The sequence below is a fragment of the Lactuca serriola genome, chromosome 4 (assembly GCF_051521515.1).
Source record: "Lactuca serriola cultivar US96UC23 chromosome 4, Lser_US96UC23_V15, whole genome shotgun sequence".
NCBI classification, from domain to species: Eukaryota; Viridiplantae; Streptophyta; class Magnoliopsida; order Asterales; family Asteraceae; genus Lactuca; species Lactuca serriola.
In genome coordinates, this window is record NC_136411.1 from 299242264 (window position 1) to 299314352 (window position 72089).

The window sequence follows — 72089 nt, forward strand, 5'->3', positions numbered from 1 at the left end:
CGACAGTGGTGACTCCACTGTTAGAGCAGATTTGGGAAGCTCAGCAGGAGGCTATGAAGGAGGAACATCGGAAGAGTGAGCGAATAGTGGGTCAAGTCACCTCCTTTGATTTGTAGTGTTGTTGAATATGATGGCATGTGCAGAATTAGGAAAGATCTAGTGATTCATCATACAAATCAATAACATAAGGAGTAAATAATTCTTTGTAAGCTCTTATTAGATCTAGAAAGATTATACAAATGGGTTTGTATACAAATTCTCTCTCTAGTCTAACACTCCAAAATGGACTCTTACATAATGGGAGTCACTCACTTCCTATTTATAGGAAAAGACTCAACCCATTTACACATACAAAGAGGAAATCCTAAAACATTACATCCAAACATGACTTTGCACCCTAACATTCTCCCCCTCAAAGTTAGGATCGAATGTCCGGCTTTAATCTCCAACGAGCTAGCGCGATCAAGACCAAACTCCCCCTCGAAGTAACACCGGTCCTCAAATCCGCAAATAAATATTCGACAAACCCGAGAAGCTTCGAATACCCATCATTCTCCCCCTTTTTATAATCAAAAAATGATTATAAAACCCACTAAGGATGAGAAGCGCCCGAGGAATAGTCTTCACGATACTCCCCCTTGATGTGCACCAAAAATGAATCACCAAAAATCTTGCACGGAAAAACAATCACGAAAAAGCCACAAAAATTTCCAATTTATGAAAAATTTTGACTTTTTGGGTGAAAGTTGCAAGATTTTTCAAAATCCGGGTAGATATTGTCACTTTCTGAGACTTGCAGGGACCCGTTGCGCCAAAAACACTCAAATATGAGAAACTCTAGCCCATTTGCGAAATCGGGCATAAAGCGTAAATTCGCACAAACTGTAGGGACCAAAACTGAAAATTCTGCATTTTTTTAGCTTATATTACCCATTTTGCGAAGTTGGGTATAAACTGTCAAAAATGCGAAACTGCAGGTACTCGTTTTGATAATTTCTGCATGTTCTTCAAACTTGCGAAGTTGGGCTACTTTTGTCATTTCGTGAAAATATAAGGGGTGCAAACTGAAACTCTTTGTTTTCTTCTTCCCCAATTCACTAATCAGTGAAAAGCTTCGCACGTTCCTACTTCGCATCTTTATCCCAAGTAACCAAATGCGAACCTTGAACATCTCCAAAAAAATATCACAAATTGCGAATCATCTTGACCTTCAAACCAGTTAACCAAATGCGAACTGCTTTTGAAACCTGTGAAACCCAGATGGGAACTCCATATCCCATCTTAATATGCGAACCAAAAAATCAAGATGCGAATCTTGTTTGACTATGAACTAATCAAAAAAAATTCGAACACACTCCAATTCTTCGACTCCAAGCTTGCGAATCAATAAACCCATCTATCGACTGCAGTTTTTCAATTTCATCGACCAATAACCAATTTTGAATCATAAACCCTTCACAAATCGAATCCAAAATTGAGACTCAGATGCGAATTTAGTTCTTCCAGTTCTTCAACAATGACAGTTAAAGCTGAATTAAACTCCAAACCTTCAAAAACGAAAGCATATTCTTTGGTTTCTAGTTTTATTAGCAATCCTGTTCTTAAACAACAACATCCCCCACAATGAAATCATCATGTCTATTCACGAAATTTATTTTCAGTAACGTTCAAATCCATTCAGCATCTATTGCGAATCTAAGTTCGTTCCAAAACTATCGATTCAAAATCGCATTCTACTTCCAAATCGACTTCTAAAACGGAATCATCTATACCAATTTGTTCTTAACTGCATTTTCGTTCGACTTGGACTCAATCAATACAAATTATGATTCGAAATTACCCAGTAAACCAAAATCAACCATTAACGTTCCCATTCACAGTGTTCGTTCATCACGAGACAACTCATCTCAATTCGAAATTAAACTCAAAATTGAACTTGATTTCGACATCCACATCCTCAAAGCAAGTTGTATTAACCAATTTCAGCCTCAATTTCATCGATTCAACTCCTAAATTTCATTTAGTTCACAGTTTGACTTTTTAGAGTCAACGATCCATAAACACAAAATCGATGAATCTGATGTTCGATTTCAGATCAAAAAGTGTTTTTCAACTGTTCAAACAATGTTCTTCATTGATTTCAAGTGTTCTTGACTTAGAATATCAAGATCAAAAACTCAATTTTTGATATCTCAAATATAGCTCAATACGATCGATATCATCATATTACAAATCATATGATATCGATTTATAACCTCAGATTATCAAAGAATATGGATTGATTATACACGTGAGAAACGAAAACTAGAACACGAGAACAATCAATCATGGAAAAATTGATCCCGTGATACACGAATACGATGCGTGTGAATAAGTCAAAAAGATGAACACAAACGTGTAGACTCACACAAACTGGATCTTTTCTTGAGATTTTGGGCTAATACGTGATTGATTAACAAATATGAAATCAAGTTTGGGCTCAAACTTAGATCATGAACAGTATGTAGATATTGGATTGGACATGAATTGATGAACAGTAAAGGACTCGGGTGGATGAACAGTAACCAATAGAGATTGGGCTTAGATCAACGAATGTTATCTGAATTTATCAAAATAGGCTTCATGAACAGTAAGTTTTGATATTGATTTTTGAATTGATCTAAAAAAAATAATTGGATCAATCAATGAGGTTGAAACGGATTTGATCCAATGAGGCAAATCGACCAAAAATGAAAAACGCAAAGTACGAATCAAAATCATGGATGTTTTGGAATCCATTTGAGAATTTGAGATACCTTTTTGACGAATCGAGTTCCGTTTTCAACGAACAAATCAAATTTGGAAGATCTTGGTTCTTTTGTCGGAATGAGAAAATCTCCAAATCGAACATTATACCACCCACCATGCGAGATGTACAACTCGTTCTTCGTGTTCTTCGTGTTCTTCATCAAACCAAGAACATCTTCAAAAGAACCACCAACACATTTGGGTTTTGACTTCAAATTCAATGCAACCTTTGGAGATTGTTGCTTTGGAACCCAAATTTGCTTCACGGATTTTGGCTTCACAACATTTGACGATTTTTGTGAGTAAACCCGCTTGTTCTTCCGATTAATCTTCTTCTTCTCTTTCTTTCTCATCTTTTTGCATTTTGAAGACTTGATTTCATGAACAAACCCACTTTCATCAACATCAACTTTGTGAATTTGAATCAAATCTTTTGGAGTTTGATATTTGTGATTTTCTTGGATCACTGGCTTCCGATAAGGAATCATTCCTTCAAAAGAATCACAAGAACACAAAATATCATCGGTTTGAACTCCAATCGAGCAAAAAACTTTTTCCTCATGAGAATCAACTTGAACTCCTTTTTCTTGAACATCAAGAACATCAAGAACATGATGATCATCAAGAACATCTTCAACAAACATAAGAGCTTGAAGATCACTTGGGTTTTCAACAAGAGAAATGTAACTCTTATTAAACAAGTCTCTTTCTTCTCCTTCCTCTCGATTCTTGCTACGAGCTATCATGAACATGGAAAGATCATATAAACATTCAATCTTCGAAAGTTGTTGAAATATCAATCTTCCATGATCATCTTTCAAACCTCCATAAGAAACCAAAGAATCCCATGAAATCAAACCTCCTTTCAACAATAATCCATAGAATTGAAATTCGTTGACTTCGTATTTCACACCTTCAATGATTACAATCCAAGAATCATACTCAAAACGCACCATGATCATAAAAACTTGAAGAATTCTAGAGAGAGAAAGTGTAAATCAAGGAGATCTCTAGAGAGAGAAAGTGAATATGAACCAAATTCTAGTGAGAGAAAGTGGTACAAACAAGTATTCTAGAGAGAGAAAGTCGAATTATGGATCAAATCAAGGAAAAATTCGACTTCAAGAACACAAAAACACTCTCTAAACACGAAGATCAATGAACAATAAGAATCGCCAAATCAAAATAGACATCAAGGATCAATTCTTGATGAAAATCAAGAACACCGGCTCTGATACCAATTGTAGTGTTGTTGAATATGATGGCATGTGCGGAATTAGGAAAGATCTAGTGATTCATCATACAAATCAAGAACATAAGGAGTAAATAATTCTTTGTAAGCTCTTATTAGATCTAGAAAGATTATACAAATGGGTTTGTATACAAATTCTCTCTCTAGTCTAACACTCTAAAATGGACTCTTACATAATGGGAGTCACTCACTTCCTATTTATAGGAAAAGACTCAACCCATTTAAACATACAAAGAGGAAAGCCTAAAACATTACATCCAAGCATGACTTTGCACCTTAACACGATTATGATAGCCGAGGGTTATTGACACTACACCGTAGGGTGTGGGTGTCGTATCACGGAGGCGTGCGCCAGATCTTGATGGAGGAGGCGCACAAATCCCGATTCTCTATTCATCTAGGGGCGACGAAGATGTATCGGGATCTTCGTCTAGGCTATTGGTGGCCCTTCATGAAGCGGGATGTGGCGTGGTACGTAGAGCGGTGTTTGACCTGCAGGAAGGTCAAGGCCGAGCATCAGAGACCGCACGGAAAGATGCAGCCGTTGGATATCCCGTTGTGGAAATGGGAGGATATTACGATGGATTTTATCACGAAGCTTCCCCGGACGGCGCGAGGAGTAGATTCGATTTGGGTCATCGTGGATCGGTTGACCAAGAGCGCCCAGTTTATTCCGATTCAGGAGAGTATCTCGGCCGAAAAGTTGGCCGATATCTATATCAGGGAGGTAGTGGCACGGCATGGGGTGCCAGTGTCAGTGATATCAGATCGAGATGTGCGGTTCACTTCCAGGTTTGGAAGAAGTTTCATGATGAGTTGGGTACTCGTCTACATTTTAGCACCGCCTTTCACCCGCAGATGGATGGTCAGAGCGAGCGGACCATCCAGACGTTGGAGGATATGTTACGGGCATGCGTGCTAGACTTTAGTGGTAGTTGGGATACCTATCTTCCCTTGGCTGAGTTCTCGTACAACAACAGCTACCACACAAGTATTGACTGTCCCCCATTCGATATGTTGTACGGACGGAGGTGCAGGACCCCGATATATTGGGGTGAAGTTGGCCAGAGGGTCATGGAGAGCACCGAGGTGGTGCTCAAGACGACCGAGAGAATCCAGCAGGTTCGAAACAGGCTTCAGACTGCGCAGAGTCGGCAGAAAAGTTACGCTGAAAAACGTCGATCAGACCTGGAGTTCCAGGTCGGGGATATGGTTCTCCTGAAAGTGTCGCCTTGGAAAGGCGTCATTCGATTCAGGAAGCGGGGCAAGTTGGGCCCGAGATTCATTGGTCCATTCAGGGTTGTAGCCCGGGTGGGCAAGGTGGCATATAGACTGGATCTTCCATCCGATCTCAGTCAGATCCACAGCACCTTCCATGTCTCTCAGCTGCGGAAGTGCCTAGTGGATGATTCAGCGGTGGTGCCGCTAGAGGATATACAGGTTGATGACAGCCTGAATTACATTGAGCGCCCAGTCGCAATCCTCGACCGGAAGTCGAAGGATCTGAGGAACAAGAGGGTGGAATTAGTGAAGGTGCAATGGCAGCACCGAAAGGGTTCGGAATGGACTTGGGAGCCGGTGGAAGAAATGATGGAGCATTACCCCGAGCTGTTTCAGGATTGAGCAGCAGACTTCGAGGATGAAGTCTAAAATAAGTGGGGGAGATTTGTAGCACCTGGTTCCTGATATGTAGAATTCATCTAAGTATTTTACATTTTTAGCCTTGGACTCGGCGAGTTGTAGGCCCAACTCGTTGAGTGGAGACGGGTTTGGGAGCACGTTTAAGTTGGCGACTCGGCGAGTCCACATTATGGACTCGGCGAGTCCCCGCTGTCTGATGAAACCCTAAAATTCAAGGGTTTGTACCCTATTTAAACCAACCTTATGCGCCCCAACCTTGCCCCCTTCACCCTCAGAGCTCCCAACATCGTTCAAACCCTTATTCCTTGTGAGATTGAAGTGCTTTGGTGTGTTTCTTGAAGATTTTGAGAAGAAAGAAGAGTAGACCAAGAAGAGAAGAAGGAGGCCAGACATCTTGGTGTTATCTCAGTGATTTCCTTGAGGTATAACTCTGTTCCATGCTTATAGTCCCTTATAGCTCCATTAAAGTCCTTCTTGAGCCATTTCGAAGCTTGATTGTGATTTAGGGTTGGTAATAAGTTGATTAACCTTTAGATCTAGGCATGATTGAGCTCCAGGAGCTCGGATCTACTGCCTTTATGGAGTCATATTGCATGAAAGCCCTAGATCTACTCTTTTAGTGCATTTTGACCCCTAAAACCTTCATTGGTGTTTACTTACACGTAAAGTTGGAAACTTTACGTGTTAATCAGGCCCTAGAAACCCAGATCTATGTATGGCATAAGCTGGATTCGAGCAAAATCGAGTATATAGTGTTTGCATGCGAAAGACTCGGCGAGTCGTTCATCGGACTCGGCGAGTCGAGTCGCGAGTCCCCGAGTTTTCCCCCTTTTCGTGTTTGCAGAGTGGAGTAGTGAGTCATGGGGTGTGACTCAGTGAGTCGGAAGCCAGACTCACCCATGAAGGAACTCGGCGAGTCAATGCCCTGACTCGGCGAGTCCAAGGCAATCTTCTTGCCTCAAGAACAGACTCAGCGAGTTGTTCACACAACTTGGCGAGTCTCAGCATAGAGTGTTCTTCGGATGAAGATGAACTCGACGAGTTGTTCATACAACTCGGCGAGTAGGATGAAGGACTATTGGACTTTGGTTTAGAAGGAAAACTCATCGACTCAATGCCTAACTCGACGAGTAGAGACGGGATTATGGTCAGACAAAGGGATAGGGACTCGGCGAGTTAGCAGGCCAACTCGGCGAGTCGGGTCAAATGGAAGTTGACTTTGACTTTGACTTTGACTCTTGGCTTGGTTAGGGGTAAATGGTCATTTTACCCTGAGGTCGATTAGCAGTATTTGACTAAGTGTTTTGTGGGGATTATAGCCGGAGGATTTCTGGGGCAGCAGCAGAAGACAGTCAGTTCCCACGCAGATCAGCAGCTACTTTGAGGTGAGTTACCTTCCAGTAGCGGTGGGTCTACGGCCACAATGCCAGCCCACCAGTAGGATTGTATGATAGATGTTTGTCTCTGTGATATTCATCTAGGGTTGCTACTACTCGTGAAATGTTATTGTGCTAGTATGATATGATGCTATGTGCTAGTGACAGTAGGGGGAGATAGTCCCCCAGTATACCGGTCGATAGGGCCAAAGGGTCGGTCATGCCCAGCCATGCTAGATAGATTATGAGATATATGTGTTATGTGGTAGTAGTAGGGGTGAAATAGTCCCTAGTATCCGGTAGAGAGGACCGAAGGGGAGACCAGCACCCAGATATGCTAGTCAGTATCCGGTTGAGAGGACCAAAGGGGAGGCAAGCTCCCAGATATACTGGTCAGTATCCGGTCGAGAGGACCGAAGGGGAGGCCAGCTCCCAGATATACTAGATAGTGTCCGGTCGAGAGGACCGAAGGGGTAGGTCGGGCACCCAGATATGCCTGACAATGTTTGTATGTTATGTGATTGTATGGCATGTGGTATGTTGGAGGAACTCACTAAGCTTCGTGCTTACAGTTTTCAGTTTTGGTTTTAGGTATCTCTTCTTCGAAGGGGAAGGAGTTGGCGCGGTAGCGGCCCATCACACACACGCCTTGTATTCCGCACTATGAGATTCTCCTGGGAATTTGTACTCTAACTTTATTATGTTTTTATGAAATGTTTTTCAAGACATGCGATAACTTTTATGAGAGGATATGATCAGTGAATGTTTTATTTCTAAGGTTCGCTAAGAATATGTTTTAAAAATGAAATTTTTGGCTCGTGGTTTTGGGACGTTACAGAGTACACGCAGTCCGCGTGAGTTCACCTGATGCATTCTGTGCTTCGATAATGGACGCAGACAGTTTGAGGGATAACACGCGGTCCGTTTTAATAAACATGCGGACAGCATCTCGAGTACATGCGGACCGCGTGAATTAGACTGAAACTCTTCTGTTTGCTGATAATGGACACGGACACTTTGAGGGATAACATGCGGTCCCTTTTAATAAACACGCGGACAGCATCTCAAGTACACGCGGACTGCGTGAATTAGACTGAAACCCTTCCGTTTTCTGATAACACGCGGTCCGTTTTAATAAACACGCGGACAGCATCTCGAGTACATGCGGACCGCGTGACTTGGCTTGACATATTCCAAAAAAAAAATTTACTCTTTGACCAATACGAACACCAGGCCCTTACATCCAACATTCTTTAACTCAAGAAGGAAGAAGAAGAGATGTTAAATGCAAAAATGAACCATCTACAACATTTAATCGGAACTAGAAAAGACGAAAAGTTTTAGTTTTCCAAAAATGCCCCTCTTTAACGTCTTTGGCGAGACGTGCTTCCCTCTTGATTTCAGTACACCGGGGCATCCAATTGGATGACATCTAAGACATTTGCATTAAAACCTTCATATAAAGGTTTTAATCGATGCCCATTGACTTTAAAGATTTGCCCTGTTTCTTCACTTTGAATTTCAACCGCTCCATGCTCAAAGACTTTTAGCACAACAAACGGACCTATCCATCTTGATCTTAACTTTCTAGGAAATAATTTCAATCGCGAATGATAAAGCAAAACCCTATGTCCCGGCTCGAAATGTTTGCGGGTAATGGACTTGTCATGGAAAAGCTTAGTTCTTTCCTTGTAAATTCTTGAGTTTTCATAGGACTCATTTCTCAATTCCTCCTACTCTTGGTGTTGAAGCTTCTTATGCCTTCCCACCTCATCGATGTTGAAGTTGCATTGTTTGACCGCCCAAAATGCACGGTGCTCCAATTCCACGGGAAGATGGCATGGTTTTCCAAAGACCAACCTAAACGGGGACATTCCTATTGGGGTCTTATACGCGGTCCGATAGGCCCACAAGGCATCATCAAGCCTTGAACTACAGTCTTTTCTTGAGGGATTCACTGTTTTCTCAAATATACTCTTCACTTCTCGATTCGAAACCTCCGCTTGACCGTTCGTTTGAGGGTGATAGGCTGTTGAAACACGGAGGGTCACGTTGTACTTCTTCAATAAAGCCTCCATCATCTTGTTACGAAAATGTGTCCCTCGATCACTAATCAAAGCCCTAGGCACACCAAATCTCACAAAAACATTAGAATTTAAAAACTCGATAACTGTTTTGGCATCGTCCGATCTTGTGGCTTTGGCCTCAACCCATTTAGAAACATAGTCAACCGCGAGCAAAATATAAACGTTGCTGATGGTGTGCCTAGGGCAGCACAGCAGAACCGCGTCCAAGCCCTAGAGCCAGGCACACCAGCTAGGCTCAGCCCAGCAGGCTCAGCGCCCGCTGGCGCCCCTGGGAGCGAAACGGACAGGCAGAAGGCTCGTGCCCGCCAAGTAACGCTCCTTGCTCCAAGACAAAAGATACGGTCAGGAGACAAAGGGCAGCATCAGAGCATTACCGTCGGAGCCAATGAGAGCGCTCTAGCGGTTGAGGACGCACGACCCTCCAATCAGCGCCTCTGACCTTGTCTCCTCCAAAAACGATCCTGTCTGGTACGGACCAGGAAGGAGCGCTAGGTATAAAACGATGTGCACACAATACCAGCGAGGTAAGCTCTCTAACCAATCCTGAGAGAACAAAAACAAACCCTAGAGTCATCCTAACTTGACCATCGGAGCGTTCTCCCGGGAAGCGGCTGACGTCCCTTGTTCTTTGTGATCTTGCAGTTATAATCAGGCAACCAAGAAGATCTCATCCCAGAGTCAGAAGCAAGGTCTCATCCGGGACAAGGTTCCATGATTTGGCGCCATCCGTTTGTGAGACGAAGAACACAAACAAAAGCACGAAAGCAAGCATCAATGGCGTCCAACGGTAGTGAGGGACGACCAATTAGTCCCATACGTCCCATGACGACGTTGGACGAAACGCCACCGCCTACAGATACCGCCATTCTTTGCGCCGCCGCTGCAACAGACGCGAACAATTCACTCAACAGCACCTCCGTCGAGCCATATTTTCAACCTTTCACCGTCATTCGTAGCACCCACATTGTTCCAGACGACTGGTGGACAGAGTTCCACAACGCTACTACCACCATTGGCGCAAACCATGATGAACCATTCACCACCCGTCTACCCGATGGTTGGAGCATGGACTGGACCGACTATTCCCCCAAACAACAGCTTACAACAGCCGATAATGATCAACCCTGTTACATCCATGCACCCTTTCTCCACTAGCTATCCCCTCCAGTTACCATTCCAGCCATACCCCTTTTATGGACCAAGTTTAGGCTACCTTACGCCCCTACAGCATGGAACGAGTTCTCAATACCAGCAAGGGATGTCGACTGCTCCAAACCAGGATGGTTTTTCCCGGAGCATAACATCTCTGTTTGTTAAAGAGCTATTGGATTACGAAATACCAAACATTGCAAAGCTCCCGACGCTTAAAACGTACAATGGGACTACCGACCCAGATAGCCACATTGATACATATGAATGGACGATGACGTCGCTAAAGCTTAACGAGAAGTTTTGGTGCACATACTTCCCGATGACGCTCGATGGCAACGCCGGCACATGGTTCAAAATGCTACAACCGGGCAGCATTTCAAACTTCGCTCAGCTCAAGTACCTCTTCCTCACCAACTTCTTGCAGCTACGTAAATACAAAGGCGATTCTCATTCAATTATAGGCTGTAAACAAAGGGAGGGGGAGACTGTTCGAGAATACTTTACAAGGTTCATAAACGCTACGCTGGATGTACCGGGGCATGATGAAGGGCTCATTGCTGGTGCTTTCACATGGGGGCTCCTGCCTGGGCCCCTCTTGCAAAAACTCATGGGAAAGAAGCCTCTAACACGAGCTGAGTTGAAAGAAAGAGTGGAGCGATACCTACGGCTGGAAGATGGTGAAGCAGCCAAGTAGGCCTACTTAAATGCTATGGCGACTAGACGTCACCACCCGACCCACACGGATTTCCGAGGGGGAGGAAGACACTATGGCCAAGCAAGAAGACCACCACCACGTTTCCGACCATTTATTAAAGACGACAGACAGAGTCGCCGCCCAAAAGTATATGCAGTGTCTGAGAAACAACAGCTAGCCAAGTCGCCTAAGCGTCGGTACTGTGAGTACCACAAAAGCAAAACGCATGATACAACTAGCTGTTCGGTACTAAAGAAGGAGATGGAGGAGAAACAACTTAAGAGAGACCTGGTGGAGGTGGCGCGAAGCCTACGCACCAAATTCGATGCTGAGAACGCCAAGGGTCCACCCTGCGAAGGAGTTCAGCCAAAGGAGATATTCATGATACGCAGTAAAAGAAGTAGGGAGGAACAGCGAGGCGAGCAAGTCATTGTTAAACCTTCAGCACGCGCACTCACGTTTTCCATACAGGATCCCCGGCCGGACGGCTGGAAAGGTGACAACCCTCTGATAATACAGGCATCTATCAAAGACGTGACTATCCATAGGGTCTATGTCAACACCGGGAGTTCAGCAGACATCATCTATAAGCATTGTTTACGGCTGCTTCCGGATCGCTGGAAAGACAATTTGCGACCTACAACGAGTAGGCTGGTGGGATTCACCGGCGACAGCCTGTGGCCGTTGGGCACCATCCACCTCCCCTTAACAATCACTAGCCACGACAAGCAGCAGAAGAAGACCGCCCTGATAGACTTTGTGGTCATTCGACACTCAACGGAGCACAACATCATCTTAGGGAGGACTGCCCTCTTGAAGCTAGGGGTCGTACCTTCAACCATGCATCGGATCATGAAATTCGACACACCAAAAGGCGAAGCCATGATTTTGGCCACCCCGCCCAGAGAATTGCGGTGCTATACAGTTATGAAACCAGCAGAAATAACCAAAGGGCCCAAGAGGCCCAGGGGCAATCCTGCAAAGGGGAAGGAGGTAATCAATGAAGGATACCCCGACCAGCCGGTCAATGTTGGAAGCGACCTCCCAAGCCACACAAGAATAGCACTGGTCGATCTACTCAAACACTACAAACATGTATTTTCTTGGACCCCCATGGATATGGTGGGGGTAGAAAGGAAGGTCATTGAACATAAGCTAATGATCAAACCGGGGGTAAAAGAGGTTAAGCAGAAGAAGCGGGTACAAGGAGGAGACCGTAACAGGGCGATCAATGCAGAAGTGTCTAAGCTGACGGAGGCTGGAATAGTAAGGGAGGCGATGTTCCTAACATGGATTGCAAACCAAGTTATGGTCCGCAAGCAGGATGGGTCGTGGCGCATGTGCATCGACTTTTCTGATCTAAACAAGGCATGCCCTAAGGATTGCTACCCACTCCCGGAAATCGATCAGAAGGTAGAGTCGCTACAGGGATTTAAGCTAAAATGCTTCTTGGATGCATACAAAGGGTATCACCAGATATTGATGAGCAAAGAAGACAAAGAGAAAACAGCCTTCTATACAGACCATGGCACGTTCTGCTACACCAAGATGCCTTTTGGGTTAAAGAATGCAGGGGCGACATACCAGCGGCTAGTCAACTCGATATTCGCCAAACAAATTGGAAGGAATATTGAGGTGTATGTAGATGATATGGTGATTAAGAGTCCAAATGAAGAAAAGATGTTGCAAGACATCGAAGAGACTTTCAAGACATTAAAGGTGGCCAAGATGAAACTAAACCCAGCCAAATGCACGTTTGGAGTGGAAGAAGGGCAATTCTTGGGCTACTATGTTACTAGACAAGGCGTCCAGCCCAGCCCGACCAAGGTCGACGAGTTCATCGAGACGCCAACCCCAAACTCTCTTAGAGATGCACAAGGTCTGAACGGGAAGCTCATAGCTCTAAGCAGGTTCATCTCAAATTTTGCGGACAAGGCTATGCCACTGTTCCGCACCTTAAAAGGATGCATCGAGAAAAACAATTTCCAATGGACGAATGAAGCAGAGAAGGCGCTCCAGAGAATCAAGGAAGCACTGCACAAATTGCCGACTCTGGCAACCCCCATCCCTGGAGAAACATTACAAGTGTATCTTTCAACATCAGGCGAAGCGATATCATTGGTATTGGCTGTGGAAAAGGGAAGGGGAGCAGAGACAGGTATACTTTGTTAGCAGAGCGCTGCAAGGACCAGAACTCAACTATCCTACGCTGGAAAGATTGGTGCTGGCACTCATCTACGTTGCGAGACAATTAAGGCGATACTTCCAGGCACATCAAATCGAGGTACTCACAAGCTACCCCGTTAAAAAGATCTTGTTTAAGCCGGAGACGTCGGGTGGGCTGGCCAAGTGGGAAATTGAACTGGGAGAGCACAATGTAAACTACCGCCCAAGAACAAGTATCAAAGGGCAGGCGCTGGCTGATTTCTTACTAGAAATTCCTGACGGGGGGAACCCGGCAAAAGAAAAGGTGTGAGTAGTTGAAGAGGCCCCTACCGACGATGGTTCATGGACCCTGTACACGGACGGAGCGTCCAGCAGGGAAGGCTCAGGGGCGGGGTTGATCCTGACTAGCCCAGAAGGAGAAGAGGTAACCTACGCCCTCTGTTTCAACTTCCATACATCGAACAATGAGGCGGAGTACGAGGCGCTGCTTGCAGGGTTGCGACTCGCCAAGCAGATGGGTGCGAAAGTTGTAACAGCACTAACCGACTCAAGGTTAGCAGCGAACCAAGTCAATGGGAGTTTCGAGGTAAGAGATCAAATAATGGGAAAGTATGTAAAGATGGTAAAGCAACTGGTAGGATCATTCGGCCAATTTACAATCAAGCAGATACCAAGAAGTGAGAACAAGAGGGCAGACGCTTTGAGCAAGCTAGCGTCCACTTGTTTTGACCACCTATCAAAGAAAGTTTTAATGGAGGTGCTCTGGGAGAGAAGCATTGATGAACAGCAGGTGAACACCTTGACCCCCGCTAGACCCACATGGATGACACTGTTCTGGGAGTACCTCCAGAGAAGAGTGTTGCCGAACGACCATGACGAGGCCAGAAAAATACGTATAAAGGCGCCCTCATACGCAATGGTGAACGGGGAATTGTACAAGAAGGGATTCACGTCTCCATGGCTAAAATGTGTAGATCAAGCCAGGGGAGAGAGATATTGCAGGAAGCACACTCAGGGCAGGTAGGCGCACACGAAGGGGCGAGGGCTTTGACAGGAAAGGTGCTACGAATGGGGGTATACTGGCCGACAATACATCAAGACGCGGTAGAAGTAACCAAGAAATGTTGGGAGTGTCAGTCTTACACCCCAGTCCAGGCGAAACCCCCGGCGCCGCTAAGCAACATATCCAACCCATGGCCATTCTACCAGTGGGGCATAGACATAGTGGGTCCATTCCTAGAAGCACCATGGAAGCTGAAGTATATGGTGGTAGTCGTGGATTACTTCACAAAGTGGATTGAAGTTGAGCCACTGGCATGCATATCTGGGAGGCACATGATAAAATTTGTGTGGAAAAACATCATGACAAGATTTGGAACACCTAAGGTTCTCATCAGCGACAATGGTTTGCAATTCGATGAGAACCCATTCAGATAATGGTGCACTGCCAAAGGGATAAGCCAACGCTTCACATCGGTGACACACCATCAAGCGAACGGTCAAACGGAGGTGTCCAACCGAACCATTGTCAATGGGATCAAAAAGAGGTTGGGCAAAGCAAAAGGGAATTGGGCAGGGGAGATACCAATGGTGCTATGGTCATACAGGACTACACCACAGAAAAGCACAAAGGAAACCCCTTTCAGCTTGACATATGGGACCGAAGCCATGCTCCCCATGGAAGTGGCAGTGAATACGCTAAGGGTGGCCAACCAAGATGAGGAAAGCAAAACACAAGACCTGAGGATAAACTTAGATATCCTAGAGGAGAAACGTGAAGAGTCGGGAGTACGCCAAGTTGCGTATAAACATGCAACAAAAAGGTATTACAACCAACGGGTAAAGGAGAAGGCCTTCAAAGTGGGCAAGTATGTCTTGAGGAAAAATGAGGCCAGTCGGGCACAACCCCAGGGAAAGCTGGGCCCAACGTGGGAAGGCCCATACAGGGTCACAGAGGCAAACAGGAACGGGGCATACGTGTTAGAGACGATGGAAGGAAGGCCATTCGAAGAACATGGAATGCTAGGAACCTAAAGAAATATTTTTCTAAGGAAGAGGAAAGATGTAACCCTAGTTGGTTGATGTTCCATTGAGTATGTTGCACCCTAGAGTACTTAGAGTACGTCTATCCATGCTAAGTGACATGAGAATTGATACTCAGTGGATTCCTGTGTTTAAAGACATGAGTTTAGTACTCGACATATATAGAATTTCATGCATAAGTGACATGAGCTTAATACTTAGTGTATTTAAAAAACCCGCGGTTAAATAATAATGCAATTGCTGATCTCTCATACTTAGTGTAATAATCTCCAATGATTGAATGATGAGTGCTAAGTGCATTCAATGTGAACACTTAGTGTGTCAATGGTAACAAAAACAAAGCAAAATGTTTGGCACATCTTGAGCAATATGCAATAAGCGAATAAGCCAAGCACAAAACAAAAAAAGTAGATAGTAGATAATGCTTAGTGCATGTCAAACATATATATAAAAAAACATTGTTCTTAGCAGCTTCAACCATTGCAAAGCAAAACACATAGACTAAACAAAACGAAGAAATATCATGGCTCCGAACCATCACCAACAGGCTTATCACCAACCACAGCCCCCTCCACAACATCATCCTCACCTACATTCCCAGCCAACCCACCAGAAACTTCCCTATCATCCACCACTTCATCAACATCATCACCTCTAACACCTGCTCGATCATCACCACTAGCACCACGATCTTTAACATTCCCTCCCACACCAATGTCATTCACAAGCACCATCTCACGACCTGCAACATCCTCAAGAGTGCCCTCGGAACCAAAAGAACACAACTCTCGCAAACCATCAATACCCATCTCTCCCAAACCCAACATACTTGCGTGATCCATGCTAGCGAAGGACAAGAGAGCATCACTTACGCAAACCACAGGCCCGACAGACAGCGAACCAGCACCCGCCTCCCCACCTTCACCACCACTTGAAGTTTTCTGGACAGATTCAACCCCAGCCATATATGCAACATGGCGGATAAGACTGATAGCATTGGTAAAGTCAAGATGCTCTATCAGCTTATCAACGATACGCACAACACCGATTTGCAGCAGCCAATCCAAGTCTCGACGAGCAGCGCACACATCTGCTTGCAGCGACGACACAAGCTTGTCACGGTCAATGGCGTCACGCTCGAGACTTTCAACCTAGATCATTAAACCTTCATTCATTTGAGTTAGAGAATCAACCTTGTCCTCCAATGCAGCCCTAGCCTCATCAAGAACATTCTTCTCAGATGCCAGCAACTCACATTTCTTTTCAGCTGAGCGAAGATCGTCGCCAAGCTCACCCAGGCGGTGCTCCAGGCTTGCCACACGCGATCCACAGGTGGCATGAGCAACCTCCATCTCGGCAAGGCTATGGATGCGCCAGGAACCTACAACAAGATAGAACATCGTCTGCGCAGCAGCATAGGCCATGTTGTGAGCAAGGGCAGGGCTTCCCATCGCATCCATATCCCCCACTGCAGCTGGAGGGAAGGCATGGCGCGAGAACTCCAAGGAATTGGCACGAACAGAAAGATGAGAATCGTTGCGAAGATCCCAAGATGGCACAAAAACCGTCGATCCAGAAGCACCATCACCGGGGCCACCATCTTTGGAGACTGTAACTGGCCCGTGGGGACCGAGGCCTTTTGCGGGAGAAAGCTTGAAAGGGACAAACGGAACACTTGGAGAAGGGATTGAAGAAAAATCTGGAAAACCGGGTTGTTCAGTCGCCCTATTGACTCCCTCAGACTGTTGCACGTCATCATCGAGAATCACAACCACGCCAGAGGAAGTGGAGCTCACTGGCGTGGAACTCATCGAGCTCAACAGACGAGAAAAGTTGCGCCTAGTATGCACCCTCTTGGGGGCAGGAGGAGCACCATTCACCGGCTCACCCATCGCCTGCATAGCTTTCCGTTTCGCCTGCATCCGCCGAACGTCAGCAATGATACCCTCTTTGTTGTCCTCACTGTCCTCCGGGGAAGGGGAAGGAGCACCGCCCATTGGCATAACAGAGGAAATTGGGCGGGCAAGCAGCGGACCTCCCTCAGACGCCGACGAGCCCGCTGGAGGGACAGGAGGAGTAGGGGTGTTGAGACGGTCTGCCCTACGAGGAGGGGGAAGACGCTCAAACAGATCCACCTCGCGAAACTCCAGTTTGCCTCGATAGCGTTTACGCAGCACCTCATCCATGGATAAGGAAGACTCAACACCTAAAGCAAAAATAGAATGAAATGTAAGTCACATGGAGGCGGTTAAGAGAAACACCAAAAAAGTAAAGTAAAGAGAGAAACAGGACGAATGCAACACTCACCATCAATGATGGAGTAGAACACCGCTATCTTGCCACGCCGCCTCCAGGAGGGGCTCATCCCTACCCCGGACAGAAGCGCTTCGGAGTAATCCTTAGCGGTTACCTGCACACTTTTCAGGTAATCGGAGACTTCTTGATTGTGAGGGAAAAGCTTAGGGACAGTATCGGTGAAAGCATTGGCACGGTAACGACCACTCCCAAACAGTTCTTGATTCACCCACAACCAGTTGTCTTGCCAATTCTTGGGGGTGCGCCCATCAGGAACTAGGGCATGTCCCCCTCGTCGGGCCGAAAAAGTACACTTATCTCCGGTAAGGCATAACCGGAAGAAGAACTTGAAGACGAAGTAGTCGGGAACATACCCATTGGCTCTACAGATCATCTCGAAGGCAACCACCTTGTTGACAGCATTAGGGGTCAACATCTGAAGACTACAACCATCCTTCTGAAGAACCTCCTCTTGGAAATCTGTCAAAGGAAATCGTATGCCAACATCTAAGGTTTTAAGGAAAACCCCAATTTTCCCAGGGGGGAGAAGAGATGCTAGAGCCAGCAGAGGGAAATTCCACACCTTCTAAAGGAGACAAGCCATAAGTGGCCTCCAACTGTTGATACTCGACGACAGAAGGGACACTTCCGGGAATATTAGCCATGAAAAGAGAGAAAAGACGAATAGGCAGGGAAAAGAGGGAAGAAATGGAGAGAATCATTCTCTATAAATCCCCTTTAAAGGAAAAGGAAGAGGCGGAACATTCAAATGCCTGACACGCTGACGTAACCGTTAGCAGTCAAGCGCGGTCACGTCGCCATAAAGAGCGGAGTAACGACGGACACGCGTCAATCAGTTAAGTCCAGAACACCGTAACTAGCGCTGCAACGCTACGGCTAGGGGGACTTGATGGTGTGCCTAGGGCAGCACAACAAAACCGCGTCCAAGCCCTAGAGCCGGGCACACCAGCCAGGCTCAGCCCAGCAGGCTCAGCGCCCGCTGGCGCCCCCGGGAGCGAAACGGACAGGCGGAAGGCTCGCGCTCGACAAGTAATGCTCCTTGCTCCAAGACAAAAGATACGGTCATGAGACAAAGGGCAGGATCAGAGCATTACCGTCGGAGCCAATGAGAGCGCTCTAGCGGTTGAGGGCGCACGACCCTCCAATCAGCGCCTCTGACCTTGTCTCCTCCAAAAGTGATCCTGTCTGGTACGGACGAGGCAGGAGCGCTAGGTATAAAAGGATGTGCACACAAGACCAGAGAGGTAAGCTCTCTAACCAATCCTGAGAGAACAAACACAAACCCTAGAGTCATCCTAACTTGACCGTCGGAGCGTTCTCCCGGGAACCCCTCCCGGGAAGCGGCTGACGGCCCTTGTTCTTTGTGATCTTGCAGTTATAATCAGGCAACCAAGAAGATCTCATCCTAGAGTCAGAAGCAAGTTCTCATCCAGGACAAGGTTCCATCAGTTGCCAAATGAGACAGGAAATGGGCCCATGAAATCAATCCCCCATACGTCAAAAATTTCACAAACGAGGATTGGATTTTGGGGCATTTGGTTCTTTTGCGAAATGTTTCCCGTCCTTTAGCACCGCTCACAACTTTTGCAAAACAAGTAACAATCGCATGACATGGTTGGCTAAAATAATCCACACTCAAGGACCTTTCTCAAAGTCCGGCTAGGTCCGAAATGTCCCCCACAAGCAAATTCATGACAGAATTGCAAAATGGATTGGTGCTCTTGTTGGGGCACACATCGCCTAATGATTTGATCGGGAAAATGTTTCCACAAATAAGGTTCATCCCACACATAGTATTTTGCATCACTTTTCAACTTGTCTTTTGGAGCACGTGTGAATGTGTTGGGATACCTTTGTGACCAAAAAGTTAACGATATCAGCATACCAAGGAGTAGATTGAGTGAGGGAAAAGAGATGCTCATCCGGAAACTCGTCCCGTAATGGGAGAGGAGTTTCATTTGAAGTGATCCGGCTTAGATGATTGGCAACAAGGTTCTCGCATCTGCTCTTGTCCCGGATTTCCAAATCAAATTCTTGTAACGATAAAATCCACCGGATGAGTATGGGTTTTGCATATTTTTTCGTCATCAAGTACTTAAGTGCTGCGTGATCCGAATACACTATGACCTTGGTGCCAAGTAGGTATTGTCTAAATTTCTCCAAGGCGAACACTATGGCCAATAGCTCCTTCTCCGTAGTAGAGTAGTTGCTTTGAGCATTGTCTAATGTCCTTGATGCATAGTAGATCACATGGGAGTCCCTCCCATTCTTTTGACCCAAAATGGCGCCTATTGCATAGTTGCTTGCATCACACATAATCTCAAATGGGAGATCCCAATTTGGTGCTTTCATGATGAGTGTGGATGTGAGAAACTCTTTGAGTTTGTCGAAAGCTTCTTTGTACGCCTCGCTGAACTCGAAATCAACATCCTTTTGCAAGATTTGGCACATTGGTCTTGTTATCTTCGAAAAGTCCTTGATGAATCATCGGTAGAAACCTGCATGGCCCAAAAAAGAACGAACTTCCCGAACACAAGTCAGGTAAGGTAAGCTTTGAACAACATCGATTTTTGTCTTATCTACCTCAATTCCTTTCTTTGACGCAATGTGACCCAAAATGAGACCTTGACTCACCATGAAATGACATTTCTCAAAATTTAAAACTAAATTTGTTTCAATGCATCTTTTTAAAATTTTGGTGAGATTGGTCAAACACTCTTGAAAGGAGTTTCCATATACCGTGAAATCGTCCATAAAAACTCAACTATCTTCTCGACATATTCTGAAAAGATACTAACCATGCAACGTTGGAAAGTGGCCGAGGCGTTACACAATCCGAATGACATTCTACGGTATGCGAAAGTGCCAAATGGACATGTAAAAGTTGTCTTTTCTTGGTCTTCTAGTGCCACCAGGATTTTGTGAAAACCAGAATACCCATCGACACAACAATAGTGGGATTTTCCGGCCAACCTTTCTAACATTTGATTAATGACAGGTAATGGAAAGTGATCTTTTCGTGTGCTTGCATTGAGTTTGCGGTAGTCAATACATACTCTCCACCCATTTTGCACACGGGTGGGGACCATCATACCTTTGTTGTTCTCGACCAAAGTGATTCCCGTCTTCTTTGGCACGACTTGAACCGGGCTCACCCATTTGCTATCCGAGATAGGATAGATCATTCCCGCATCTAGGAGCTTCAAAATCTCTTTCTTGACCACTTCCATCATTGACGGATTCAACCTTCTTTGCGCGTCTCTACTCGGCTTACATTCATCCTCCATTAATATTTTGTGCATACAAGTGGAGGGACTCAAACCCTTGATATCTGCAATCGTCCAACCCATTTCTTCTTTATGTTCCCTAAACACCTTGAGGAGCTGTTCTTCTTCACAATTGGTTAGGTGAGTTGAAATGATGATCGGAAGAGTCTCGTTGTCTCCCAAGTACGCATACTTCAAATGTTGAGGAAGGACCTGTCCATAAAGTTTTGGGAAGTTGATCTCCTAATCAAATTTGCTTTACTAGTACACTAAATCATTTCTGATTTAGCAGAACCAAGCAAATAGATAGGATCATTAAGGGTCTTGTCATAGTCTATCTTATAAGAGTCCCAAAGGAACTCACTATGTGACTTAGAAAGGGATTGAACCACTAACTTTCTCAAGACTTTGACACCCAACTCTCCCGGCTTGTCAGCATGTGACTTCATCTCCAAGATGTGATCACACCTAGACCTTGCCTTGCCAATAGGGCTTGAGTGACCTTGAACTTGTGGGTTAGGGAGAATAATTGGAGGAGGTGGAGGAAGTGAGGTTCCAAAATATTTGGGAAGATCATAGATCTCTGAACTTGACATCTTTTGGGAGATATTCAAGATAGTTGATTTAAAGTCCTTAATATAACACCCAATATGAAACATTAAGGCTAGGACCCAACAAACTATTTTATAACTTAGAAGAGGGATGTCGTAATCCAAGCTATAAAATATTTGAAGGTAGGTGAATGACGATTCACCAATTTCCACCAAGATAAACGAAATGTATTATTAGGTTTCAATTGGATTTGAAACTCCTAGATCTTTGAGATTCATTGAACTGTTCAATGGCATGTTTCAATCTCGAGTGTGCCCTTCGGGTTTTGTGACTAGGATGTCGAGGATCACAAAACAAGGTGTGAAGTAACCATGCAAATTACTTGGTACCCTTAAGTGTTTACCCCTCAATCGATGTGCCGGTTAACCACACACACTCCATCGATACTATGATAAACATTAAGTTACCCTTTGCCTACCTTGTTAAATATGAGTTAGTGTGCCGGTTAACCACACACGCTCCACTAACCGACTTGAACAAAGTGCAAAGTGTAATTTCATGGATTAGCACCTTATTCACATTTTCCTAAGTAACTAATATTGGGTATTATTAAGAGTTTAGTTACTTAGTATTTATCATTAATACTTTTAATGAAGGGAGAATTATAGTCCTATCAAACCCGTTCGGCTAACGACCCTCCACCAGTCAAGGAAGCGGTGGGTGAGAGTGGACACCCATTAAACTGCCATTTTATAGGCAGTAACCTTATACCCCCCTTATAGACCGGCTTCGTGAATGAGCCCTACTAACGGTAAGACTGACTTTACTCTTATACATGTATATAAATATTATTAACTTATAATATTATAAAGTATAAGGGTTGAATTTTAACTCTTTAAAATTCTAAGGGCTTAACTTGGAATTAAAGTATTCATAAAAAAAACTTTTCAAATTCCAAAACTTGAGGGCAAGTTTTGAAACTATTCAAAACTCTTGGATTTTCATAACTTATGAGTTTTAATTAAAGTATTAAAACTTTTAATGAAGAGACTCTTGTACATCCATAACTTGAGGACAACTTATGGAGCCATAAAAACTATTTATAAGAAAAGACTCTTCATTTTTTTATAACCTAAGGCATTTTTATGAGTTTTTAAGATTCATAAATGTGACTTTTCATATAACTTGAGGACAAGTTACAAAAACACATTTTATGAACAACTTTTAGATTAATTTGGATTGAAAACATCTAACACATATTTTTCATTAATCTAAAAAATAACTCATAGAACAAGGAAACATAAAACTTTTGGTAATCCATAACTTATGGAGTTAAATGTTTGTTTTATGATGAAACTTTTCATGTTCCATAACTTAAGAATAAGTTATGGAATTCTTTAAAACATTAACACCAAATTTTGTAACTCCGTAAAAACTTTGAATCAATTTTTTTTAAACCTTTTCATATCCATAACTTATGGAGGTTTCAAAAAACTCTTTAGATCAAACTTTTAAAACTAATAAAATAATCATATCATTTTATCCTTTACTAAATTTGACATAATTCAACTCATATAGCAAATGATTCAAATTTTACAAATAATTAGTTTTTCACAAAAAAAAAAGTAATTATCTTAAAATTTGACAAACGTCATGTTTTTTTCCTTTTTTTCAACTTTGAAAATAAAACATTTGTATCAATATAACAGAAAACAACCCATGGCTTTGTTACCACTGATGGGTTTTGAGCATTCTAACACTCTTATGGTGTACATGCAACCCTATAAACCTTGGATCTATGTTTTCTCTATTATACATGCAAATAAGAACTTTCTAAGGCTTAAATCCTAACTAGCATATTATGAAGTTCTTATACTACAAAGTACTAGTTAGATGACATACCTTTTGATGTAGCTTGATGTCTTCAAGCTTTAAGAGCTTAGCCCTAATAGTGTGGAAACCTCAAGTGGAATCACAAATCACCAAAACACCTTGGAAGACTTTAGAGAATATGAATACTTGGTTGTCTCTAATGAAATCGGCTAGCCCTCTTAGTGTAACCACACTAGTGCCAATTTCACCAACCAATGACATCTTTATATAGTGTGGAGGATTAGGGTTAAACCCTAATACCTATGACCTTTCATTTCCTAGGATCCATGGGTTAAACACTCCATGGACTATCCATGAAAGCTTAGCCCAACCTAAATGAACTTGGTCCATTCCATATATATAAGAGTCCATATTTAATTAGTTCATTTTGATCACTTAATTAATTCTAAATTAAGTCTTGATCAATACTAATTAAATAATATGATTCCATATTAATATATTAGAACTTATAATATATTAATATAAATCATAAATATACTATTCTCAAAAGACTATCCATATAAATTGTGTCGGTGAAGTGCAACCCAAATGGACCATGCCGGGTCAGGTCAAGTACATACCAAATATAGTTATGGACTTAGACATTAATCCAACAGTCTCCCACTTGGATAAGTCTAAAACTATTATTGAGTATGACTTCAAAACCTAACTGGAAATCGTAGCTCTTAAAGCCGCTGTCGAACTCTGATCTTGTCAACAAACTTGTCCATTAGATAAGGGATCATATATTCCTCCATTCTAGATATCATATGGACTGAGACATGGATTATAGTCATTCTCTCTGTCCATTTGTTGTTTCCCGATTTCCGATTCATGACGACTGACTGATTGAACAAATCAAATTAGTCTTGGCTTGGCCAAGCACTCACATGTATCATCATTAAATCATCGAGGGGCCCACAGATATCGCTTTTATCCCGAAGGTAAAAGGAATGGATAAACTTCGACTCATATGGCTTGTTCTACTACTTTTTGAATCATACACAAAGGCACGTTTTATAACACCGAGTTACCGAATGCGTTTTCGTTTAATCAATGTACAACCAACTCATAGTAACAACTCATATCTCTAGGTTTGAAGAATATAAGATATTATCGTCTCATGATCACTCATGATAAAATCCATGAAGTGATTCCAATGAGCGCGGGTTGAATCCAATACTCAGAACTTATGAGCACTCATGAGTGTTGTAGCCCTTTGTCCAACATCTTAGACTTCTACAAGCCAACCCATGACAGTCTTAATTCATATCTACTTCCAACAACCGAATGTGGATGGTTTGAATAACTTAGTCATTCCAGAAGAATAACCTAGTTTATTCTGGAAGTCAAAACATGCAAAGTGAAACACAAGAATAAATAAATCAAATATGGTATCAAACCCTATGAATATAAATAAACACTTTTATTTATCACCATACTGATTACTCATTATTCATTATTTCGGTTTTATCAACTTTATACTTGAATTTAAAACAATAGTTGTCCCATGCTCCAAGCATGTACACTATGTTTTCTAAACACTAGTCATGCCATACACAAAGTATGCATACTATGTTTGTCTATGATCTTTACTTTGTGAAATAGATCAATTGAGCATAACTCCAATGATCATCTTTTCACAGTCCCAAACCCTTACTGCAAATGCAAGAATTCCAAATTCATGCCATTTACTGAAATCTGTTAGATTCTAAACTTATATGCATTGATCCTCTTGTAATGATTATGCACAAATTCAACCAGACTTGGCAACAATCATTACAGAGTATTCCAACGAAGATCAACTCCTTGGAAACATCCTTCTTGCATTAAGTTTCCTAATCTTACAGATTGAATACTTTCTAACTTTGAACCATTTCCATATTCCATTTTGACTATCACTTCCGAACAAGAGTTGCCTTTTTCAGACTAGGTCAATATGGTCCTTCCAAAGTCAACACTATACTTCCAACTGTCCTTGAGCAACCAATCCTCGGTAAACCTTAGATTGTCCTCAACAATTGCTTAATCATTTTAGTCATATCCAATTCTAGACCTTTTCCCTTCTTAATGCCCCAGGCATTTGGAAATTTTAGAAAGGATTAATATATCACATGTAATCGATCCTATATCCGAAGCATATGGGACACGATTCATGATGTCTCACATAAAGACTAAACCAGTCTTTTGCTATAATATTTCCATTTCTATTTGCCAAGTTCTCATAATTCAGATTATGAAAAGGGATGTCGTAATCATAATCGAATTTTAGAACGCAAATAATGAACCCATATATAGAATTTCCTTATGTTGAGCCATTCCAACATGAAATTCATATATATTCTTGACTAAATACGATTAAGACCTCAAGCTAAGCTTTTAGATTTGAGATGAAGTATAATATCCTCTCCCTTAATTATAACAAAACAACTTTTTTCCCAATTGAGACCTTTTGTTTTTCTATAATTAACATTGCTAACTTGCAACCTTTATCATAATTATCATGCTCCCACTAACATGATGATTAATAGCATAACACTTATGCTCCCACTAGCTTTGATATGTACCCAGAAATCAACTGGACTTCTAGAAATCAATACTTTATTGACTTTCTTACCAAAGTTCAGATTTCTGATACTAGATTGCCTTGATAAGACTTTATCAAAATCACACACCTCTCTTAGATAGCTCACAAGTGTGTCTAAACAATTTCAGAACTATGAAAAGGGATGCTGTAATCACAGTCTAAATTGTTTAGACCTTTTGCCATTTCTCATAAGTCAATGTTAGTGTGCCGATTAACCACACACGCTCCACTAACGACTTTGAGAACTGCAAAAGTCACAATTGCTATCTACTTAAAATCTACTTAGTGAAAGAGTTTCCTTACCATCATTTTCATGAATCGAAGAGAAACCTTATGACACTTAGATTTTATGGTGTAAGCGTTCCTATCCATGTGAATTTGCAAAACCATAACCACATGACTAGGTTAGTGACAAATCCTAACTCATATGGATTGAACTTGTGCAATCTTAACTTCTTGCCACCTGGCAGCTCAAGGGCCTGCCATTGCTTCCAAGTAGTTATTCAAACAATTTAGAACATGTAGAACTCAAATGTATAGCTAATTTAACTGGAATGGGCACAGAAATGTCAACACGATAGGTTATAAACCTCTAGTTGTGTGCTAGTGATGAAATACAGGTTTTTGTTCTTTATTACTTCTTGAAACCCTTTCAGGATCTTTTAGACTCCCACTGTCTCCTTGACCTATAAGACTTTCTTGCCAAATATTCAAGAGATAGTGTGTGGATTCTAATCAAGACAGACACTTAACACAATTAGCCTTAGTTGATCTTTGTTTTATCCAAAACATCACAACTTACCAATTTCAAATGTACAAGAGTAGAAAACTTTTACTCTTACATTTGACAAGTGTTTTAAACCTTCTTTAAGACATGTCACTCAAGTTACAATCTTAGAGTATAACTGTATGAACTGTTTTCGAGTGAAGTATGAATCATCTTCTTGATTTAACCACTTCAACAATTCATAACTCCTCTTCTTAACTCTCAGAATGTACTTAGAGGATGAATTGTGATAAGGTCTCAAAATCATTAAGATGATCTTAAAACATGATACTAAAAGGACTCTCCCATCTTTTCAGATTTTAGAAACTTTTATCCTTCTGCCTAATTTGATTCTTCTTATTCGTTCTGTCATACATTGAAAATTTTTCCAATGCTTCAGAATTATACTTAAGCTTGTAAGTATAATCATATTTACTAAACCTTAGTAAATCATGACGAATAGTTTTATCCATCTTTTGTAGTGGACTTTGACAAGTGCACAAGAAAGTGTACTTGATCCCTTAGTCCTTCTCTTGACTCACACATCCATGTGAACAAGCAGTTAGTCTTAATTTTCCAATGCTCGAAAGTTCTCATTCATCATACTATACAACTTGCATGATTCCAAGTTTCTATCCAACTGAAACTTGGGTGATGAGAATCTTTCCTTATTTGGTAAATTTAGATACTACCACAAATAAAAGACTCAAATTCATATTTCCAATATTGCTATCAATGGAATCATATAAACAACATCTTTTTTTCCAAATGCCATTGTCAGGATATTTTTTTAAAATAAATAAAATTAAAAACTTTTCTTTTATTTTAAAACTTTGCGGAAAAACTAGTCCTTACAATGCAGATGTATATGAAAACTTGTTGTCATCTATTCCTAAGCAATCTATCATAACTCTTAAGCACGTGCTCAAAATTCTGATCACCGAACCATGCGATCGAAATCCATCTTCGCGATCAGAATCAGCATATACTTCCTTTAAGTTTCTTTACTTTTCTTTGATTCTTAAAACATCAACATGTGACCCAGCCACATCATGTAATAAGAATCTCCAAGTAGGAACTTAATAGAGTTAGACCGTGGACTTTACCTGAAATAAAGTCAAACGTATTGACTTTATCATCCTTTGGGTAAGTTTGGCAGCTTCATAACCAAAGCCCCATCCTTTGGCAATAGAAATATATGGATCCTTAGGTAATAGTACATGGGACTATCTCAGACTTATCCTTTCTCTTTACCATTTGGTCAACCAAGTTTACTATGGCCAATCCCTTTCCATTGGGAAGAGAATGCATTTCTGGATTTCCTGTGTCACTATTGTCCCTGTCCATAAAGTTTTGGGAAGTTGATCTCCTAATCAAATTTGCTTTACTAGTACACTAAATCATTTCTGATTTAGCAGAACCAAGCAAATAGATAGGATCATTAAGGGTCTTGTCATAGTCTATCTTATAAGAGTCCCAAAGGAACTCACTATGTGACTTAGAAAGGGATTGAACCACTAACTTTCTCAAGACTTTGACACCCAACTCTCCCGGCTTGTCAGCATGTGACTTCATCTCCAAGATGTGATCACACCTAGACCTTGCCTTGCCAATAGGGCTTGAGTGACCTTGAACTTGTGGGTTAGGGAGAATAATTGGAGGAGGTGGAGGAAGTGAGGTTCCAAAATATTTGGGAAGATCATAGATCTCTGAACTTGACATCTTTTGGGAGATATTCAAGATAGTTGATTTAAAGTCCTTAATATAACACCCAATATGAAACATTAAGGCTAGGACCCAACAAACTATTTTATAACTTAGAAGAGGGATGTCGTAATCCAAGCTATAAAATATTTGAAGGTAGGTGAATGACGATTCACCAATTTCCACCAAGATAAACGAAATGTATTATTAGGTTTCAATTGGATTTGAAACTCCTAGATCTTTGAGATTCATTGAACTGTTCAATGGCATGTTTCAATCTCGAGTGTGCCCTTCGGGTTTTGTGACTAGGATGTCGAGGATCACAAAACAAGGTGTGAAGTAACCATGCAAATTACTTGGTACCCTTAAGTGTTTACCCCTCAATCGATGTGCCGGTTAACCACACACACTCCATCGATACTATGATAAACATTAAGTTACCCTTTGCCTACCTTGTTAAATATGAGTTAGTGTGCCGGTTAACCACACACGCTCCACTAACCGACTTGAACAAAGTGCAAAGTGTAATTTCATGGATTAGCACCTTATTCACATTTTCCTAAGTAACTAATATTGGGTATTATTAAGAGTTTAGTTACTTAGTATTTATCATTAATACTTTTAATGAAGGGAGAATTATAGTCCTATCAAACCCGTTCGGCTAACGACCCTCCACCAGTCAAGGAAGCGGTGGGTGAGAGTGGACACCCATTAAACTGCCATTTTATAGGCAGTAACCTTATACCCCCCTTATAGACCGGCTTCGTGAATGAGCCCTACTAACGGTAAGACTGACTTTACTCTTATACATGTATATAAATATTATTAACTTATAATATTATAAAGTATAAGGGTTGAATTTTAACTCTTTAAAATTCTAAGGGCTTAACTTGGAATTAAAGTATTCATAAAAAAAACTTTTCAAATTCCAAAACTTGAGGGCAAGTTTTGAAACTATTCAAAACTCTTGGATTTTCATAACTTATGAGTTTTAATTAAAGTATTAAAACTTTTAATGAAGAGACTCTTGTACATCCATAACTTGAGGACAACTTATGGAGCCATAAAAACTATTTATAAGAAAAGACTCTTCATTTTTTTATAACCTAAGGCATTTTTATGAGTTTTTAAGATTCATAAATGTGACTTTTCATATAACTTGAGGACAAGTTACAAAAACACATTTTATGAACAACTTTTAGATTAATTTGGATTGAAAACATCTAACACATATTTTTCATTAATCTAAAAAATAACTCATAGAACAAGGAAACATAAAACTTTTGGTAATCCATAACTTATGGAGTTAAATGTTTGTTTTATGATGAAACTTTTCATGTTCCATAACTTAAGAATAAGTTATGGAATTCTTTAAAACATTAACACCAAATTTTGTAACTCCGTAAAAACTTTGAATCAATTTTTTTTAAACCTTTTCATATCCATAACTTATGGAGGTTTCAAAAAACTCTTTAGATCAAACTTTTAAAACTAATAAAATAATCATATCATTTTATCCTTTACTAAATTTGACATAATTCAACTCATATAGCAAATGATTCAAATTTTACAAATAATTAGTTTTTCACAAAAAAAAAAGTAATTATCTTAAAATTTGACAAACGTCATGTTTTTTTCCTTTTTTTCAACTTTGAAAATAAAACATTTGTATCAATATAACAGAAAACAACCCATGGCTTTGTTACCACTGATGGGTTTTGAGCATTCTAACACTCTTATGGTGTACATGCAACCCTATAAACCTTGGATCTATGTTTTCTCTATTATACATGCAAATAAGAACTTTCTAAGGCTTAAATCCTAACTAGCATATTATGAAGTTCTTATACTACAAAGTACTAGTTAGATGACATACCTTTTGATGTAGCTTGATGTCTTCAAGCTTTAAGAGCTTAGCCCTAATAGTGTGGAAACCTCAAGTGGAATCACAAATCACCAAAACACCTTGGAAGACTTTAGAGAATATGAATACTTGGTTGTCTCTAATGAAATCGGCTAGCCCTCTTAGTGTAACCACACTAGTGCCAATTTCACCAACCAATGACATCTTTATATAGTGTGGAGGATTAGGGTTAAACCCTAATACCTATGACCTTTCATTTCCTAGGATCCATGGGTTAAACACTCCATGGACTATCCATGAAAGCTTAGCCCAACCTAAATGAACTTGGTCCATTCCATATATATAAGAGTCCATATTTAATTAGTTCATTTTGATCACTTAATTAATTCTAAATTAAGTCTTGATCAATACTAATTAAATAATCTGATTCCATATTAATATATTAGAACTTATAATATATTAATATATATCATAAATATACTATTCTCAAAAGACTATCCATATAAATTGTGTCGGTGAAGTGCAACCCAAATGGAACATGCCGGGTCGGGTCAAGTACATACCAAATATAGTTATGGACTTAGAAATTAATCCAACATTCTTGATCTCCAAATTGTTGACTAATTTTTCGATTTCGGGGTCTAGCGAGTAGAGCTTCAACTTCTTGGCTAATTTTGCACAATCAAACCCCTTGCTCAAAACCATCTCCAACATGTCATCATCACACAACTCGAACAATTCTTGAGTTAATGGTTCGACAACATCTATAAAGCACAAAGATGAAACATCACTAGGATACCTCATAGCATCATAAATGTTAAAACTTATTGTTTCACCATCAAATTCCATTGTTAAGCTTCCCGCATACACATCAATCTTTGTTCTAGTCGTCTTCAAGAATGGTCTCCCAAGTAAGATTATACCCTATTTTGAGGATACTTGTTCATCTAGGTCAATCACATAGAAATCCGCCGGGAAGACCAATTGGTTTACTTGCACTAGGACATCTTCCAAAACACCTCTAGGAAAGACACTTGATTTGTCCGCAAGAGATATTATGACACCGGTTTCACTTAAGGGTCCGAAATTCAATGATTCATACACCGAGTAGGGCATGACATTGATAGAGGCACCAAGATCAAGCATAGCACTACTAAAATTGACATCTCCAATCTTGCAAGGAACCATGAACATTCCGGGATCTTTGCACTTGGGTGGAAGCTTCCTTTGTAAAACCGCGGATGCATTTCGTTCATTGAGATTTTCTCATTTCCTTTGAACTTTCTCTTGTTGGTGCAAAGCTCCTTCAAGAATTTTGCATATCTCGGAATTTGCTTGATTGCATCAAGTAAAGGAATTTTTACTTCCACCTTTCGGAAGGTGTCCAAGATCTCTTTCTCCTCCATATTCTTCTTTGATGTTGCAAGTCCGGAGGGGAACGGTGGGTGAGTGGCTATTGGTGTCACTACAGGGGTAGTCTTCTTAGGGGCTCCGGCTTGTGCATCGTTCTTGATTATAGGTTCTTCAACGGGAATGATCTCTATTTCTTCCTCTTCTTCCCTTGGCTTCTTCTTTGAACTACTTTCTCCGGTTTGTTTGCCACTTCTCAAGGTCACCACATTGACATTTGGGTTCTTTTCGGTTTGAGAAGGGAGTTTACCACAGAATTCCAACTTGCTTATGGATGTAACTATATCTCCCATTTGTGCTTCAAGGTTGGAGATACTGGTCCTTGTCTCTTTTTGGAATTATTGGGTAGTAGTGGCTAGGGAGTTGACAATGTCTTCAAGAGACATTCCGGAGCTACTTGCTTGACATTGAGGAGGTTGTTGATGATGATGTGGAGGGTGCGGTTTGGGTTGATAGTGTGGTTGTTGATGTTGGTATTGAGGTTGTGGTGGCGGATAGGATGGTCTAACTAATGCATTTTGAGGCAATGGTCTTGGGTTGTAGCTCATGTTGGGATTTGGCTTCCAACTTGAATTGTAAGCATTTTGGTAACCGGATGGTTTGTTGTGGTAGTTTTGGAACTCTCCCGTAGCATTCACATGCTCTGCATCTTCTTGAAGAATGGGGCACATATCCGTAGGATGTCCTATTGTTGCACATACTCCACAAACCATCACTTGTGGAGCTTGTCCCAAGGCTAGCTTTTGAACAACGAAGGTTAAGTCTTTGATTTGAGACTCTAGGTTTGATGATCCCACTTCATTGACTTTGTGTTGTGTATCTCTTTTCATGTCTTGGTGTGGGCCAAAGTGTTAGGAATTCGCGGCTATGGTGTTGAAAAGTTGTCTTGTTTGTTGTGGAGTTTTACTAAAGACATCACCTTCACTTGAGGCATCAACTAGTCTTCTCTCCATTGGCAACAATCCCTCATAAAAGTGTTGAATGAGGAGTTATTATGGAATTTGATGTTGTGGGCAACTATAGCACAAATTGTTGAACCTCTCCCAATAATCATGAAAAGTCTCATTTTGACCTTGGCGGATTCCACAAATCTCATTTCTAAGACTTGAGACTCTTGAAGCGGGATAGAATTTATCAAGAAAAGCTCTTGACATGTCGGTACATGAGTTGATTGACCCCGGTGGAAGATAGAATAACCAATCTTTTGCTCCATCGGCCAATGAAAAAGGGAATGCCCTTAGCTTGATTTGGTCATCGGTTGACCGTTGTGGCATCATACTAATGCAAATAATGTGGAACATCTTCAAGTGATTATGCGAGTCTTCATTCTCCAATCCATGAAAAATTGGGAGGTGATGGACTAAACTTGACTTCAATTCCAAACCTCCTTCCAAAACCGGGTAATTGATACCGGTTAGAGTTTGTGTAACATCGGTCTCCATCATTTGCGTCAAGGTTCTTTCGGGAACTTCTCATCAGTCTGCCATTGCAATTGGTTAAATAATGGGTGGATTTTGTTGTAGGGGTGGTGTTTCGGGAATTTCTTGGCTAGGGTCGGGACTAGAATCGGGTTCTATATCACTTGATGAAGCGGGTTCAACTTCCGGATCCCCGTGAGGATTAGAAGTTTGACCACGTTCAATTCGCTTTTACTTCGCCAAATGTCTTGCTTATTTTTCGATTTCTGGGTTGTAAATCAAGTCACTTATAAGCAGAGATCTAGGCATAGAGAAACAAATTGATTAAAAATAAACCAATCCCCGACAACGGCGCCAAATTTTGGTGGTTGTCGAGGCCAACAAAATTAATAACCCTAGATCTTTTACACTAAAATAGTGTATAGTGGTAAAGGGATCGTATCCACGGAGATTGGTTCAATTTAAATCTTTATGTAAATCTCTTTGTAAAATACTTGCAAAATAAAATTAAAAGTAAAAAAAGGGGGGGGATGTTTAGTTCTTTCGATTGTTTGACAAAACTCAAAGTTAGCTAGAATAAAAATATAACAAGTAAACAAGTAAAAGATTGGATTAAATTCAAAGAAGTGGAATTGGTTGATTTTGGGGTACACCTCATGGATGATATGATTGACTTATCATTAGACTTAATGGAATAATACTTGTGAATTGGTTTAACATGGCTATAGCAATTCATAAGCACAAATTGCCTCAACTCTTCTTAGAAATTAAAATGGTTAGAGGAACTCTTAACACATTTCCTTAATTGAAGTCACAAAATCAATGAAGCATTAAATCTTGTGAAAATCAATTAGCTTTAAGTTGTAAGAGTTACCAAGTCCAAAAGATAATCAAATGCTTACATTATCATTATGGAGGAAACATTTCCATGGTCTAAATGAAATGAAAACAAACATATAAACCATTTGTTGCTTACTAATTTGAAGGTCAATTACTTAACCAAGAAATTAGTCAACAAATACAAGCATTCATTCATCCAAGCTCATGATCAAAGATAAATAAACACAACAAGATGTTTAACTAGAAAACATTCCCATAAACTTCAAACACAATGTAATGATAAGTCTTCAAAGCAAATAATCATCCATGGGTTAAACTCTAATCAACCAAATGAAAGTTTAGCCAAGCATGGCCAAAGTAAAAGAAAAACAATAAAGTTTAATGGTGCCAAACATTGTCTTAGATTCAAGATGAAAGGAAATTACACTAATCTTCCAAAAATTCTTCAAATCTTCCAAGGCTCCTTAGAGAGAATATGGAGTATGTTCTTTAAGTGATCCCCCCCCCCCAAAAAAAATGCCTCCAATCTCCAGCAAAAGGGAGCTGATTTCCGGATTCTAAAAGGTACCAAAAGTCACCCACCAAACTTCCACAAATAGAGTCAACAAGTCAAACCCAGAATCAGCTAGAACAATTCACGCAGACCGCGTATAAGTCCACACGGACCGCGTGGGTCACGCTGAATGTGAGACTTGGGCCATTAATCATGTATTCTAGCCCAATCTTCAATTCTTCAAATTTAGCCCACAATCATAACTCTTTAGAGCCCATTTGTACCATGCCAAAGCCTTCTAATGATTTACCCAATACTCCTTAAATTTTCTTGTAGCTCGATTCCCGTCGTCTCATCAATCTTTGCTCACAAATTAGGTCCAAATGATTTCTTCTTTATGCAAGCACCAAGCCCAATCGCACCACTTCAAGTCCACAAGCAAATCACATGCATCCATAGGTCATGCATCCTTCTAAGCCTCCAATAACAAATAGTCTTCGGTAAATCCTGCAATTAAGTTCAAAAGACTAGAAAGCACCCGGTAAAGGAGAAAATGACAAAAAGAGAAAATATGCATGAAGATTGACTAAAATGAGATGGTTTTAACTAAAAACAAACTATGAAAAGAAGTAATAAAAACGAAACTATCAGTAAACAACTAGTAGGGGTAATATAGTAATTTAGTTCAAAAGATTACCCCACACCACATCAAAATATATATCACATGCATTACCCCACTACATCAAAACCTAATTAATCTATGGTCACAGGTTTGTCTTGGCCACATCCAGTTCCATCCTAGACTTTAACATTTTCCTGAAGACCCATTTCTGTGATTCTTTCTGAAAACTTTCTTACCCTACCAGCATCATTCAAAGGAACCTTCTTCATAGGACTTCTCTTCACAGGAGCCTTCTTCACATGAGCTTTCTTCACAGGTGTTCTCTTGACAGGAGCTAGAGTTGAATGACTTGGACCTACTGTGCTTGAATCTGGAGTTGAATGACTTGGACTTGCTGTGCTTGGAGCTGGAGTTGGCTTACTTGGGCATGTAGCTTTGTTGTGGCCAATTTGGTGGCAAATGGTACATCTTAGAGGAATGCCTGGCCTTGACACAGTATGCCTTGTGTGCCCATTTAGCTTTCTTTCTGCCTGATCTCTTTTCCTTTTGACACATGGCCCGCCAGGTAACCTCATCTTTAATGGAGGCAAAATAGTATGAAGTCCTTCAACATGTGGCCACTCAGAACTATCATTGAGTGGATGGATGTTATACTCATAGCTACTAAGGAAAGAGGCTTTAGTATAAGAGTTTGATACAAAAGCCTCCACATCTAGGTTCAATGATGAAATTGTTGATATGGCATGTACACATGGAATGCCTGTGAGTTGCTAGCTTCTGCATCCACATGCCCTCTGATTCAGATCAACAGCATACCTCTCATTTCCTGAGAACACTTCAAATTCTTTGTAGCCACTCATATAAGGTACCTAAAATCTGTCAATATACAAGAAGATAGCCAGTTACCATTATAAAACCAATGTATACGTAATGAAATAGTTACTAACCTTTGCAATTCTTTCAAATCCTCTATTTCCCTTCTGATACTTGGGCATATGTCCAAATCCCAACTCAAACCATTTTGCTTCTGCATCCATAACCTCTGCATTACCCAACATCTTATGTCCTCCAACATTGTTATCAATGGTTTCCTTCTAGCATCAAGTACAGCAGAATTGAAACTTTCAGAAACTCCATTCTCTACTGCATCATAGTCCATACCCTCTCTAAAAAAATCCTTTGACCAACACCTTGGATCCTTGTCTGTGAGATATTCATAAGCCCTACTTTCCAAGGACTTAATCTCATTCATTGCTGCTTCAAACTTTGGTACAGTTGTTGCATTCACAACCCTCCAAAATGGTTTAAAGTATTGTTCTCCTTTAAATTTTTTGTGGAAATTAGCTAGAATGTGTCTAGCACATAATCTATGCTCCACATCAGGAAGTCTGTCCTTCACAGCTTTAAATAATCCCTTATTCAAACAATAAAATGATTAGTTAATTAAATGATCAAAACAGTTAAAGTTAATTGAATGATTACCTTGTGGCCATTTGAGAGGATTTTAATGCCATGACCATTTCCCCCTCCAATGTCATCCATTAGGTTGTCCAAAAACCATTTCCATGTCCTTTTGTTCTCAACATTGACTACTGCCCAAGCTAAGGGATAGATGTTATTATTAACATCTCTACCCATTGCTGATAGGAGCTCCCCTCTACAAACACCCTTAAGAAAGCAACCATCAACCCCAATTACATTTCTGCATCCATCTAACCACCCATATACGACACCTTTAAATCTAACATAAAACCTATCAAACACTACAGTATTATCAGGTTGTGGCTCCAAGAACACCTCAACATGTGAACCTGGATTAGCCCTTCTGATTTCAGCTACATAATCCCACAATTTGGCATAATGTTCTTTCAAACTTCCCTCAACTTCAGACAATGCTAACTTTTTTGCATTCCTACACTGCCTAACACTCACATTAATGTTGTATCTCTTAGATACTAGGGCTTTCATTTTCCTCAAACTTAGTTTAGGAATCTCCAAAACATCATTCACAAATTGTTTTCCTATTCACTTATATGTTACAATTGAACCAAGTTTGAATGCCCTAGAACACTAGTGCTCTGTTATAAGAGACTTAATCTAAAAAGTGTGTTCCTCTTTCATCCAGGAAGCATACAATCTAAAAGGGCATATGGGATTATTTCCTTTAGAATACCTAACTAGCAACCTAGTCTTGTCATTATTTTCATACCACAGATCATAACCATTTGCTACAGCATAGCAACTAAGAGAGTATTTAAGTTCAGCAGTAGTAGAGTATTTCATACCTAATCGAGGCTTCATCTGATTCCATTCTTGAGTATGATCATGTCTTGGGTAGATAGGTCGTATTGCATTATGATCTTCTTCAACCAAGTCATCATTCTGTATTGGACAAAGTTTGTTGAGGAATGGATCATTGAAATTTCTTTTGAGAGATATAACTTCATTGTCCTCTACATGTTCAGCTTTCAGACCATTTTCTAAAATGGAGTCGACATCATCAATAGAAACCAAATCTTCATCTTCAAGGTCTGCTTCTTCCTCCTGAATCCAATCAAACAAAGGTTCATCATGATGATCCACATACAAATCGAATCTCTTCTTTTCATTCATATCTTCAAGAAACTCGTTAAAATCGCAGTCATTCTGAATAGCATGTAATCCCTTCGACAACCTCACTTCATGTGGACAGTAATACACATCTCTGCATCTTCTGTTAGTAAGCTTTTCAAGAAAGGGGATGAAATCATGGAAGTTCATCTTCTTCACAACCGTGTCAGGTACCGAGGCTTTTACTCCATCAAAATACATCAATGGGGTAGGTGTAAACAGCCCTTGATAGTGTACATCAACGATTGTATCTGCATCTTCTACCATTGTTGATGGTAATTGTGAATCAAGAAGTTTGAGGGATTATCGGCTGAGTGAATGGAGGAATGGCTTATTAAATGAGCCCTAATTGTTGTTTCAATGTGGTGTAATTTAACAATATCCATGTATGATGACACTTGGTTAATTTATTTCAAGATAATAAAATCAAAATCTTATATGACCGGTATATCGGGTATACCAGGTCAAAAGGATTGCACAATTACAAAAAATCGAATATAAGGGCTTAGTTTACAATAAAAAAGAATAAGGACTAAATGTGTACATTTCAAAAAGTAACTTACCCTCTCAAGTCATTTTCCCTTATAGAATTTGATCGTTATCTCTTAAGTCGAAAGAATGATGATCAACATTGTGAAGTTTCAAATTTATCAAGAAAATGGTTCCAATGTTAAAAGGAAGGCTCAGTGAGGTCAGCGAGATTGATGACCAATCACATCATATCCCTTGCAATTAGGAAAACATATATTTGCTTTCCATTCACCAAGAATTGACAGCCAGCAATATTATTTCTTCCATATTTAGATCATTGTAATTTTGTATAAATTGTTGTTTCTTTTCCTCATCGTAATATACTTTGAAAACGAATAATACAAAAACAACCATTTCCTATCAATTCTTCTCTGTTTTTTTTATCATGGTATCAAAGCAGGATTTCTCATCATCTACCCCATAGACTACTCAAAACTCGATCCCAACTAAGTCGCCATGTCCGGAGACGGCAACTTAGAACCCAATTTATCATTACAGCTTGCCAATCTGTTAAAGAATGGCATCAATCCCCAATATCAGAATCCAATGCTATCTGTAAGCTCCAAATAAACCTCAAACTCAATAAGCCAAAACTATGCTTTATGGACTCGGATGATTCGATTTGCCATAGGCGGAAAATCTAAGGCCCTATTATCTCACTTGACCTTTGATCCTCCAAGCCAAGACAAAGAATCTTACGAGCAATGAGAACAAAAAGATCTAATTGTGTTCTCATGGCTCATCCATAAATATTGAACCTACTATTGCAGGTACCCTAACAGAGTACCCCACTGCAAAAATGTTATGGGATGCTTTAGTGGTCACATATAGTAGTGGCAAAGACAAACTTCAAACCTTCAACCTCCATGTCAAGGCTAATGACATCAAGCAAAATGACAGCACGCTGGAAGAATTTTTGGATTACGCTCCAAGGTGTGTGGGGAGAAATCGACAAGATTGATCCTAACCCCATGAAATGTCCAGATGATATCAAGACTTATGCAAGAATCAGGCCAGAGCAAAAACTTTTTCAATTCTGAAATGCCCTCGATCGAAAATACAAATCAATCAAAGGGAGATCCTTCGATTGGAACCATTGCCTTCAGCGGAGGCAGCTTATGCTACCATCTGTAAGGAAGCCGCTCACCAGAATATTCTTATGAAACTTGTGTATTAGCCAAAAGTCTTCGAAAATCTTTCAAACCAAATAACACAAGAGTTGACCTACCATTCTCATTGATTCACTCGGATGTGTGGGGCCCCGCTCCAATCATTGGGCGACAAAACTTTCGTTTTTTGTTATATTTGTTGATGACTGCACCCGCATGACTTGGGTTTATTTATTAAAAAATAAATCTGAAGTTTTTGACAAATTTAGCATTTTTTACAACATGATTCAAACTCAATTTTAGAAAAACATTCAGATTTTTAGATCTGACAACGGAGGAGAATTTGTCAACTCTGAAATGAAATCTTTTTTCCAAACCAAGGGTATCATTCATCAAACCACATGCCCTCATACTCCAGAACAAAATGGTGTCGCGGAACGAAAGAACCACATCCTGCTAGAAATAACTTGAGCCCTTCTCATAGAATCACAAGCTCCAAAGTTTTTTGGCCAGAAGTCCTTGTTACTATTGTATAGCTTATCAACCGGCTTCCACCCAAATCCTAAAATCTAAAACCCCTCTTCAAACCCTCACTGAATACACTAAACTCCCATCTGTTCTTACCCTTGAACCACAAATATTTGGGTGTAATGTATTCGTCCATATACCTAAAGCCAACAGATCTCTAATTTGACCCTTGTGCTGAGAGATGTGTCTTTGTTGGGTATGGAATAATTCAAAAGGGGTACCGGTGTTATAATCCAAAAACCTGACACATGTTCACTACAATGAACTGTGATTTTCTTGAAACTGAGTATTATTATGCCTCCCAACACAATGGTCAGGGGGAGATAGAATGTATTGACACGCTGAATTGGTTGAGATATGCTACATATGAAGAAGGAAGAAGCCATAGTCTACAAAATGAGACTCCTCTTCCCACACAACCATCTAACATCAGTGCCACCCAAGCATCTACTCCTGACCTGATACCCGAGGTAAGTAACACTCACCCTAGTCACCCTGATCTTTCTAAGACTCTTAACACATCAGGACAAAGTGAGAATGGACAGGAACGAGAACATACATCAATTGAACATGCAGAGGAACAAGAACATGCGGAGGAACAAGAACATGTGGAGGAACAAGAGATCGTTGAGACACCAACAAAAGGGTATGTGCTGCCACCAAGATCAAATCGGGGAGTTCCAGCAAAACGATATTCACCAGAAAAGGATTCTAGAGGGCGCAGATACCCAGTGGCTAACATAGACAAAGGAAATCTATCCAAAGGAGCCAAGGCCTTTGTTTCGTCTTTGTATTCCAATGAAATACCAACTACCACAGAACAATCCTTAAAGTCAAAACAATGGAGAGATACAATGGAAGAAGAAATGAAAGCTCTTACAAAAAATAACACCTGGGAAAATCAAGCCTTGCCACCAGGGAAGAAACTTGTCGGGTATTGGTGGGTGTTTACAATTAAATACAAACCCGATGGTACAGTTGAAAGATACAAGGCGAGGTTGGTAGCTAAAGGCTATACACAAACTTACGGTATTAACTACTCTGAAACCTTCTCTCTAGTTGCAAAGATCAATACAATTAGGGTTCTTTTTTCAGTAGCAGCAAATAAAGGATGACCCCTACACCAGTTTGATGTGAAGAATGCTTTCCTACACAAAAAGCTAAAAGAGGAAGTTTATATGGAAGCGCCACATGGATTTACAGACAGGTTTAGAGAGAGTGAGGTATGCCTTCTAAAGAAACCCCTTTATGGATTAAAACAATCCTCGAGAGCATGGTTCGGGAAGTTCACCATAGCCATGAAAAGGTATGGATTTAAGCAAAGTAACTCAGACCATACATTGTTTCTTAAACGGAGAGGCAATCTCATAACATGTTTAATAATCTATGTGGATGATATGATTATCACAGGAGATGACAAAGAAGAAATTACCAAACTCAGGAAGAGATTGATCAAAGAATTTGAAATGAAAGACCTTGGGGAACTCAAATACTTCCTTGGGATTGAAGTCTTGAGATCAAAACAGGGGATCTTCATGTGTCAAAATAAGTATGTCTTGGATTTACTTACAGAAAATTGTATGATTGATTGTAAACCAGTTGACACTCTGATGATTGTGAATCATAAGCTCTACATGGAGGAGAAAGCAGAGCCGGCTGAGAAAGAAAGATACCAACGAATGGTAGGAAAACTGATATACCTCTCACACACCCGACCCGACATAGCGTATGTTGTGGGAGTTGTAAGTCAGTTTATCCAGCAACCCTAGAAGGCTCACATGGAAGCAGTCTTAAGAATTATAAGATATCTCAAGGGAACAGCCGGACATGGAGTCTTGTTTCAGTCAAATGGTCATCTTGAAACGCTACTATACACCGATGCAGATTGGGCTAGCGATAAAGGTGACCGAAGATCCACCTCAGAGTACTTTAGTCGGTGGGAATCTTGTTACATGGAGAAGTAAGAAATAAAAGGTGGTGGCTCTTTCAAGTGCAGAAGCAGAATTTTGAGGAATTACAAGGGGATTAACCGAAGTTTTATAGGTACGAAAGCTTCTAACAAAAGTAGGATATCCACCACAAGAAACTAGCAAAATTATGAGTGACAACAAGGCAGTCATCCAAATTTTAGAGAATCCAGTTCATCATGATCAAACGAAGCACATAGAAGTAGATCGACACTTCATCAAAGAGAAGTTGGAAGCAAAGGTCATCACACTCCCGTTTGTTCGATCAGAGGACCAACTTGCTGATATCTTGACAAAATTTGTTAATGAAAAAAATGTAAATGAATGTCTGGGAAAGTTGAATTTTGGAAATCTCATTATTCAACTTGAGGGGAGTGTTAAAAGGAAGGCTCAATGAGGTCAGCGAGATTGATGACCAATCACATCATATCCCTTGCAATTAGGAGAACGTGTGTATATATATATATATATATATATATATATATATATATATATATATATATATATATATATATATATATATATATATGCTTTCCATTCACCAAGAATTGACAGGCAACAATAGTATTTCTTCCATATTTAGATCATTGTAATTTTGTATAAATTGTGGTTTCTTTTCCTCATCGTAATATACTTTGAAAACGAATAATACAAAAACAACCAGTTCCTATTAATTCTTCTCTGTTTTTTATCATCAAACTTTGTAAATATTTTTCTAATATATATCTTTTAATTATTATATTGGGATTGATAATTGGAAATAATCTTCTAATAAAATATGGTTGTGTATTTTATGATACTATGTTCTATTATCAATAAAGTGACATGTAAATACAAACATAAAAACAAATTATAAATATCCCTTAAAAATTTTGTTTATTTTGGTTCCAAACTCATAATTGGTTCCATTTTAGACTATTTATTGATTTTCAGACTATGCGGTTCTATAACCCAGGTAACCATAAACCATAACCGGGAACCATTTACATATAGATGGTCCGATTATTGGTTATTGGAAACTGCAATTTTGGTTTCAATTAAATCACTTCGATTCAGTCAGATTTTGGAAACAAACATGTACCCTTAGGGCAAGGTAGATGATGGGGAGCGAGGGGGAATGGAATGTATGGTGTCAAGACCTCCCATGGGGCCTACACCCATGAGGGTATTTTTATAAAGTTTTCACATTTAAGGTAATGACTTATCTCCGTTTAGTTTTCTTGGATGGAGGCAAAGGAGAGGATAGGGAACTCCGTCCCCAATACCTCATGGGGTCCCAAAATAATTACATTATTTTTACTTTTTTTTCAGTTATAAATAAAAATTTGGCGACATAGATTTACTATAATGTAATATGTGTTGTATTTAAATAATTAATATGATATGTGTGCCCGCACAAAACGGTCGGAATAAATAGTTTTTCTGGCAAATAAATTTATTATGTAGAAATAATATTATATTTTATTATTATTTATTATGTAATAAAAAAATTATCATTTTTAAATAAAATATTTTGTATTTAGTCCTTATATTTATATTGTTTGTTTATACATTTGACGTAAACTAATTAATATCGGTGTCTAATTTAAAAATATAAATTAATTTATATACATCAATTTAATATTTTAAAATTATTATTTTACTTTAAATTGAATTTCTTAATAATATTCCATAATTTAAGTTTTCGAATTTTTAACAAGTATTAATGATTTATTTGTACAAAAAGTTTTTTAACTTATCTCTCTTAAAATTCAATATATTACTATATGTTTTATAATTTAGTAGGAGATATAATGTTTAACAATATAAATAAGGGTAAAATAGAGTAAACAATGCTAAAACTTAAAAGGGTTATAATTTGTAAACCATACTATGCATAAATTTTTATTGTAAATAGACTCTTTCAATTTAATTTTTATCGTGCCCAATTCAAAAATATATATATAATTAAGTAACAAAATGAGCTGACCAAAGTATTTACCATGGTTTGATGAATTAAACTGTGAAGTATGTTATGTTACCATTAAAATATTTATGTTTATGAAAATCACATGTATTTATATTTATATGTATAGATTAGGCTAACGATATTCACACAATCAATACACATCAAGAATCAAGATAGTGTTAACAAAATAAATTAATCATTAGTGATTCATCATAAATTGAAAACAACATGGTAAAAAGTTGGAAAATCTGCATAAAAGTCACATTATTTTAGGAAAAGTAACGATTAAGTCCAAACTTTTTTTTCTGAAAAAAAAATTCCAAGAAATCGAAAAATTTCTTCATTTTCCCAAAACATTGAGATTTTTTTTATAGATTTTCTCAAAATTTGTATATAATATATAAAAGTATTTTTTTAAATATTTTTACGTATTTATGTATTTTTTAAGTTTTTAAAGTTTTTTATATAGTTTTTTTTATGTATTTTAAATGTATAAATGTATTTTTCTTACATATTTATATGAGTTTTTAAATATTTTGGTATTTTTCACATATCTATTTATTTTTTATTATGTATATATATATATATATATAATGTATTTATGTTTTTTTAAGTTTTGTATATAGTTTGTATGTTTTTTAAGTATTTTAAATGTATAAATATATTTTTTATGTATTTATATAATTTTTTTATGTTCTTTTGTGTATTTTGGTAAATTTTTCACATATTTATGTATTTTTAAAACTTTTTATATAGTTTTTTTTACATAATTTTATGAATTTTAAATGTATAGGCATATTTTTTTTACATATTTATATGCAATTTTTAAGTATTTTTATGTATTTTCATATTTTTTATGCGTATTTATATATTTTTTTTACTTCAAGTTTCATTGTAAACTAACTATTAGACCTTGTGAATGAATAAAAAATACTAGAGTACTTGAAAAAAAAAATCAAAGATGAACATTAGTAGTCAACACCATTTTTGCTAGTAAAATTTTTCATTTTTTCTTGAATTCAGTTTGTAGATGAACAAAGTTTATGAATATCTTTATCGTTAATAATAAAGAGTATTCGTAAACTTTATTCATCAACAAACTGAAGTCTATATATATATATATATATATATATATATATATATATATATATATATATATATATATATATATATATATAGATATATATATATATATATATATATATAAGAATTTACCTGCAAAAATAGCGTTAATTGCTAATGATTGTCTTTGAAAAATGTTTTTTTTAAGTACTAGAGTGTTTTTTTTCCTTCATTATAAGGTCTAATAATTAGCTTATAGTGAAACTATAAATAAAAATACATAAATATGTATAAACAATATTCCAAAATACTTAAAAATATGTAAAAAAATACTTTTAAAAAATAATAAATACGTGAAAAATATATCAAAACACATAAAAGTATGTAAAAATACTTAAAAATTCATATAAATACATAAAAATATGTTTATACATTTAAAATACATAAAACAACATAAAAAATTATATAAAAAAACATTTTTTAAAAAATACATAAATACATAAAAAAAAATATATAGAAATACATAAAAAAAATACTTAAACAGACATAAATACATAAAAATGCGTTTATATAGTATATATAAATTTTGAGGAAATATCCAAAAAAATCTCATTGTTTTTCGAAAATTAATGATTTGGCCTCCTGAACATGTCAAAAAGGTTAAAGTGGAGAAATTTGCCGGTTTGTTGGGATTTTCTAGTAAAAAAATTTAATTTTGGGATTTAATCAATATTTTTTCCAAAATAATGGGACTTTTCTGAAAAATTCTCTATGGAAAATTAGGTTTATTAGTATAGTTATTAATCAGTAAGTTTAGCAGTTTCTAATAAAAATCATTTTCAAGTATTTGATCGAACAAATAATAGATTGAGCTCAAAATACGGAGCTCTGACTTGGTTACGTTATTATAATAAAAGATCAACTATTAACGTAAATATTTTTTCAATATGATCGTGGAGGTGTTTACAAAAGTAAAAAATATCCACAAAAAATACTGGTAGCACAAAAATAATTTGTCTATTCGAATTGAAAGACAATTATTATTTGGTAGATAATTGTTGGTCCTTAAAAGTGATTTGTGAAATGCATAATCATGACTCTGTCGTATATTTAGAACGTCATCTATATCCGAAGTGTTTTTCTAAAAGTGAAACCAACGAAAGATTTTATAAAAGAAATATGAAACCACAAGATATATCATTTAGATTAAAATATCAAAATATAGAAAATGTATCTACACTTCCAACAATATATAATGCAAGCCTTAAAAAAAATGGAAAAACTCAAATGCAGTGGTTATCTTTGTTTATCATGGGTCGTACAGATCCATACTAATAAATGAAAATCTTTTTGTCATATGTCATATTTTTGACACATGTAATTTTATGATTAATTGTTAGAAATTAATTTTCACTTGTCATTTTGTGGTAATTTTTTATTTTCTTAATTAACTATCTAATTTTTAGGTTATAAAAAAGTAACTAATGTGTCATTATTTTGTTTCCTTGTATTTTCAAATTTTAATATGTTTCCTTCGATATATATAACTCAAAATTGGCATGTTTCTTTTAATGTTCATTGTCATTTTAGGTAAAATGGTCTATATAGAAAAAATAATCAAACTTTATTGCTTTTTATTGACAAATAAAAAAAAGTTATATTGTCAAAATATAATTATTTTTTGTAGTTTGTTTTATTAGTATAAATTAAATTATTTATTTATTCTTTATTTTGTTTGTATGTATTTGAAATTTTGTTTTAAAAAATAATTAATGTTTATATTTTAATATTTAATATTTTCTTTAAAAAAACTTAATGTTTATATATTCATATATAAATTTTTTTAATCGACCCGTGTACTACACGGGTTTCACACCTAATACATCAACAAATAAGCTTCAAGATTTATTTTTTACTCCTTGAATATAATTAAAGATGCGGTATTCATTCCCACATGTAAATTCTATGGACGTGACATACAAAACAAACATGTAAATCAATATTAGCCTGGTGGTTAAATCAATAAATCACAATTGCACAATGGAAAAGACGATGATATAATAAAAGCACACCGTGTTTCCAAGTACTTTCCCCCGGTTATCCTCTAAGACTATCTCCAATCCATTTTTATTTTTTCCTTATAAATTGAGTAAAAAATGGAATAAATAGTGTTTCATCTCCAACCTTACTTCAATTTCTATCCCATTTTTTACTCCAAAAAATATATTCCTAGCCTATTTCATTTTTATAACTTATATATATTGTCAAATACACCCCTCTACTAATTAAACTCTATATTTATAATTAATTAATATAAATTAGTATATAACATGATATTATAAATATTAAATATTACATTTAAATTATAATTAGTAGATAAAATAAATTAGAAATGTATTAAAATAAAAATGAGAGAGACTAAAATTAACAACCAAACTTCACCTCCATTTTTAGAGATATGAATAATATTCCCCCATATATGGGGGAATACTATTCATATCTCCAAAAATGAAGATGAAAATAAAATAGGGTTAGAAGAAGAATGGAGGAAGAAATAGAAGAAAAAAAATAAAGTTTGAGGATGGGTTGAAGATGCCTTAAGTAAACAAAACAAAATATAATAATTTAATCAATTGAGAAAATAAATTAAATGGTTAAAATACAAGTGTTTTTCTATATTTTTCACTATAAGATATAATGAGATTTATTTCATCTTGTTCCATAAGTAAACCTTACATAAATGCATTTCCACAACACATTAGGTACACCTAGAATAACAACATACTTTATCTCAATTATCACTTTAAGCAAAATACTTTCCTAACCAAAAATTATATCACAAACATATTACAACTAATCAAATCCAAATATAACGCCGCTACATTTCACTTCCTTTCTCAATCAAACAAAAACAAACATTATCAAATGATCAATACTACAAACTTGTATTCTTTTGAAAATTTTGCTACATGCACACAAGTAACAACACTTTCAACAACAACATCTACATTTGATAACATCAAAACACGTATATGGCACCGATTTTTGCTCTAGCTCAAGTGCATTTGGTAGTTGTTCCATTGCATATACACTTGTTCTTGCACAACAAAAGTTGTATAAATTTCGACATGCACCTTTACTAAATGGATATACTCTTTCGGGAATCGCTCTACATTTTAATTCATAAAATTGTCAGATTTTGTTTCCTTTTGACTTAATGGAATCAATGTTGATTTGACATGATTCAGAAAGAACGAATTAATAAAGCTAGAGGAAATGAAGTTTCACCCATTAAGACTGTGTTTGGCGCGCTACAGCTAGCTGATAAGCTAGCTTATTTTTCAAGCTTTTTTAAGGCTATGTTTGGCGTACTAGCTGAAAGCTAGCTGATAGCTGAAAAGCTAACTGATAAAAAATGATGTTTGGTAAAACTAGCTGAAAAGCTAACTGAAACATATAAAATTACATAAAATGACATTTAAGAGTATTTGTTTCTATAATTAATTAAGGGGCATATTTGAAAATTTTTAAAAAAGCTCCTAAAAAGCTTGTCTATATAGCTTTTCAAAACGCTAGCTTATAAGCTACTTTTTGGCTTGCCAAACACGACAACATAAAAAAGCTCAAAAAATACGCGCCAAACAAAACCTAAGTTGTCATGTTTGACAAGCCAAAAAATAGTTTATAAGCTAGCTTTTTTAAAAAGCTACTTAGAGTAGCTTTCTAGAAGCTTTTTTTAAATTTTCCAAATATACCCCTTAATTAATTATAGAAACACATTCTTTTAAATGTCCTTTTACGTCATTTTATATCTTTCAGCTAGTTTTACCAAACACCATATTTTTATCGACTAACTTTTCAGCTATCAACTAGCTTTTTATTTAATAGATAGCTTTAGCTATCAGCTAGCTAGCTTTTCAGGTAGTAAGCGAAACATAGCCTAAGTCCTAACCTTTTCACAACTTTGCCCCCATTTTTCACTTTACCAAATAATAATAATATTAATATTAATAATAATAATAATTTAATGGACTAACCTCATATATGGTATACGCCTTCGTCTCACCAACTCATATGTGGTTTGATTTGTCACTACTAGATAACTAAAAAGATCAAAAAAAAAAAACAAATTAGTTTTTTTTTTATTATTTCCAATGATGGAGGGTATTCTCGTCTTTTGTTGCTATTTCTTTTCTTGCATTAAGCTTTGAAGAGATTAACTCACCTATGGAATAGAAGGAGAAGGAGAAGGAATATCAATGCAATTGACAAGATAGACAACAGTATAATCATGATCACATCTACCAACCTGAAATTTTAAAAAAAAATGAACATAAAACATTGAACAACATAAATCTATATTTTTTAGGAGAATTTTTTTTTTCATCTACTTTTTTTAAGAAGTAAATGTGGTTAAATAAAAGGAAAACATACCAAGCCTTTTCTATGTGAGTTTGTAAGTACTTAATATACAAAACACCTGTCCAAATACTTAAGGCTGTTTCTTCAAGAATATACCACCTGTCAATTATATAAACCCAAAAATAAATAATTGTAAAAAAATAAATGAAAGTATGTTGCTATTTCTTGCTTTAAACATGTAAAAACTAGAATTACAGACCAAAATCTACAGTGGTTGCCTTGGCCAATACATGTTCCTAGCCAAACACAATGATGATCAAATTGAAGAACACATCTGTCACAATCATGGCAATGTTTTGCTCTTGGAGGCTGCAATAAAGTTACAATTTTTTTTCAAGAATTTTATTTTAGTCAACAATTGAAGTTTCATTAAAAAAAAAACAATTAGGTTATATGAAATTAAGATGCAAAAAAGAGAGATACCTGCACAACACTACAGTATGAACATGTGTAAGTCCTGAAATAAACAGAAGAAGTTAGTAATTGGTTCACTTACTAATTTTGGTTGAGGGACTAAATTGGAAATTTCCATGTTTTCTGCTTTTAGATCATTAGAAAAAGAACAAACTTTTCTTTTAAGCAGATGAGGAATGGATGAGAGAATAAGCTTTCTAGGGCTTTTTGAATATGAGAATGAGAAGGGCATTCACGTCTTTTGCACAAAAAGAAATGCATGACAACATGAATTAGATAAGAATTCAGATTCTTAATTTCATATACCTGACAGATGTTCCAGGTGGATACATTTCCATCACCATTTTTGTCCAATTCATCGGATTATTCCCTAAAAGATTTTCTCCAAATTGGTTGTTGTCAATAGTCACAACTACACTCCCATTTTTGCTTGAAGCAGGTTGTCTTTGCTTGATCATTTAACATCATCAATAAACAAAGAAAGATACCACAATTAGATATTGTCAATTTGTCATGCATTCATAATTCAACAATTCAATGAAATTACTTTGCTGTTTCTTGAATCTAACCATTCCTTAAAGTTGGAATAAGTGCTTACTTTGAGATTTCTGATGCTCTTAATGAGGCTTCTGTTTTAGCATATTCTCTCATTGCATCAAGCACATACCTAAGCATGTGTATAATTGTTATACAGAAGGATAAGATTGTATAGTATTAATTATTAAATACATAATACTATAAGTTTATCATCACATACCCTGGAGAAGAACCAGATGTAAAGAAATACTGAACTAATGTAACAACAAGCAACAACATATACATGGATGTATACCTGTAGAAAAGAGGTTTGAGTTAAGGTGAGTTGTTAATAACATGAAGAATTTTGAAACAAGTGATGAGAAAGGAAAGAAGGAATGTTGAGAATGTTAAGCTTTTAAGCATCTATACATGAGTTATGCCCTTAATTACTTCCCAAATTTAGCGAATCTTTCAAATTCTAATGAAACAAACATGTACATAAAGTTATACACAAAGGAAATCAGTTAGCCCCTAATTATCAAATACAATCTTCACAAAATCAGTAACAACAATTTTGGTTTTCGAAGCCCTAAACAGCTGAAATCATATGCAAAATACCAAATGACCCTTACTTAGGTTATAGTATAAAAGTGTGTACCCCAGTGAATCCGTCTCTGCTTACCAAGGCTGTTGTTTTGATTTCTCTATCAAATCTTCATCCAGTATGAAAAGGAAACCAACGAAGATTACATGAAGCATCACCAACGCCAGTTTCATACACAACGTAGATCTTCTAACTGCGATCAGAATTACCACAAATCAAATTTGAAGAGTTGAATGTATGACAGAAGGTATGAGTATTACCGGGATCGGAGAGACAGGGGAAGATGTTGAAGCATCGGTCGGAGAAACGATCCGATGTGTCACGAGAGAGAACGCAACAACCCATGATCGTCATTCGAGTAAATGACCTGAAACAAAAACCCCCCAAAGAGCTTTTAGCTGAGCTTATGATTATTGCATATCAGGAACACTGCAGCAGCGTTTTGGAGCAGCTCGGAATAAGAGGAGAGTTTAGGATAATCGAAAAGCAGTCGATGACGCAGGTCAAGATTGGGGAGGAGTAGGGTCGGGTGGGGTGGAATGGGTAGGTAGGGATGGATGGGGCAGGTTTACTAATTGGATAATTGTAATTTTAGTCCCCTCTTTGGGAATTATTATTAAATAATATATTTTGTTAATGATTTGTCTTATTATATTTTGTAAAATTATGGATTAGTTCTTATTTTTTAGAAATTTATAAATTATTGTGAATAAAGATTTTGCATGGTATATAATTAAGCACAAGTGTTTTTATACTGGTCACACATAATCACACAAACGAAAATGTAAGTTGAATGTAAAATAGTTTTTGGCCTAAACAAAAAACATAACCACATAAACATGTTATTTTTACATTTAATCAAAGTAGGTTGTTTGTTTTGTTAAAGCAAGATAAAAACTCTAAAATATTAAAATATAAATATAGTGCATTTTCATGCTCAAAATCATAGTAGCTGATTGCAAACCTAAAAAATAATAAAGTACATTGTCCTTTTCAAAAAAAATATACCATCTTACTGAAAACCAAACATTAACACCAAAGTTTAAAAATGCCTTTTTTTTGCCTCATTCAAAAAAAACATAACATTTCAAATAAATATGTAGCTACAACTGAAATACCAAATCTAGCAAGATCAAATGTATTTGTTACCAGAAAATTAATGAGTGCACAGGGCCACAATACTTTAAGGCTGGAGGGAGTGATGTCACCGAAACCGCACTCCCTCCTCTGTCACATAAACGTCATGTCACTTTTTACCACACAAGTGTGGTTTCTTGCCACACCAAGGGTGTGGTGCCACAGTTTTAGTTTTAGTTTTTTTTTTTTTTAGTTTTTTTTGTTTGTTTTTTTGTTAATTATTTTAATTTAGTAAAACTTATTTTTTTAATAAAAAAAACATAATTTTAAAAGCATAATATTTCATTAATTAAAAATACAAATACCATATATTACTTAATTTAAAAAAAAAACTAAAAATTTAGAAAAACAAAGTAGAAACATAAAACCTACAACTTAAAAAAAAAACACACACACACACGAAACCATTAAAAACTTGAAAAAAAACTAGAAATTAGCCACGATTGATGTAACGGTTTTTCACTTCCTCCTTCATCGCCAAAACCACTTCAAGCTCGGCTCCGGTCATATTCAACGTGTCCATCGCTAGTATTCGCATGTTGCTCTCCCTTTGTTTCTGAAGCTCTCTTTTAGAAGCAATTTTCAAAATCTTGTCCATTCTGTCTTTTATACCCCTCATGTCGGACCCCATTTCTTTCAAATCATCTGAGTCCAACACTTTGCCTTTGCCTTTGCTTTTTGATTTGTCTCTTCCCAATGGTCGAGAAGGTGGTGAAACTGGAATAGGTTCATCTTCGTTCAGATCAAATTGAACACGAGCATCTGATGTAGTGTGGTCGGACTCAATGGTCGAGAAGGTGGTGAAACTGGAATAGGTTCATCTTCGTTCAGATCAAATTGAACACGAGCATCTGATGTAGTGTGGTCGGACTCAGATGTTCTGCTGCGTTTTGACCCACTATCGATATGTTGGTCAGATGTTTTGCTACTCAGCCATTTCCTGTTATCTTTCAAAAAATTCCAAACTTCAAGAAACTTGAAAGCTTTCAGATTTTCTTTTTGATACACTTTCAACGCTTTCTTCAAAATCACTTCATCGCTTTCTCCACTTTTCCATTGACGTTTCATGTTGTTCCACAAATCATTAAACAACATGACTTCTTTATTCATCTTCCCCCATTTGGAGTACACTTGATGTTTTGAACGGTATTCTCCACAGTTCATTCCTTTATTGAACCTGTGTAAAACGCGAATCCAAAAGCGGTCATGCTTTTGGTCTTTTCCAACCGTCGCATCTTCTGAAATATCGATCCAAGATTATGCCAGCACTAACGCTTCCAAAGGTTCCCAACATCTAGCCTCCGCCTTCTCTTTTCTTTTAGTCGCTGCTCGAGTGGGCTGAGTTTCTATAACGAATTCCGGTTCAGAATCAGAAACAACCGTTTCTGGTTGTGTTTGTGTTTGTTGAACAAACTCGGGTTGGGACAAAAAATCAAATGGATTAAAATCCGAGTTGGGTTGTGGTAGTGGTGGTGTTTGTGGTTGTGGTTGCCCTAGTCGTTGTGGAAAATACGGAAACATACCGCCGTAGTGGTAATACGGAGGTGAGAAAATCAGTTGATCAAACGAAGGTACTGGGGTGTTGGTATTTCTGACTGGTGTTTTTTCTTTGCTAGGTCGTTTGGAAGATGACATTTTTCAAATAAAAATAGTGAAAATGAGTAGAGATATGATAAAAAGATGTGTACAAATATTGTGTAGATTGGTAATATATATATATATATATATATATATATATATATATATGTGTGTGTGTGTGTGTGTGTGTAGTAAAGTTAAAAAAAACCATTAAAGACCATTCAACGGTCAAAAGGCAGTCAAACATCAAGGACCAATCACAATGCACGGTAGTCCCTAGCCACACTGCGGCCGAGACCACACCAGACCGCGGTCTGGGGGCGGTGTTCCATGTCCATGTGGCACGAAGTGTGGTCTCGGACCGCACCCATATCATTAAGCCTAAGGCAGCAAGATCAAATGCTCTAGCAGCAGCATCCTCGTCATCTTATACACCTAAAGACATGTTTTGTTTGCACATAAGAAATTAGAAGTGAGGTAGAAGCAAATGATTTGCAGAGTGGTTCTAAGTACAATGACTATTTTTTGCCGCAAAATATAGTGTATTTTCTTAGAAAAGTTTAAAAAAAACAAAAAGAGAACATAAACTACAATAACATCAAATAACTGACCAAAATTTGAAAACAAAACATTTTGGGACTATAATTAAAAAAAATGAATTATACTCAGGGAGCAACATATAGTTTACTCTTAAAGGTGATGAAAATGGTACCTTAAGTTCTTCATTTGCAGTTAACGGATGTCGGAGATCAGATATTAGCTATGTTTGAGTAGAATACTTCTTCAATAAAAGAAGAGCAAACATGTTAAATTATAAAAAGATTAGAGATTAATGATACATCATACCCCTAACTTACAGAAAATATAATAATGATACATAAGAACATGAAAAGCATACATCATCTTATCTCACCAACATAAATGGCTTATATGGCTCACAAATTGTGAGAACAGTTTAAATATAATGAACTTTAACTGCAATCTACCAAAAAAGAAAAGATATCCAATAAAAGACTAAACTGTCATTCGATTCTTTTACAACAAAAGGAACCACCATAATAGCCCTTTAAACAAAGGTCCATTTTCAAAAGAAACTTTATATTAAAATGACTAAACTGCCCTTTGATTCATCTTCAACACGAGGATTCAAATTTTTGTCCGGAAACGTCACAACAGGTCTAAGATATATACCTTTTTGATTTAAAATGGATCAAAAAAGGTAATATTCAATGTCATCATCTATGGAAACATAAGAGCATGTGTATGAATCTTTTATGTAAAAAATCTTAAAAACACAAATAAGACTCATTTCTAAATAAAAAATAAGACATAACTTTGACAACCATCAAAATTCGAGGCAATTCTAGATTTGGATAAACTTAGTTGCACGTATAGGCACGACCAGTGTTGTAAAAATCGCCGAGTTGGCCGAGTACTCGCTACTCGACCCCTTACCGAGGCGAGTTACAGAATCCTGAGTACTCCCTGATCGGCCTCTTACTGAACTGAGCAGTGTTGTAAACATTGGTCAACTCGGTGATTAATATATATAATATACAAAATGATTTATTATTTAACACACACACATGTGATTATTACTAGATATATATGTTAAACTTTCAGTAATTATTCACGAAGTGAGACCATTATGTGCTTTTCAGTTTTTGTGTATTCACATGTATCTGATTTTGTTATATATTTCAATCAACTTATGATTTTAACTTATGATTTTGACATATATAATTTCCTTAAAAATATTTCTACATAAATTACTGAATCCGAGTACTCCCGAGTACTCGCTACTCGGTAGTCGGCCGAGCAAGTTCCGAGTAACGAGTTCTACAACCTTGGGCACGACACATACTAGACTCCATATTGTACTCAGTCATCCAGCCACCACCAGAACAACTTTCATGCTCAGTCACTCTACCAGAAATTCTAAATGGTACATCTTCCTCTTCCATCTTATTTAAAAACCACTATATTTATTCCATAAAAAGACCCATGACTAATTTAGATTTTTAGAAAGCTTCATCCTTTTCTTATTATTTAGGATCTTATTATTATTAGTAGATGCTTTGCTTGAAACGATCATAAAGGTCATTCAGGAGGTGGAGCAGATGATCGAGCAACTACAACAAGAAAATGCGGAGAATGCACGCCAGAGGAAGAGAAGATACATACAAAGATTTCACGAGGCGGATAATGAATGACTCATGCAATATTACTTTGTGGATGACGCCAAGTTTTTAGGATATTATTTTCGTCGTCGGTTCCATATGCATATATCTCTTTTTTTGCATATCGTCAACGAATGTAACGCACATGTTTATAGGCTAGGCATTGATTTTGATGTAATAGTCTAGGTTAACCTTTGTAACTCATTTTGAAATAATAGAAATGTATTATTTGAGTATTATGTGTTTTATGCTTAATTGTGTGGCTTAAATGAATTAAGAATAAAAATAAACGTAATAATAAAATATTAGATAATCCCAATATCTATGAAGGAAGTTGTAGTGGTCATGACAAGGGTTCTGGATATATAAAGAATGTTGAAATCCGAGTTATAACGAAGGAGTTATGATCTGTCGAAGTTTCGCATCAGAACCGGTACGACACTGCATGACGTAAATAGTGAGTTTACGATATAACGATATTCAGCCTTAGTGATCTAAACGAAAGTCGTAGAATACGTTAAACCGAGATCGTACTTAAATAGAACATCTAAATCTGACTTCGTATGAGGAAGTTATGATTTTTCGAAGTTTCGACTTAGCAGTATGCAGTCCAAAGTTCAAATATGAGATCAAGTGATTTATAGCCGAAACAATCTAAAAGAGAATCGAAGATCTCGTTGATAGTAGTGCAACGGTAAAAAGACAGACAAAAACGGACGTCAGATGAAGAAGTTATGAATTTCTAACGGAGTTTTCCTGTCTTGGCCTACTAAAAATAATATAATAATAGTTAAAGTCAAAATTAGTCGACGGAGTCTAAACGAGAGTTGTAGAGCATAATCTCACCTATGTGTGTATATAAAGAACGTTGAAAACGGAGCTCGTATGCAAAAGATATGAATTTTTGAAGTTCGGGGCACGAACTTCCACCTATGTCAGAGCTCACGGCGTGAGCAGGTGATGGACACCTTCCAGGGCAAGTGGCCATGATGAACGCAGTGACATATCAAGCTCACGAAGTGAGCATTAGTAGCTCACGACGTGAGCATAGTTTTTCAGCCTCCTATAAATAGAGAGCGAGGCCAATCGTTTAGGGTTGCCAATTTCTTTCCTCTTACTCAATATTCCCTTGTTTTACATGAAAGTTATACCCCCGAAGCCCCGATATCATCCCGAGACCCGAAGCAAGTCCCGAAGCTCCAAAGATCCCGAGAAGAAAAGAGTTTCTGAGCCGAAGCTTTGCCTGCGAGAATCCCGGTGTGTGAAGATATCTTGGATTCATCGAAGAGTTACTACTTGAAGAGTCGTAGTGCTGTCCGAGCATCATATTATCAAGTGAGTGCATAGTCTCTTTCATATACACGATTTTAATACAAGTATTGACGAATGTATTAGATATATGATATGAGTAAGTGTGTAGTTGCTTTCTGATAATACACATATATGAATTATACTCTATGAAATACGTGCTATGCGATTATATACTATTTGTTATGTGGTATGAATATTGAATGAATATTATACAGGTTTTAAGCTGTATATAAACAAGTATATTTTATCTATAAATATGTTGGGTAGAACATGGGTAGATAGTGATATGTGATGAAATAAAAATGATGAGAGGCCTCGATGTGATTGTGATCTAGTCGTCCAACAGAATATGGATGACGACCATAGACTTTTCTAGACAGTTCAGTAGAACGCTGGCAGGCTCGTAACCTGTAGGTGTAGTGAACTTGGGTGTTCATTTGTTGTATTCTATCCCCCTCATGGTTTCCTTACGACATTCATTGCTGAGGAAACCCCTTTGCAGTAGTGTTCGTCCCGATGAAAATCCTAGATTAGGTCCCTTGTAATAGTTGTTGTCATAGGGACGTAAAGTGAGGATAACGGGAATAGGTAATCGGGTTATTGTTGGTTGGTGAAATTAAATATAACTATTTATTGTGGGTTGAAACCCATATATGCTCACCAGACTCCCAAGCCTAACCCACTCAGTTTCTTTGTATTACAGGTAGTGACGCGAGAGCATAAGTTGGAGAAATTGTGAAGATATTTTTGTTTGAAGACCAGTAGTTGTATATAACTGTGTAAGGTCTATGTTTTATGGTTTATGCTTTTGTGTCTGTATCGGAACATGACATCCCGAGTTTTGATATATATAATGAAAATACATTTCTTTAAAAAATGCTTTAATAAATCTTATTTTATCATGTATTGTTTTAGGGACAAATTCTGCAACTCTTTTAAATCAATGGATTTATTCTGAAATTATTTTAAAAGCATAAATGAAAACGGGTCTTTTCTGGCCTTGATTTTGGGGATGTCACAACGAAGATACGACAGTGTGTCCATTTTTTCAACAATGTCGAGATGCTAGAGGTACATTTGGTTTTACTACTATACAAAAATGCACCACTGCACTTCGCCAATTAGCGTATGCCACTTGCCCCAATGTACTAGAGGTGAACCTTAGGATGTCCAGACGTACTGCACGAACTAGCCTTCACAAATTTTGCAAGTATGTCATGAGACTATACGATCCACGATATCTGTGCAAACCTACTTGTACTGACATCCAATAATTGTATACTCACCACTTAAATATGCACGACTTTCCTGGAATGTTGGGAAGCATAGATTGCCTCCACCGGGCATGGGGTTGTTGTTAGAATGCCCATAAAGGGTAATACACCCAAGGCGATCATGGTTATCCAATTGTTATACTTGAAGCGATGGCCTGACAAGATATGTGGACATGGCATGCATTCTTTGGCTCAATTGGCTCCCTCAATGACATTAATTTTCTTAACATGTCTCTGTTACTTGACGACATGTATAATGGGACTACACCTGAATCATCCTTTCAAGTAGCTGGAACATTGTATAGGAACATATATTATCTTGTGGATGGGATCTATCCGGAGTGTGCTTGTTTTGTAAAGTCATTGTCTTGTGCAAATGATCGCAAAAGGTTAAAGTTTAAGAGATCTCAAGAGAAGACAAGAAAAGATGTTAAATGAGCATTTGGAGCTTTGAAAAAACGTTGGCATATTCTTAAATATCCCACGCCTTATATGGAGGAGAAAAATATGAGCGAGGTGATGTATACTTGTATCATATTGCATAATATCATTCTCGAAGACGAAGGAAATACAATATGTAAGTATAACGAAAACGAGATTGTTCTATCGACACAAGCTTTTGAGGTTGGAAACACGGAGTACATGTTGAGGAGGGCAATAGTTCATGATGTTGAGAAATATCATGTTCTTCGTAGGGACTTGACAGAACATATTTTGAACGTCGACCATATAGATCTTAATGCAGAACCAGTCGACGATTTGGAAGGTCAATTTTCCGATAAAGATGTCATTTAGGTCTATCTAGGTTTGGTAATTTTAGTTTCTATTTTTTTTAATTCTATTTTTTTGGTTGGTTTGTTGTATTTTTGAATTTCTATGTTTTTATTTTAAGTTTACTGAATTTTTAGTTTCTAAAAAAATGATATGATTGAAATATTTATTTTGTATATTAAAAAAATGGTAGCATGGAAAGTGTGGCAACCCACGCCTAGCAAATGGAAAATTTTGGCTAAAGGGTGGAAAGTGTGACGTGGCGCCTATGTGGACCGTGATAAGTGTGACACCACACCCACCAGCCAAAATGATTAGGCACGACAGTATGATAATACTTTGGACATAGCACGGCAATACAAATAGTACTTTTGGGTAAGCATGACAGTACAATGGTACTTTGGACATGCACGACAGTACAATAGTACTTTTGTATAAACACAACAAGTCACAACTTATTATTTCGCACAACTCTCACTAACCTATCACAACCATTATCTCAATTAGCCCTATCACAACCCCTCATTTATTATTTTACACAACCCTTTAATATCCAGTCGTATTATTAAGTATAATATAAAATTAGATCAAACAATAATCATATCATATTGTACAAATATATTAGATACAACAAAAATAGCGCACATAGCATTTAAGCATTTAAAATACTTGTATCTATGTGTAAGTTGAAACTAACTATCCACTCACTTGACTTAGGTGAATGACTGGTGATTTCGGCAGAGCTTTGCCTAATACCTTTAGCTTTTCCTTTGATGCGACCTAGTACAATTATTACTAAGTCTTTGTATTATATTCCTGTCGACTAATGATAGTCTAGATTCCTCACTATACCTAATGTCTACATCAAGATCTATGAAGTAAGGAATAACCAGGTAGGATCATATCAGAAGTAGAGTCCATTTGGTATACAAAACATATTGTTTGGAAATCGCAATTTAAACACCTCACTATATCCAACCTAGAAATCATCATCATAAGTAGATCAATGAGTATAATGACTTTGAATCAATGATAAATCTTATTTATAGGTTCATAATAACGAGTTATGACTATAAACATAAGTTACACTCAAACCGAAAAGAGTGTAGATTAACTTACATATAATTTAGTGAAAATAGGGAAAATACGTGGACGAAATTCCAAATTCGAAAGCTCTATTCCTCTGGTCCTTCTAGCGCTCTGGAGCCTTAATACTAACCCCTAAAAATTACTAGAATTAGGCGTTGAGGGTGTGGGATTACTTGGGAGTGATTACGAAGTAATTTGTGAGGAGGTTGTGAAATTTATGGCACATATATAGGGATACAATTCATGCACCACACACCAGCAAGAAGCACGTCGCGCCCTATTGCATCGTTGGCCGATCTAATTCGTGACACGTGTTGTACGCTCCTTGGTCCACCTTACTCCTTTCTAGAAGCTTCCACATGTAGGTTTATTATGGCTCTACATGTCGGAACTTCGTGGTGCCCCATCACTATGTATCTCGAAGAGTTTGGCTGCTGACATCGCTACGTGTCGCCTATGGAGAGTGCCACGTCATCAGACATGCGTCGAGCACTACACACACGTAAATTTCCAAATTTTCGAAAATTCATAAGTTCTTCATACGAACTCCATTTTTGATGTTCTTAATATCATCTGAATCCTCTCGACGAGCTCTATGACTTTCATTAAGGTCTTAACCGCTAATCTTAATCTAACAAAAATTCATATTTAGACTGCTAAAGTTCGTGCAAAATTTATAACATTCATACAAACTTCGTTCTTTACTATCTTTATATCAACGGGTTCATGTTCATGATATCTTCAATTCTCATTTAGATTGTTGTGGCAAACAATCAACCGATTTGAATTTCGATTTCTAGGCCAGCACTGTTGCACTGAAACTTCAAAAAATCATAACTTCCTCTTACGAAGTCTGATGTTGGCATTCTCTATATGCACACTCTTGGTTTTACAACTACTATGACTTTCATCTAGATTACTTAGGCAAATAAGTAATCTATGAAAAATTCACTTTTTTATGATATGCAGTCATACCGGTTTAATCGTGAAACTACAAAGAAGCATAACTTGTTCATATGACGTCGGATTTCAAATTTCTTTATATGTACTAGCTCCTTGTGACATATAATATAACTTTAGTTAAGATTATTTATCGTAAATAATATTCTATCAAAATTGATTTTTATCCCTTATTATATTTTAATTATCTGGCCCGAATTTGCGGGCATTACATAATAATTGTATATTATGTCATTACTACCCTCGATTTAAACGAATTGTAGCAGTACTTTATGCCGTCACTATACACTATTAAAACAGATAATTGTAGGATGTTATGTCATCACTAAACTCAAATAATGGTTATATCCCCATTCCTCCATTTTGGTTTTACTAAGGATATCTACTGAAAATAATTAAATATTAATTATAATTATACAATGAGACATCGAATCACTATTACGTGATAAGTATACAGTTATATAGGTTAATATTGTATTGTAATTAACTAACTGCGTCGAGTTCACTCTCGGTTAGCCTGCTATTAAAATCAATCATTTCCTTAAGTATACTCCTAAGATATGGATACACTAATAGTATATAGGATGAATGATAATTACGAAAGCCCTAGTACTTATGAATAGTAGAATACTATTTTCAAATCAAAGAATCAAAATACTTATACAAATTAACAAAGTTTTGTTTAAAAATGTATTTTCAAAGTATAAAAACATGTGAATTCACCAAACTTATGTTGACCTTTCAAACCACTTGTATTCGTAAGAAACCAAAAGATGGAAGCTTGCACTCCCTGAAGCAGTGATTGATTGATAGAGATACCAAATAATTGTTATTGTTTACTGTCATGCCTAACTGTCAAGGCACCTTTTGTATTAGAAATTTTAGTATTTCAGAAACATGTTCTGATGTAATATTTTTATCAATAATGGAAGTGATATTTATGTTATACATTGTTTTGTATTGTTCAATGTATGTTCATGTCTATGATCCAACGTTCTAACGTCGCACAGCCCCAACGTTTCTGCTGCCCGGACAGGGGTGTGCCAAACGTCGAATGTGCCGCCAAAGCCAAAGGTAGAAGCATTCCAGATGATTCATGATGAAGCAGATGTCGCTGAAGGGATCAAGAATAAGTGAGCTACTTACCCGAAGTATAAGATATGAAATATTCATCCCATATAGATATCATTATATTGTGTAGCCCAATGTAAGCGACATGGAGTATGGTGAACTTGAATAATATTGTAATCATTTTCAGAAGTTATACAATCCTTAATTATGTCATGTTGTTCAATGTGTTATGTTTTTGTGTGATTCTTTTACTTGTATGGTGACTTGGAGAACTGTGAGGCAATTCTTGGGATGAGTATGAGTAGGTGTGAAAGGTAGTCGAGCCCTATACTACCAGAAGCAGAAGACTCACACTTGGATCAAGAAAAGTCACAATGTTACTAATGCACTAGTATTTGGGTTTGTTTTGTCTGTATCCATCATCACTATCGTATCAGTGACGATTAAGCAAATGAATGTTATTCCAACCTTAGTGTTCATAACAAATCAAGTTCAATTAAAAATAAACCAGTGAAGTGAGTTAATTAGTTCAGAAAACCATGTTCGATGTAGTATCCAAATTTAATCAAGAGATTGGAGGAACAGATAATCGAAGCGATCGAAAGAAGTATCGTGGCCGTCGTTAAGGCTAAGTAGCCAGTAACTAGAAATGTTGCCTATAGTGAGGCAGTTGTACCACATTAGAACATGAAGGAATGTATCTTTCATGATACATTTTGACTCATGGAGACCTAAGTCTAGCCATTAAATCATGCAATGTAAGGTCATTAGAGCGTGGCCCTTTGGTCTATTATGGTAGCTGGGGTAAAGACCTTATCATGCATTGAGTTTGTTTGAGAAGGTTTAGTAGTCTCCTTTAGAGAATAAGTTTGTAACACAAATGTTAGGAATAAAGTTCCATCATAGGATAAAGAATGAGTGCAAGTTCGAGCGCCACAACAATTAGGAAGTCCAAAATTTTGGTACTTGAGTTAAGTTTGATATAGGAAGGAAGAGAAGACGCATGAGGACGTTAGTTTTGCGTCGATATCCAGATACCTAGGATATTTTTTCAAGTATTAGACAATATAGCAAGATGAATTAGTGCTATGGGATCGTGGTGCGACGACAATCCTTGCTTATGATGGAGAAGTGACTTAGGGGATCATTATCCATTGTTGTTTTTCTGATGATTCTGGGACGTAATCATCCTAAAGGGGAGATAACCGTAACACCCGCAACTTTAGGCAAGAGAATTAAGATATAATAAGTGATCATTATTATAATTTGGACCCTCAAATAATGATATCGCTAGTCTTTCGTGTTGCAAACTACATATTATAAGTCTTTTAGGAAATTTATCGATAAACGATAAAATGAAATTTCGATAGAAGGTTATTTAGGATAAATAATCTTAGCCAAACTCGTAATAGGTGTAATGAGGATTCCATAGATATAAGGAACGCTTAAAGCTGACTTAGTATGAAAAAGTTATGATCCTTTGAAGTTTCACGTTTAACCCAATATTGTTGGATTAGTGTCTAAGTCCATAACTATTTTGGTATGTACTTGACCCGATGGTGCATGGTCCTTTTGGGTTGCCTTCACCAAAGCAACTTGATAGGATGAATTATGGAGAGAAAGGATTAAAAATGATTTATTAATATATTATGAGAATAATATATTAAAGGAGAAATCATATTGTTTAATTAATATTAGTCAAGAATTAATAAGAATTAAGTCTGTGGCTAAAAGAGATTAATTAAACTTAAGGGACTGGAATTGTAATTATAAGATAATTGCAGTTGGGCTATGGATTGCCTTATATTAAGGGGGTGGACGAATTCGATGGGGAAACCCATTAGAAATCGTCCAAGGCCTTTAAGGAAAGGAGTCCATGGGTTGCTTAGGGCTTAAGCATCCAAATTAGGGTTTCCTTGTTAGATAACCCTAATAGCCTCACTATATATAGAACCCTTATGCCCCAAAAACGTGGTAAACTTGTTCTTTAGGGTTTCCACACGTTTTGGGCAGACTCCTTCTCTTCTCCTCTTCATCCTCTTGCTCTTGGTGTTTGTGAACCATTAGAGAAGTGACATTTGTGACTCTAAGCTTTCTAAAGTCAATACAAGAAGGATTTGAGATTGTTATTGCTACATAACAATCAAGGTATGATCTAAACCCTAATTATATGTTATATTGATTATCATATTCTAGATCTAGGGTTTATAGTCTTGGATAACTTGCATGTACAATAGAGAAACCTAGATCCAAGCATTAGGGTTTGTATGAGCACATAGGATGTTCTTATGACCAAAATCCATCAGTGGTATCAGAGCCTTGATTGGTTTCTATTGTATTGATGCATTATGTAGCTAAAAAACGAATTATGGCTTACTGTTCGACCTGACTCGGCGAGTCACTATTTGGACTCGGAGAGTCATCCTACTCGGCGAGTTCCAAAGTGTGACTCGGCGAGTCGGAGCGTCAGACAGAGGAAATTTCGGATTTTGTTGTTGTTTTGCTTAAGGATAATTACCATATTCGTTTCAAACCTATAAAATACGAATTTTATTGTTTCTTAAAGAATATCCTTTCCAAAACACAAGATAATTACTAATTGATTAGATAATAACTTCCTTATATGATAAAGATTGGATTATTTGTATTAATTGGGTAACTTATTTTGCAAGAATTTGAAAATTAGGTCAAATATAGATAATGATGAAATTAATTGTTTAATTTATATTATTTGTTATTTGATCTTTGTGTTATGAAAAGTTTCAATTTTTCCCCTTTAGGTTTTATAGTTTAAATTTAAACTCAAAAGTTTAGTTTTGAAATTTAAATAGTTGAAACCCTAATGTTTTGAAAAAGTTTCAAAACTTGCCCTCAAGTTTTGGAGTTTAAATTTTGATTAAAAGTTTAATTTTGATGTATATTTAAATTCTAAGCCTAAATGTTTTGAAATGTTTCAAAACTTGCCCTCAAGTTTTGGAATTTAAAAGTTGATTAAAAGGTTTAATTTAGGAATGTTAAATTCTAAAACCCTAGTATTGTTTTGAAAAGTTCAAATCACACCCTTATGGTTTTATTAATTAATTATGGTGTATAATTAAAAGAGGTTTAATAAATCCATAAAAGTTTAGGTTTACAATTTAATTGAATTAATAGTATAATTATTAAATTTGACCTCCTAGTATTTTAAAAGTGTAAAATACACCATATACTATATATAACATTAAAAGTCTAACATTATATATATATATATATATAAATATGAGTAAAAGTCAGTCTTACTGTTAGTAGGCCTCATTCACGAAGCTAGTCTATAAGGGGTGTTTAAGGAAATTGCCTATAAAATGACGATTGGATGGGTATCCACTCTTACCCACCGCACTCTTGACTAGTGGAGGGTCGTTAGCCGAACGGGTAGGATGGGACAAAAACCTTCCATTATAAGTATAATGAAGTACAAAAGTAACTAAATGTTTTTCAAATTCCCAATCTTAGTTACTTAGGCAAAAGTGAATTGATGCAATTCCATGAAATTACACTTTGTGACCTTGCGAAGACGTTAGTGGAGCGTGTGTGGTTAACCGGCACACTAAATGGTTCTAAGCAAAGGTAGCAAAGGGTGACTCAGTGTTTGTCATAGTTCGGTGGAGCGTGTGTGGTTTACCGGCACATAGAATAGGTGACTGTAACATGTGAGGGCACCATGTAAGTTTGCATGGTTATTCACACCCGCTTTGTGATCCTCGGCATCCCAGTCACAAACTAGAGGGGCATATCGAGATTTAAACATGCCATTGAAAAGTTCAATGAATCTCAAAGAATCTAGGAGTTTTCATAGATTTAAAACTTAAATTTCTTTTTCGTTTTTCATGGTGGAAATTAGTGAATCGTCATTCACTTACCTTCAAATATTCTGCAACTAGATTACGACATCCCTTTTCTAGGTTGTAGCGTATTGTGTTGGGTCCTAGCCTTAATATCTCATTTGGGTGATTTATTAAGGATTCAATCAATCAACTGACTTGAATTCGTTTTCTCCCGTTTTGTAGATGTCAAAGTATGACAACTATGGTCTTCCCAAATCCCATGGAACAAGCATTCCGCATGAAGATGATATTCCACGATTCGATCGAGGAACAAGAGATCATGCTTCTCTCCCTCCACCTCCTCCAATTATTCTACCTAACCCACAAGTTCGAAGGCTTGAAAAGTTCAAGCTCACTCAAGCCCTTTTGGCAAGTAAACATAAAGAAGGAAAGTCGGTGTGTGCACACGTCCTAGGGATGAAGTCACACATTGATAGGATAAGAATGTTAGGATCCGTTGTCTGTGAGGAGATGGCTGTTGACTGGGTTCTTCAGTCACTTCCTAACTCATATAGTGAGTTCGTAAGAGAGTACTATATGATGAACTGCGACGTGACCTTTATAGATCTCACATATATGCTTATTGCTACTGAATCAACAATGGTTTGGCGCAATAGAAAAGCAAAGTTGATTGGTGAATCTGCCTTCCAGACCTCTATGGATATAGGCAATGGCAATGAAAGATATGCCATGATCGAAGAGTTTGATCATAAGAGAAAGGCAATATCTGAAGTAGTTCCATGTGCTGTTCCAAAAGAGTCGATTTGCTTTTATTGCCAAGAGAAGGGGCATTAGAGACGAAGCTACCCTATTTACCTAAGAGATCTAAGAGTTGGGAGAGTCAAAACGTATGGCTCTGCTTTAGGTAAAATCCATTGAATAACTATTTTAAGCTCCTATTCTAGATTCTTAATACATAATGTGATAAGATTACAATTGATGTTTTGTAGGATCAAAGAAAAGAGAGGAAGCTTAAGGGAAGAAGTGAGCAGAATCTAATCGTGAAGGAATGGATTTCGATCGCATTACTTGAAGATTAGATTCTCGAGCTGCTACTTAGAGTTAGAATTAGATTGCTAAGAAAGATGTATTAGCATAGTTTTTTAATGAATTGCATTGTAAGGACAAATTTTTCCGCAATAGAATAAATTTTGATTTTATATTATTTGTTTATCCTTGCAATGGCATGCATGAAAATTGATGTTTGAAGGTTTCTAATATTAGCAATAATGGATTTGATTCTTAATTATGTTGTTTGTGGAAATGTCGAAAATTTACCAAATAGGGAGAGTTTCTCATCGCCCAAGTTTCAATTGGACAAAAACTTGGAATCATGCAACTTGATTGCACGATGAATGAGAAATTTCATATTTGGAAATTAGACTAATTCATTGACAAAGTGTCAAGTGAAGGACTAGGAGATCGAGTACACAAAGTTGTGTGTTGATCAAGTCCACCATAAGAGTAACGAAGATATTCGTCATGATTTACTAAAGGTTTAGTAAATATGATTATACTTATAAGATTAAGTGTAATTTTGAATTGATTGAAAAAGTTTAAATCAATAGCAGAACGAATAAGAAGAATCAAGTAGGCAGAAAGATAAAAGTTTCTCCATTCTAAGAAGAAGGGAGAGTACCTTTTATGCTTTATGATAGGTCTTAATGATTAAGAACCATATCTCAATTGATCCTCTAAGTGAGTCTTAGTACAATTGCATGGCTAAGAAGAGGAATCAAGAATTGAAGAAATGGTTAAATCAAGAAGTCAATCATACTTCGTTCCAAAACAAGTCTTAGAGTTAAGATTGTGAAATTGAGTGATAAGTATTAAGATGGTTTATAACATTCATCAAATGTGGAAAGTTGTGATGTCTTGAATAATACAAAGACCAACTAGGACCAATTTATGAAGTGTTTTGATAAAAACTACACTAACTCTTGAATATTTGTTTGTCAAGAAATGTTTATTGACAAGAGAATCTTATATGTCAAGGAGTCAGTGGGAGTCTTAATGGTCTTGGAAGGTTTCAAGAACCAATCAAAATAAACCTTATCGATAATCACTAGCACACGAGTTGAGGTTTACAACCTATCGTGTTGACACTATTTTGTTTCTATGCCATTCCAATTGAGTTAATTATGCATGTGAGTTCTATGAGTTCTCATTTGAACGCATAAAAGGCAGGCACCTTGATCAATGGAAAGTACATTGATAGGAAAGGCTGAGCTGCTTAACTACTTGAAAAACATGGTGGGCAGCTATGCTACCATAAGGCAAGAAATCAAGATTAAGAAAGTTCGGTCCATATGAGTTTGAATTTGTCGTACACTTTGGTTTTGACAAATTCAGATGGATAGGAACACATACACCATTAAAATCTAAGTGTCATAAGATTCCCTCCTTCATGAAAGTGACTGTGAGGAAATGCTTTCACCAAGAAAGATTTTAAGAAGATAGTGATTGTAAATTGAATTCTCGAATTTGATTATGGTTACGGTATCCCTTTCCATGATTCGAATTGTGAGGTTTGGCAATTAGTCTGAATTGTTTAGATATACATATGAGCTATCTAAGGCAAATGTGTATAAGCTTTGATAAAGGATTATCAAAGCATTAAGTATTAGAAAGATGAACTTAAGAAATTCAATAGGTATTGCTTTTCTGAAAGTTAAGATGTTTCTGAATACATGTCAAAGCTAGTGGGAGCATAAGTGTTATGTTTATAATAATAATCATGATAGTGGGAGCATAAATGTTATGATTGTATGATTATTAAGGAAAGTATTGCAAGTTAGCAATATTAATTATAGAAAACAAGAGGCTTGCTTTGCAAAGTTGTAAGGATTGAATAGTTGTTTTGCTATAATTAAGGGAGAGAATATTATGCTTCATTTCAAATTTAAAGGTTTAGATTGTGGAATGTTAATAAATTTAGTCAAGGATACATAGTGTGCTCTCAAATTTCGATTATGATTACGGCTTTCCTCTTCATAGTTCGAATTTTGAGAACATAGCACATACAATATTATGGCAGAAGATTGATAAAGTATCAAATCTTTGTGTAAGACATTATGCATCGTGTCCCATACGCTTCGAGTATAGGATCGATTGCAAATGCTATAATATTTGGCCATTCTAAAATTTTCCAAATGTCTAGCGCATTTAGAGGGAAAAAGGACAAGAATCGGTTTTGACGAAGATAATTAAACAACTATCAAAGGACAATCCAAAGTTCGTCGAGGATTGGTCGCTTGTGAGTAGTTGGAAGTATAGTATTGGATGTACCATATCGACATTATTATGAATAGATAAGATTCTATTGAGAATGAGTTGTCATATGGTAAATATGGAAACGTGTCCATATTGGGAATTGAATATTGAAAATCTATGTCTAGATTAGAAACTTTTACGCAAAAGGATGTTCAAAGGAATGTACTTTGAGTGAGAGACATCATATCTAAGGAATTGTCTTGTAACAATCTCCGATAGAGGACTTTGTAATTTCATTGGCAATAGTCATTGTGACTTTAGTGCAGTGACATTATAAGAGGATCATTGCATAAAATGTTAGAATCTAGCATATTCCATAAGTGACAAGAATTTGATATTCTTTCACTTGTGAAAAAGGATTTGGAGTTGTGAAATGAGTATGATTGGAAATGTGTTCATTTGATGTATTTCACAAAGTAAGAACCATAGGTAAACATTGTGTGCATGCTAAGAGCATGGGACAAGTGTTGTAATAATTCAAGTAAAAAGTTGATTACCCGAAACAAAAAATAATGAGTAATCGATATGGTGATAAATAAAAGGTGTTTTATTTATACTCAAGGTTGAGGCCATATGGGATTAGTATTATTCTTGTGTTTCACTTTGCACGTTTTGACTTCCTGAATAATTTAATTGGTTAAGAACAGTCAAATTATTCGAACGGGCCACAGTCGTTCATATGTTGGAAGTAGATATGAATAAAGATTGTCGTGAATTGGTGTGTGGATTGTCTAAAGAGTATTAGACATAAGCAAATGTTTGCTGCAACGTTCATGAGTGCTTATGAATATGATTTGAGGATTGGATTAAAACAACGCTCACTTGGATTACTCCATGAATTGTATCACGAGTGATTGGTGAGATGATAACATCTTATATTCTTGAAACCAAGATGTGTGAGTTGTATCTTGCAAATCGGTTGCACATTGATAATATGTAAACGCACCAGTAACTTGATGTCATAAAACATATTGTTGTGTGTGATTCAGTGAGTGAGTGCAAGCGAGCATTGAATCAAAGTTTATCCGTTCCTTTTATCCAAAGTAGGATAAAAGCGATATCTTTGGGCCCCTCGATGATTTAGTGATGACAAATGTAAATGCTCGGTCGGGCTAGGGCTAATTTGATTTGTTCAATTAGTCAGTCATCATAAATCGAAAGTCGAGAAATAGTACATAGAAAATGATTAGAAATCACGTCTCATACGATATCTAGAATGGAGGAATATATGATCCCTTATCTAAAGGACACGCGTATCTGATAGGATCAGAGTTGACAGCGGCTTTGGAAAGCTATGATTGCAGATCAGGATCTGAAGTCATACATAGAATAATTATTAGACTTATCCAAGTGGGAGACTGTTGGATTAGTGTCTAAGTCCATAACTATTTTGGTATGTACTTGACCCGATGGTGCATGGTCCTTTTGGGTTGCCTTCACCAAAGCAACTTGATATGATGAATTATGGAGAGAAAGGATTAAAAATGATTTATTAATATATTATGAGAATAATATATTAAAGGAGAAATCATATTGTTTAATTAATATTAGTCAAGAATTAATAAGAATTAAGTTTGTGGCTAAAAGAGATTAATTAAACTTAAGGGACTGGAATTGTAATTATAAGATAATTGCAGTTGGGCTATGGATTGCCTTATATTAAAGGGGTGGACGAATTCTATGGGGAAACCCATTAGAAATCGTCCATGGCCTTTAAGGAAAGGAGTCCATGGGATGCTTAGGGCTTAAGCATCCAAATTAGGGTTTCCTTGTTAGATAATCCTAATAGCCTCACTATATATAGAACCCTTATGCCCCAAAAACGTGGTGAACTTGTTCTTTAGGGTTTCCACATGTTTTGGGCAGCCTCCTTCTCTTCTCCTCTTCATCCTCTTGGTCTTGGTGTTTGTGAACAATTAGAGGAGTGACATTTGTGACTCTAAGCTTTCTAAAGTCAATACAAGAAAGATTTGAGTTTGTTATTGCTACATAACAATCAAGGTATGATCTAAACCCTAATTATATGTTATATTGATTATCATATTCTAGATCTAGGGTTTATAGTCTTGGATAACTTGCATGTACAATAGAGAAACCTAGATCCAAACATTAGGGTTTGTATGAGCACATAGGATGTTCTTATGACCAAAAGCCATCAAATACGACAAAGTATGTCATAAAATATAAATCGCAAATAAGTTGCTTATTAGCATAAGTAAACTAAACAAAAGTCGTAGTAATATTAAAAGTGAACCCATGCATATAAAGAATGTCCAAATCTAACTTCATGTGAGGAAGTTATGATTTTTCGAAGTTTCAGTGCAGCTGTGTTAGCATATAAATCGAAATTAAAATCAGTTGATTGTTAGGAAAACCAATCTAATCAAGAGTTGAAGAGCTCATGGTTAGGATTCTTTCTATATAAAGACAGTTGAGAATGGATGTTATACGAAAGAGTTATGATTGTTATACAGACTTTAATAGTCTAAGGTTGTTAAAAATATAAATTTAAAAATAAAGTGAAAATTAGCCGACATATTCTAAATGAAAGTTGTAGTACTCATCGATAGCTACATGTGGATATAAAGAATATCGAAAACGGATCTCATACGAAGAAGATATGAATTTTTGAAAATATAAAAAAATTACGTGCATGCTCTTCTAGAAGCAACGATGCAGACCATAGAGGACTTGACACGTGTCACAAGGTCAAGGGAGCAACATCATCCATAAATCATGTTGTGCCCAAAAGGAGGCGTGTCGTGCCCCCTGTGACTCTATATATATATATATATATATATATATATATATATATATATATATATATATGCTTCGATTTTAGCCCCATTTCCTCACCAATTCACTCCCAAAACCTCTGAAATCCATTCCTTACCCCTAGCCCCTATACTCCCTAGTTCTCAGCTACTTTAGCAAGGCTATGGAGCATTTTAGAGCCCAGA

The 72089-nt window shown here is 37.2% G+C and overlaps 4 protein-coding genes and 1 long non-coding RNA gene across 5 annotated transcripts; 3 read left to right on the forward strand and 2 right to left on the reverse strand.

Moving 5' to 3' along the window:
- Nucleotides 1-13669: 13669 nt before the first annotated feature.
- On the forward strand, nucleotides 13670-14179 carry LOC145099458 (uncharacterized). Its single transcript, XM_079037031.1, has one exon. It carries the CDS (start codon nucleotides 13670-13672, stop codon nucleotides 14177-14179), a length of 510 nt encoding a protein of 169 aa, XP_078893157.1.
- Nucleotides 14180-14742: 563 nt separating this feature from the next.
- Nucleotides 14743-15189, forward strand: LOC145099459 (uncharacterized). Its single transcript, XM_079037032.1, has one exon. The coding sequence runs from the start codon at nucleotides 14743-14745 to the stop codon at nucleotides 15187-15189; it is 447 nt and encodes a 148-aa protein (XP_078893158.1).
- Nucleotides 15190-35777: 20588 nt separating this feature from the next.
- Nucleotides 35778-36876, reverse strand: LOC145099460 (uncharacterized). Its single transcript, XM_079037033.1, has 3 exons — nucleotides 36391-36876; nucleotides 35856-36322; nucleotides 35778-35784 (listed from the first exon to the last, which is right to left on the reverse strand). Exons 1-3 carry the CDS (start codon nucleotides 36874-36876, stop codon nucleotides 35778-35780), a joined length of 960 nt encoding a protein of 319 aa, XP_078893159.1.
- A 1966-nt stretch (nucleotides 36877-38842) lies between these two features.
- Nucleotides 38843-42040, forward strand: LOC145097191 (uncharacterized). The gene is made up of 2 exons (XR_013704269.1): nucleotides 38843-40992; nucleotides 41097-42040. It is a non-coding gene; the product is annotated as an uncharacterized LOC145097191 (long non-coding RNA).
- Nucleotides 42041-47523: 5483 nt separating this feature from the next.
- Nucleotides 47524-51146, reverse strand: LOC145097192 (protein S-acyltransferase 10-like). The gene is made up of 11 exons (XM_079034714.1): nucleotides 50883-51146; nucleotides 50701-50815; nucleotides 50257-50331; nucleotides 50098-50166; nucleotides 49806-49943; nucleotides 49509-49542; nucleotides 49285-49394; nucleotides 49098-49184; nucleotides 48889-48972; nucleotides 48701-48766; nucleotides 47524-47832 (listed from the first exon to the last, which is right to left on the reverse strand). The coding sequence occupies exons 1-11, from the start codon at nucleotides 50974-50976 to the stop codon at nucleotides 47655-47657; spliced, it is 1050 nt and encodes a 349-aa protein (XP_078890840.1). The 5' UTR covers nucleotides 50977-51146; the 3' UTR covers nucleotides 47524-47654.
- Between the last annotated feature and the right edge of the window lie 20943 nt (nucleotides 51147-72089).

What these genes read in the sequence shown, in the direction of transcription:
- LOC145097192 (XM_079034714.1), bottom strand. Translation starts at nt 50,976, where the DNA reads ATGACGATCATGGGTTGTTGCGTTCTCTCTCGTGACACATCGGATCGT. An exon ending in CCCCTGTCTCTCCGATCCCG is followed by an intron (nt 50,816 to 50,882) that starts GTAATACTCATA and finishes TTCTGATCGCAG; the next exon opens with TTAGAAGATCTACGTTGTGT. An exon ending in GGCAACCACTGTAGATTTTG is followed by an intron (nt 49,185 to 49,284) that starts GTCTGTAATTCT and finishes TATAATTGACAG; the next exon opens with GTGGTATATTCTTGAAGAAA.
- LOC145099458 (XM_079037031.1), top strand. Translation starts at nt 13,670, where the DNA reads ATGGGTGCGAAAGTTGTAACAGCACTAACCGACTCAAGGTTAGCAGCG.
- LOC145099459 (XM_079037032.1), top strand. Translation starts at nt 14,743, where the DNA reads ATGGTGCTATGGTCATACAGGACTACACCACAGAAAAGCACAAAGGAA.
- LOC145099460 (XM_079037033.1), bottom strand. Translation starts at nt 36,876, where the DNA reads ATGAAAGCCCTAGTATCTAAGAGATACAACATTAATGTGAGTGTTAGG. An exon ending in TCCTCTCAAATGGCCACAAG is followed by an intron (nt 36,323 to 36,390) that starts GTAATCATTCAA and finishes TGTTTGAATAAG; the next exon opens with GGATTATTTAAAGCTGTGAA.